The following is a 72089-nucleotide window of genomic DNA, read 5'->3' as shown; positions in this document are numbered from 1 at the left end:
GTGTGTGTGTGTGTGTGTGTGTGTGTGTGTGTATTGGTCTGGATACTGGGGCTTCCCTCTGTTCATTGGAAGAAGTGAACTGGAGTCTATTAAAGCTTAAGCAGAAATAAATTGGTTATTATTAAATGTACCACAACCCCCTTTCCTTCTTTGTAGGTCTACTCAGAATAACTTTTAAAAGATTAGAAAGAAGTAGCTGCATTCTTTTTAGAATGAATGCCTGAAATGAACTGACAAACACAAGAATATTGGAGAAATGAAGACATAAACATCTTTATATCCCAGCAAGATATCAAATACAATAACCTAGTGTAAATGGGTTCTTCTATGAAAATATAGTGTTTTCCATTAATTTGATTTCAGTAGCTATGTGTCAAGAGAACCTGTTCTGCAAAACTAATATTCACTATTTTTATAAAATATTTTTCTTCCCCTTCAGATGATACTCTAGCAACTTCTCTGAACAGATTGCTTGACCAATGCTTAAGTGTTTAAAATTACTGCTTATTTCTCTCCCAACAAAAGTGTGAGCATCTTCTTCCAAAAGTTGATGATTACTTTGGCCTTATGCAACATAGTTTTGGAAGGCAACGTAGTAGGCTTGTTGTTGAACCTAGATAAATACAAGGGGGAAAAAGGTGGAGCATGGGCTCAGGTGAACAATATGACCCTATTGCAGATCTCTGTGTTTTTTCTAATACGAAAAGCAAACAAAAACAAGTATACAGAAACTCTTCTGGAAAGCAAGTAAACCTAAGGCTGCTGCCACACTTCATAATTAGTGCAGTTTGACACTGCTTTAACTATCCTATGTCATGGCTCCATCCTATGGAATCCTGGGATTTGTAGTTTGTTCTCTGACAGAGAAGGCTAAATATCTCACAAAATTACACATCCCAGAATTCCATAGCACTGAGCCATGCCAGTTAAAGACCATTATTTCTGCAGAGCAGATACAGCCTCAGCCAGAAATATACTTCAAGTTTTTCTAATGGAAATCCAGAGAAAATGATGCTTATAAATTGTTAGAAAATGTATTCTTGCTGGCTCCCTCCAGACTGTGGAATGCCCAGAATGGCCCCATCTTGCATTTCTTCTATCAGTAGGCAAAGGCTTTTTATTATTATTCTGACAAGCTTTTGCAAACTGAAGGTTTAAAAGAAAGTGCTTTTAATGAGGGTGCTGTACCATTTTTATTGTATTATGCTGTTTTTAACCACTTTTAGTCACTTTTAACACCATGGTTTAAATTGTTTTAAAATGTTGGCAGTCTGATTCCATTTTAATGTTGCTCTTTGATATATTTTTACTGCATTGAATTTTAATTTGTAAGCCACACTGAGTTTTGGATAAAAGGCAGGGTATAAATAAAATTAATCTTAATCTTAATAGGAGATGTTAATGATGACATGTTATGCTATATTCAATACAGGTATCAATACCAATACTAGAGGATAGTGTTTTGTTTATTCCTTTTGTTGTACAGTACTCACTATATATTCTCCTACCAAATCACATCTGTATAAAACCACACTATACAGTACTGCACAATTTTAAGAATGCTGTCCAGTCTGTTCCTTTCTATGCTTTCAGAGTATCTTCCAGATGTCATTGGATTACGATTCATGCAGTTCCTCCCTGTTAGCTATGCTGACTCAGTCTTCTGGAAACTGAAGTGAATGATGTCTAGGATTATAATAGAAAAAACAGATATATCTGCAAACAGATTTCTCTACTACTCTTCAAACATCAGCTGTAGAACTGGAGATGCTCTCCTCTTCTTTGTAAGAATTTGTCCAAGATCAATGCCAAGAAAGAATGTTGCATAAAACTAGTTGAAACCAAAGCAAGTCTCAGGTGTTTCCTGTTTCAAAAATCCCTTGTCAGGCATTACATAACACTTCAAAAGACTAGGAATTCATTTTCAGAGCTTAAATCCAGACATTAGATATGCACATTATGGAGAATGTTGTCTAAATAGCCAGAGAATAACAGAGAAGAATCCCTGTTAACTTTCTTAAGCAATAGTATTCACTGCTCTTGTTTCTAACTCCACTCATCCTATTCGCTGTTGGTAAGTTTCCTCATCTCATTGTAGTCCACAGCCAAATCCAACTATCTCAGCAACCCTTTTTTTTTGAAGTTTCACTTTCAAGAGAGAAAGGTGTAAATTTGTAATTTTGTACATGCTTATGACATTCACTGGTGATAGATGTATAGGGAATCCACTGGTGTTTCAATGTTTTCTAAATTGTATTTTAATTGGTGAGATTACTAGGAGTTTATAATTGACCTTCTGCAGTGTCTTAGTACAGTACTCCATTCTAAACAAAACACTATTAGTGTCTAAACTGCAAGTTTATGAACAGAATAAATGTCACTATGTTTTCCAGCTGGTGTTATTAAATATCTCTTGGATCTGCTTCAAAAGAATTAAAAAGGGATAGCATTGTCCATGGCGTGTAAAAAAAAATACTTGCAGGTTTTTACTATGGAGTGCCGAAGTTGCTGGTACAGGTTCTTCTCTCCACTGGGCAGCTCACTTTGTGACTGGAGGCATTCTGATCTTGTCCATCTACAGTATATCTTTTACAATGCTGCCTTCAGAGTATCTCTGTATCAGCAGTGTTTTAGAAGTGGTAGAACTCAGTGTTTTCACAGTACAGTCATCCCTTTCGATTCACAGGGGATCCATTCTGGACCCACCCACCCCCCAGCGAATTGGGAAAGCCGCAAATATTGTTTTTAATGGCTGCAATCTCCTGTGCACAGCCCCGCGTGTGCACCTTGCGCACGGGCACCGTTTTATCCCTCCGGGCTTCCCATCTCTGGAAAATCAAAACAGTGAATGGGAAGTCAGTGAATCTAGAGGGACGACTGTAGTTGATTTCATTTGCACAGATGATGAGCTCAGGCACAGAATGTTACTTTCATAATTACTGCTAGTTGTTGCAATTTACTTCCTATAACTCACTAAGTTATTTGTTGTGCTTTCATTATTATTATTATTATTATCTTTTTTAAACTTAAAGAATAGTCTAAATCTGTGGAATTTCCCTCAATATGCCTCCCAAAATGTTGCTAGCAAGTTGCACATAGTAAATAATCATGTAACTAGTCATTATGTATGATTCAAAAGGACCACTGGTATGCCTTGATTATCCCCTTCTTCAAAGTAACATGGTACAGACAACTTCATTACTTGTATCATGCTGCCCACTATTACCTCTGGGTAAGCTAGTGATTGCTCCAAACCATTCAAAGAATCTGTTATCATATTGGGCCTGAATATTTACTTAATACCGTAAAATTACTAATGGTTTGGGGAGTCTGGTACACAATTATCTCAATAATACGCACACCCCTACTCTGTCTTATCCTGCTTGCTCTTGCCAGGCCATGCTCATGTCTCTCCTGAACTCAAGCCTCAATATCTTGTGAATGTTGGAAGCACAACAATGCTCTGCACAGCCTGAGAGTGGGCAGTAATGACAGGGTTAGATAGACTGAGTGACCTACAGTGAGCTCCCTCTTTGTCTTTCTATAATGACCCCTCTATGATGTAAACTGATACTCTCAGGAAAACTTCTGCTCCTCTTCTCACCCTCTCTTCTCCCAGACCATGCTGGAGATGTAGCTAGATTAGAATGCCTCCCTCAGTAACTTTCCTATCTTAAGATTGAGTACATACAATAAAGACTCAGGACCGAAACATACTGCCCTGAAGGAGGGGCTTGGATTGGGGCTGTGGCAACCACATGCTGTGGCCCTGATCTGACTTTTTTCTAGCACAAAAAGAAGTGGCAAAATGTAGCTCCTTTTTGTGCCAGAAAAATGCCACCTTTTCCGCTGCCGCAGCTTTTTAGTACTCCTGCGGCATGCATCGTCTAAACACCTTGCAGCTGGAGCACCAAAAAGCTGCTCCCGTGTGGGCAATGGAGCAGCATAATGCTGGCTTTGGGGTAGCGTCAGGGTATGCGTCATCTGTACACCACACCCCCACACTGCTGGGAAGCTGGCATATTGTGCCGGTATGTATTAGCCACCAGTTAATTCTCTGAGCCATTGGTGTCTTTGCTCCTTAGTCAGATCTTGTGTGCCACTGTATTGCACATATTTCTAATAGTGAAGGAGTGAAAAATAAATCTTCCTTCCTAATTGTTCATTCACTTGGAAAAGCAAATAGGCAGTTAAAGCAAGGAGGAGCAATAAAAGACCTACAAAGTGACAACAATTAGAATTGAGACCCCCGCTGATGCATAGGACTTGGTAGATGCCCCCCTGATGTCAGTTTATGACACTGTTCTGAGCAGACACAAGTTGTCACATCTTATCTATTATTTATGTGGGAATGTTGTCATAGATTATGTTCTGTCACCAACACAATACTGTAACATTCATGCCAGGAAGATACATTTTCCCAAAAAAGATACATTACTCAAGGACAATAAGCCTGAATCATGTACACAACTGAGTAGCATTTATTTTAGGGCCAGCTCCAATTCAGTAGGCCAAATGTCTTCCTAGTCATTTCCATCTCTAGTAGTGGACCTAGTGGATTCACCCAGTGCTAAAGTTGGGTTGCAACAGAGGCAACTGTACTCTGAAAGATGGTGAGTAGTTGGATCTAGCTTCCATTGTAATGTCATTCAATGCTTCATTGAGGGAAGGGACATCATGTAGCATTAAGATGGCTAGACCCAGTCCCCTGATTGTATGTTTCTGCTTTTTAAGGTGGTGAGGGAGGATCCAGAGGAAACATCAAGAGTGGAAACTGTTGAAATACTAGGACCCCAGCGCTGGCCAAAGATACCAGGTGCTTGCTTTATCACTGATATATATTACACAATAAAGAAATAATCTTGAGGAGGACAATTCCAGGGCTCTTTCTTTCAGAGTGCTCATAAACGAATGAATCAAACCAACGTGTGTGTAGATAAAAGGTTTCAGATACAGCCTGGGAAAATTACTTTTTCAAGTTATCATGGCCCCTGGAGAATTTTGGAAATTATAGTCCAGAAATCAACTTTTCAAAACCCTGGCTTTACCAATCATTTTCCAAAGCAACTTCAGTTGCTTCAGATTTTGTTCTATGTTCTCATTCTTCCTAATGAGTTGAAATGAAACACAACTGCTGTGCTGAACATCCTAAGTAATTTCCATGCCATCTGTTTTGTAATAGTCTGTAGTGCCTTCATTTCTGGTTCTTCTGTTACAAGTTTAATTGAAGCTCATGAATCAGATATCTGTTAAAACAGATTATGATTCTTCAGTGACTGATAGATATCCCAGATCTGGACTAATATTGTTGGGTCATGGTTTCTCTTGATAAAGGTTTGTGAACAATATTGGGTAAAAATGAAAAAAAAAGTAGTCCAAAGCAGTAACTTCTCCAAACTTTAGACAATTATAATCTATAACCCTCAGACACCATAGCAAATGTTTTTATTTCTAAAGTGACACCTCAGGGAAAATGAAAAATATACTAACTTATTTGTCATTGTAGTTAGCATTTGTTCTTAGCTGACTCTGTATGGTAAGCATGAGAGGGAGAATGGACTATGCTTTCTTCCTAGATGAAATTGGTCAGAGCTGTGTGGGGCAGATTCCCCCAAAACTCATCTCACATGTTGAACTTTCAGAAGATTGTGTCTTTGATGATCTAAGATTACTGCCCATTGCAAGATCTCATTTATATCTGTTTGGGATAGACTATGGCATTAGCTGAGACTAGCACAGGAAGACCTTTGCTATCTGCACAGTTCATTCTTAGAGAACCATTGCCTGTAACCTAAAACTAATGGGATTATAGGGCATAAAGGACTGAGGGGCTAACCTAGGCAGATCACCTTGCAGCTTTGGGCACCACTCCTCAATCAGATATGTTAGTGCTCGGGGTTATGCCAATAGTTTGGGATGGCTCAGCACAAATTAGGGCTCTAGTACAGGTTTAGGCCAGACTTATTGTTCAGTGTTTTGTCCCTCCTATACACAGTTAATTTTAATGTGTTTTGTTAATAAAGTTTTGGCATGTTCCTACTCCAGTTCAGCATCTGGATTTTTTTATATGCAACTGCTGCAGAAGAATTTTTGGAACTATGGTGGAATATAGTGGGTAAGGAGAAGAGGAAAGTCTGGATTCTCCGGGGTCCAAAACACACTGTAGAAATAATCCAGTTTGAGACTGCTTTAACTGCCCCGGCTCAGTGCTAGGGAATTCTGGGGACTGTAGTTTTGTGAGATATTTAGCCCTCCCTGTCAGAAAGCTCTGGTGCCATAATAAACTACAATTCCCAGGATTCTCTAGCATTGCCCACGGCAGCTAAAGCAGTCTCAAACTGAATTATTTAGGCAGTGTGTTTTGGACCTGAGTACTGTAACGTGGCTAAAATTTAAGACCAAATTGTGCCAAATGAGCTACTATGATCAACTCCTTCCCCTCCCAAAGTGATACTGTTTGAAATACCGCAGTGGTTAAATGAACTGTATAACATTTCTCTGGAGACATTTATGCGCTATCATACTGAGATGTTTTCTGTTGGGTTTGGACAGCAGTGCCCCTTAGCAGATGTAATGGGGTGCTAAACATAAATGTTAACCTCTTCCATGGTGGATCACCTGATCAGTGCCTAATCATGTAGAAGAGCTGCCAGTGCACAGGACCCCTTTCACACTAACACTCATTGTGACCCTATCATAGGACATGATCAGCAGGGGTAAACACATTAATGTCAAACATGGGTGTATACAAGGAATAAAATAATAATAAATAAAAATTTTATTTTTATCCCGCTTTTCTGTGACGAGACAATCAAAGTGGCTCACAACACATTAAAATATCCTTATTCAACATTATGTCCCAAATTCCCCCCTTAAAACAGGATTAAACATGATACAATTAAAATTGGAGATTAAAATATCTATTAATAACACAATAATAAAAAGGAAGATGTAGTATCACAGAATAACTAGGAGAAGTTGTAGTCAATAACTTTTCCAAGGTCTATGGAGGTGTCATGAGCATACATTGTAACAACCAGAGTCAGTATTCCTTCATGCGAACAGTAGATACTAACATCTATGCCCCTTATATTTGAGGTTTATGCACAGAATTCAAGCAGAGTACCTCTTTTTTTTTTCAGGATGCTGTCTCCATTTTTGTCCCCACAAAGGAGCACAAACTTTTTAACCCTCATTCACACTACAATATAAACCAGTCTGGAAAATGATTTAAAGAGGAGTCATTCACACTCACCCCGATTGTCTCTGATGCGATTTATGTGGGGAGGGGTGGTGGTGCAAAACCTATTCCAACTGGTGCTTTTGAATCTGAAGCACTTACTGCTTCTTTTCAAAAGCAACTTTTTTTTTTTTTGCAGGAGCTGCCAATGCAAACTCAAAGTCAATCCCATTCAAAACATCCAGCCACCTCTGCTCTTCCTCTTCTTCTTCCTCTTCCCACCCACCACAACTGCTCTTTCTCTTCCTCTTGCCCCTGCTGCTGCATCTGTCCTCCTCCTCTTCCTCTCTTCATCCCCTTCCTCTTGCCCCACCTCTGTGTCCTCCTTCCTCCTCTTCCTATTTTCCCCTTCCTCTCTTCCTGCTCTTCCTCTCTTCCTCTTGCACCCACTGCCATGTCCTCCTTCCTCCTCTTCCTCTCTTCCTCTTCCCCCATCACCTCCCTCCTCCTCCTCTTCCTCCCTGTCACCCTCCCTATTGCTGAGGGTGAACAGCAATAGGGGTTTTAAAAAAAAGGCTATGGAGCATAGTGGGAACTACAATTCAGACTGGCATTGCCAAGGAGACCCAGATCTCCTTGGTACAAAAAGATACGTGTGAACTGTGTGATAAGTGTGAGGCCTTAATTTCGTCTAAGGTAGAAAGGGTGGAGAACTGTATCTGCAGTTGTTAAAGATTTGTGTAAGAACTGGAGTGACTTTGGTTCAAATGTTTGTGATGTTCACTGGGTGACATTGGATCCACTCTCTCTCAGCCTAATCCAACAAGTTATGAAGATAAAATTAGGAGAGAACCTTGTTTATCACCATGACTTCCACAGAGGAATGTTATGGAACCTACAATTTAAAAAGTAACAGGGAATGAAAATTTGCAGGTTCCATTCCTCTTTGAAATGTGGTTCCTGTGCATAGGCTTTTTGTTGCTCTTTATTTCAGATATAACTGCCTGCAGATTGTTTAGGAATTTATTGTCCATGAAAACAGGAACATATGTAATGGGGAATCAAGACAATATGATGCAGCCCCTGACAGATGGCAAGGTCACTGGCTCTGCCTTACCTCACATTGTGTAAAAAGTTAATATAGCATGGTTTCTTGATGTAATATGCCCCACTCATGGCATGGTCCATGCTCAGGAGCTGATTGTCCTCAGCTCCAGTGCTGTTGGATAGTGATAATAGATGAGCTTGGCAAGTGTAAGCAGACTAACTAATTACAGCTTGCAGAATGCTTTTGGGGATCTATGAGGGAAATAATTTAAAATTAGAGGTTTGCCAGTAAAAATGTCAGCTAGGACCAGTTAGGAATGGAGCAAGTGATAAGGCCTAAAGAAGGATTTTGGTTTGATGCAAGCTAAGAGCATGGAAGGAGTTCAGAGAGGAGTGTGACTTTGTTTTAACTGAGGTGTTAAACTGTGATTATACTGTGTACAGAGCCAGCATGAGTCCAGAGGCTTGGCTTAACTTGTTATACAATAATTGCTTACTGTTATTGTTTTCTACATCTCTGCTGGACATTTTCATTTAAGATTTGAAAATGAGAATCTGTCATGCACTACCAGACTGAACCCACAATCTGCACATCTGCTTGTTCATTGTAAGAGTCACCTTTAGATCTAAGGCCCAGGCTATGGAGGGGGTTTATGGTCAAATAAATGTTGGAAACATAAACAGAAGACTGAGACCTTCTACTACATATGGACTTGTGATAAGGCACAGAAATACTGGACTCAAATACACTTAACGTTAGAGGACATTTTTAACAGTTGAAGGTGAGATATGGAAGCCCAAGGAATGGTATTGCAGCGCCAACGTAAATAGGGGATTGCATCACATATATTTTGGGTCAAGAATGGGATCTTGTGAGCAGACCAATTTGGTTATGAGAAAGCCAAAGAGAGGAATAAACAACGAGCAGTTGGCAGAATTTTGTAAGATGTTGTGTGTTGAGCGGAAGGAAATGAAAAACCAAGGGGAAGTACCAAAGAAAGAGGTGCTATAAAAGATTAGGGAAAACTGTAATCCCCAAGGGAAATAGTGCAGGTAAAGTTGTTGTTGTTACTGCTGTTGTTGTTAACTGCCCTCAAGTTGGTCCCGACTCATGGCAAACCTGTGAATGAAACATCTACAAGACTCCCTGTCCTCCACTGCTCCGCTTAGGTCTTGCGTATTCAGGCCCATGATCTACCTAATTGAGTCTATCCATCTGGTGAATTGTCTTCCTCTCTTTCTACTGCCTTCTACCTTCCCTGGCATTATCATCATTTCTAGTGAGTCATGACTTCTCGTGATGGGACCAAAGTACGAAACTCACAAAAGTGCCTCAGTTTCAACATCTTTGCTTCCTGGGAGAGATCAGGTTAAATACGTTCAAGGACTCATTTGTTTGTCTTTCTGGTTGTCCACAGTATTCTCAGCACTCTTCTCCAGCAACACGTGTTAAATGAGTTTATTTTATTTACTGTCCCGCTCTCGCACCCATACAGAGTAATGAGGAATATAAGGGCTATGGCGATTCTGACTTTAGTGCTCTGCTACATATCTTTTACACTGTAGGATCTTGTGTACTTCTTTCATAACTGCCCTTTCCATTCCTAACCGTCTTCTTATTTCTTGACTACAACCTCTGTTCCTGTCAGTGTTTGATCCAAAGTACAGGAATTCTTTAACTATTTCAATTTCCTCATTGTCTAGGTTGAACTTATGTAGATTCTCTGTGGTCATTATTTTTGTTTTATATTCAGCAGTAACCCTCATCTGATCACACTGCTGGACTCTGTTGGCAGCTACTGTGGACCTCCATCAGCCAGGTTCCCTCCTCAGCTGTCTCTTGAAGCCCCTGTAAAGTGCCTATGAAGGAAACCAAAGGAAGGATTTATGAGCTACGATAAGGTAGGTGACAGAGTAAGTTCTATGCAAGAACTTGGAAAAGAATACTGTCATAACCATTAATTGTTCAAACATGTTTGGCCTTTTCTACCACATGCTTCTTTTCTGGGAAGTCTTGCCCTCAACTAGACCACAGGAACCAATCATAATATTTATCTTTCATCCTGAGCAATAAAAAGGAAAGAGTTTTTCAGTATTAAAAAATGGAAGAAAATTTGCTTTGTGAACACCATTACCACCACTCCAATTCAACCTGCTGTAGCCAGACAAAGTTTTAAGACTTTAGAACTCTTGAATTTTGCCCTGTTCACCTATTAAAGCTTCTCTGTTGACATGTTAGCACAGAGACAGGCATAAAAATGTGATTATATTCTCAGCTCCAAACTATATAAAGCAGGGAAGACATAGCATCTAAATGCAAAACATTCTGGATTAGATCTGCTTTAGTGTACGTAGTTCATTATAGTTCAAAACCACAAAGTTCACTTTTCAGTAAAATACCAAAAGCAGTTATTTTAGTAAAATACCAAAATTTAGAAGAATCTTAAAAGAAACCGTTTATGCAACCCATAGTTACAGCCTCAAACATGCTTGTGGATATATTTTCTAACCACATTGCCTCTGTAACTAGAAGATACTTTCAGTGTTGCATTAGAACTGGTCCCAAACTACATTGCAAAGGAAACTCAACCACTTGCCAAATGGCAAACACTTCTATGGTACTCATTCATCACCAAGCTGTCAATTCCAGATTGAATTAATTTTGAATTGTTTTGAAAACAAATCCCAGAGAGATTTACACCTCCAACATCAAAAGAGTTTAAAAGCAGCATGTATATCCAATCCTCCTTTTGTTTCACGCCAAACTTTGAAATAAAGAATATTTTTGTGCAGATGGTGCCAAAAAAACAGATGATTTTGCAGTTGGTGAATATCGTTTACAGCAAAATATCCAAAACAAAGGATAGGATAATATAACAGGATTTGTTGCAGCAAATGGTGGGAAAGCTACAGTTCTAATAAAACATGTACCATGTAAATAAAACCTTATTCCCTAAAAGATTTGAATATAAATCCAATTGTTCATCCAAATTAAATCAGATTCATTGAATGAAAGGAAACTTTAGATTTGGGTCTGGATGCATAGCCAAATCATTCTCCATGACTCTATGTTCCTGTTACATGCAGAGGTAGCTTCAGTGGTAAATGATGCTGTTTTCCAGCTGTAGTAAGTGCCTGTCCTGATGAATCAGACTTTGCCATAATCTTTCTTTGTCTAATGTCTTAGGCCTTGTCTTCCCAATATTGCATTAAAACTGGTCCCAAACTACATTGCAGACCAGAATACTCTGGAAGCAGACCAGAGTTTTCTGACCCTGAAACTGCCATAATTGCCTGGGCACTCAAGAGCAACGCTGGGTGCCTCTTCACAAGTACATCCTGCTCTGCTGCATGCGATCTAGGAAGATCTCGAACACAAGGTAATTTTAAAAAATCCATACTGTGGGTTCAGTGCTGAATTGGCCATATGATATCTGGATATTTTATGCTAGAACAGCAGATTCACCTTTGCATCATTTAGACTAGTCACCAGGATGATGGGGGGAGAACATGTTATTTGGCCTTTGCAGACATGGCCCTAATGACCTTGTAGTTAGACTATTCCAATATATTCTACATCAAGCTGACAATCAACAGCATGCAAAATGTCAGATGTCACTACAAGGTTTCTTACAAGGGCAAGGTGTTACAAAAATGGATCTTCTTTTTTGTTGTGTTTAGTAAGCTTGATGAAAAAAGGCACTGGATATTTCTTTCCACAATGGCAGTTTCATTTAGTGAAAAAAGCATGATGTATAAGTCTTCTAGATAAATTTAACAAGTAATATGATCTTTAAATGCCAAGAAATATCAACATTTTACAGTCAGTTTATTGTATATAGCAAGTATAGATAAATAAACTTATAGGAGCATGTGGTCTCCAAAAGCTATATTGAGGTCCCAGGGGCTATACCTCCAACTTTTACTAAAAACCAGGGGGAATTAACTAAGGCCCGGTCCAGACGGGCGCAATAGGGTGCCCTTGTCACATGCGAGGAGTGATGCTTCTAAACGCCCCTCGCCCCTCGCACGTGACGAGGGCGTAAAAATGGTGGCGCCCTGTACAGATGTGCGCTGCCATCACGTGATGGATGCCTAGCGTTCACACATCACAGCGCCATTGTGACATTGTGAGTGCACCATTGGTGCACTGCAGCATCATAATGGTGCCACAAGAAGAACCTGCTTTTTGAGGGTTCTTTTTGGTCCGTGGGCAAGTCTGGAGGCTGCAGCTTCCCCGTGGAACATAGCTGGGTGCCGGGAGACCGTACTTTTTGGATGGTTTGTCCCATGCCTAAAAAATTATTTTTCCCCACCCAAGTGGAGGAAAGAGAAAATCATGTTTTTGTTATTGACCAAATGTCACCAGCCTTATGTACGTTTCCTCAAACTATGCAAATTTCCTCAAATATTCCACTAATCAGCATTCACTCCAACATTTTATTCTCTCCCGCAACAACAACAAAATCCTACTTACTTCATACTTTAATATACACACAATATAACCAACAACATTTTCAAATACAAATCCAGGACATCACAGAAGCCTAAAGGACATACACCAGATTTATGTTCCATCAACACTAAACGTAATGCTTTATCCTAATGTTTTGTTGTTTTTTGAAGGACCTACCTGACTAGCAGCAATGTGGGTTTCAGCATCCTCTACAGCAGCCAAGACAATTAAGGAAAATTGTTCATCTTATCTCCCACTCCATGACTAGTCAATCCAATTAACAAAAATGGCTGCTATGGGAAATCAGATACTATAGAGATGAAGAGAAACCAATTATAAAAGCACTTTGGCCATTATTAGACCTCTGAAACCTAACAATTCAGAATCTAGATAAAAGTCAAATACTTTTTACTACAGTACACAGCATAAAGCTTTCACAGTTTACATCATGTTACAATATATATAAAACTTATATTGTTTCCCCACAGTGGTACTGTTATTAGGTGAACCAAGGCACACACATTCTTACTATCTATGAAATAATGAGTAGCATTACTTTCACTTGTTCCTGTTAACTGTCCTTTATCACAAAGACTGTGCTGTTTGATGTAGTAATTTGTAAGCAACATGGGCTCTCTCTGTGAAACTAAAAAGCCTGGAAAGGTAGTGTTCTTTATCACCAGCAGATAATATCTTACACAACGCTCAATGAAGCTAAATGGTGGGAGATTTAGGATACATATAAGGTAATCCTTTTTGACACAGTTAAACACGTGGAAAGAGCCTTTGATATGGTAAATAGGTCGGTTTTTTTAATAAGAACTCTGAAAGAAATGAACATAGGAGATAACTTTTTGAACTGGATGGAGAAAATATATACAACAGGAGAGGTGGAGTTAATTATAAATGAAGAAAAAATAAACACTTTCTATTTTCAAAAGGGCGTGAGGCAGGATTGCCCACTCTCTCCTGTTATTTTTGGTGGTTATGGAAGTCCTCCTTATTCAAACACAGCATAGTTAAACTATGGAATTATCGAATGCAGTAATGGTCACCATTTCTGACCATTTTCAAAGTGAAAATAGACATCATCATGAAGGTGAAGGTGATCAATGACTATCTAGTAATGACTGGTATGTATACTGTCAATATCACAAGGAGTATGGAAAGTTATATTCAATATTGTTTGTTATGAGAGGGTGTTATTGCTCTCACATATCCTGCTTGTCAGCTTCTGATATGTACATCCCATTCTGGGAGAAAGCGGGATATAAATCTCTTAAATAAATAAATAAAATGCATGCTTGGCCAGTGTGGAAACAGAATGCTGGAAAAGATAGGTCTGTGATCGTGCCAGTCATGGATCTTTTTATGGTCTTATTTAACTGATTTTAATTAATCTTATTTAATTGATTATCTATTTAATTTTTTTCAATCTTTTAAAATAATAATTATTTAATGTTTAACATTTAATTCATTATAAGCTGCCCTGAGATCTTTGGATATAAAGTGGGATGGATACACACACACACACACACACACACATATGGTAAAGGTATTCTCCACTGACAAGGTTGCCGAGTTGTGTCCGACTGTAGAGGATGGTGCTCATCTCTTTAACTAAGCAAAGAGCCAGCATTGTCAGTGACTACTTTGTGATCATGTCTTCGTAATGACTGCATAGAACACTATTTACTTTCCCACCAAAGTGGTACCTATTTATCTACTTGCATTTGCATGCTTTTGAACTGCTAGGTTGGCAGAACCTGGGACTAGTGATGGAAGCTCACCCCATCAAGCAGCACCTGGGTCTTGAACTGCCAACCCGCTGATCTTACAGTCAACAGAGTCAGTGTCAACCACTTGAGCCACCATGTCCCCAGTATCTTTTTCTTACATGTGGTGTGTGCCTTCAAGTCACTTCCGACTTGACGAACATATCATGGGGTTTTCTTGGCAAGATGTGTTTGGAGGAGGTTTGACATTGCCTGCCACTAAGGCTGAGAGTATGTGACTTCCCCAAAGTCACCCAGTGGGTTTCATGGCTGGGTGCAGAACTGAATCCTGGAATTCTCCAGAGTTTTAGTCCAGCACTCAAACCGCTTTGCCTCACTAGCTCTACATATTCCAAACAAATCTTGAGTATTTATCATATACAAAATTTAATTCAACATATACCTATTTCTGCTATAAGAAAAAAAATTAAGATATCTGTCTGTCTGTCTGTCTAAATAAGGAGGGTCTGGCCAGCTTTGGAGATCAGGTCTGTACTTTTTTTTTCCTGAGTTTTCATATCTCTTAAGCTCCTCATACTATACAGATAATCCCAGCCATCCCACCAATTCATATAGTTACATTTGTATTTTCATTGTGGTTTTCATCCTCTGGATTTCCTATTTACAGCAGATCTACCTAGCTATCAGTCAATACCCTTTTATAATGCAGTGTAAGGGCTTCCTTTTTAGGAAGTGACTCAAAAATTAGTATGATTTTAATATGTTCTTGTCAAGTTTATGTCCTTTTGACCCTGGTTTGGTAGTTTAGTATTTTGCATTACATTTTATAATATTTTGCTAACTTGAATTACATCTGGAAAATTGATTTATTGTTGGTGATCTCTTGCAATGTTCTAAGCTGCTTGGAATGATTCCCCTCAGCCCAATAAATGGCATAGAAAACTAGTAAACTACATTAACTGTCTTGACTTTGTAATGACAGAAGGCACATCTTCCAAACCTATTTCTGCCACAAAGCTCTTAGGCCAGGAGTTAGTATAATATAACATGTTTATTGTCCATTTCATGAACCTACAAACCTGTGCATCAGCATGTCCTGGTTTTCATTCTAATTCTTGGAGATTGCATAGCCATCCAGCGCTCCTTTTTAGGTATCCAGTTTTGCTCAAAGAATGTTCTCAGTACATCCTCATACGTGGAGAAGCTAATGGGCAATTATCCATATTTACTGTTTCCTTGAGATCAAAAGCCAACTTGCATTTCTTTAGGAAAAACATTTTGAACTTTGTTTCAATGTCTATTAAAGGTTCTCTGAACACAAAAGCTGGCAGCTGTGATGGTAAACAGTACTACTGCACTATCCCTGGTGAAGCAACCCAGGCTGTGGTGCATCTCAGCTCCACAGTCTAGCCCAACAGCATGTTCCCAACAGTTTCTGCTGACAGACCACAGGCATTCTGCTGGCTGAAAACTTATATAGGGATGTTACACATTTAGATCGACCAGAACCTCAATTTATTTAGCCCATGTGCTCATATCCTTACAAGTGGATTATTGCAAAGCACTCTAGGGCGCCATCTGTATTGCAGAAATATCCAGTTTGACATTACTTTAATTGCTATGACTCAATGGTATGAAATTCTGGAAATTGTAGTTTGTTGGCGCACCAGAGCTCTCTGACAGAGAAGGCTAAATGTCTCACAAAACTATAATTCCCAGAACACCATAGCATTGAACTAAAGGCTGTTAAAGTGGTGTTAGACTGGATGGTTTCTGCAGTGTGGATGCAGCCTACATGGGACCTGCCTTGATTATAATGTAGCTCATACAGAGTGCTGTTTACTTAGTGGAGACTGGGGCAACAAGGGTTCAGTATATATTACATCTGTTGTAAAATATTTGTATTAATTGCCAGTGAGCCGTCAGACTCAGTTGAAAGTATTGCCTGCAAAGCCTTAAACAGCTTTGGGTCCAAGCATTTAAATGACCATCTAGCCCAGTGCTGATCCACTGAGGATTTAAGATCAGCTTGAGAAAAACTGCTTCTGGTTCCTCAGAGTAATGTCTTATAGGGATGACACACATGACAAGGCTTTCTTTTTGGTAGCACCCTGTCTATAAAAGTCCCTTCTGCCAAACGTCTGGCTCCCTCCAGCCACGCACCCACCCACCCACCCCACAAACATTTTAAACTACCACTTTAAAACATAAGTATTGTTCGAGGATAAGCAACTGTATAACATTTCTTTTTTTCATGCTTCCTTTGTTACTTTATATTTTAGCAGACATTTTCATATGTGTTTTTACATATTTATTTATTTATTAAAATATTTATCCACCACCCTTTGTCCAAAGATCTGAGGGCAGCTTACAATAAAATCAACTAAAACAATACATAATTACAAAAGTTTTTAAAAAAATAAATATATATATTAAATAGTTTTCCAATTCAAAATAGGTTAAAACCAGTTAAAATAATCTTGAATGATATAAATATAAAACATGTACAGTCTGGATAAAAACATATACAGCCTTGGTTTGGCCTAAAGGTTTCAGTAAAAAAGCCAGGTTTTAACTTGGTTCTGAAATTATTCTAATGTTGGTGCCAATTGGGCCTACAGAAGGAGGTAATGGGATGCGAAACTCAGAAAAGGACCATGTCCTCCCACAATGTATTTCTCCTACTGATGGGATACAGAGAAAGTGGAACTATAAACCCATATTAATTTAAATGCGATTTCCTGGTTATTTCTGTTAAATTATCTTGCATCTGTGTTTAATAAAAATTCTGTTCTGGCACAATGTATCACATAATGCCTATTAGGAAATCGAAAGCATAAGGGTAGGGTTTGATTAATTATTAGATATCATTAAACAAGTGACATTAATGGGTTTGCAAGAGCATAGCTAAAAGCAAAAGTTAACTCCGGTTTTTCTAAATGTGGTTTAGCTAAATTGAGTAATCTATAGCTGGGATATGTCATTAGCAGCTATTTTTACTACAGATGCCAAGTTCTATTTACTACAGATGCCAAGTTCTACAGATGCTATTTTTACTACTATCAGCCAACTCATTGTAGGGATCTAAAGCAAATTTATTTTTCGAGTCTGACAAGAATAAAACACACATTGGAAAGAAAACATAAATTTACTTTCCTTCATCATAAAGAATTAATCGTACACTACAGTCTAAATGCAAATGTTAGTCCCAACTAGCATAGTTCCCCTGGATCAATAGAAACCTAAGTCAATGCTTCTGAAAGTTCTATTGATCCAGTTGATCTACTCTGTTGGGGACTAGCAGGGCTCATAAAAATTGCATATTTTCATTCAGAGTATTTATACCCTGCTCGTCCACCAAAGAGACTGAAAGAATGAATGTTGCCCAAGAACATGTAGAGGGTTTCCATGGCCAAACTGTGATTCTAACCCTGGTCTCCAGAGTCATAGTCCAATGCACAAACCATTGCACAATGCTGGCTCTGACTTCTTACTTTATTTATATTTTTAAATGGCAAAATTCTATTCTCTCATAGCTAACACCAAGATGAGAAAATCTAGAAAAACATAGATAGACTCCATCTTTATAATTCCATCTTTAGAATTTTTGAAATATGCATGTTGTCATTTTGGGGATGAAAAAACACTTTCAGCTGAAATCCTTGAACTGCGGCTTACTTTACATCTGACCATCCAGCTATCATCCAGATACTGGAGAAAACACATTTGAAAAACAAATGCCATACAAACATTGTAGCTTTGATTACATATTGGTGGTCTGCCTCCCCAAAAATGGTTTTAGGGCTAGGCACTCTTTTATAGTAAATAATTATTAAAAAGAGAAAGAAAAGAAAATTGACACATGCCCTAAGAGCATTAACCTGACAAAAATAAAATCATTGCAAGGTTTTTGGTGAAATGCCTAACAAAGAGGAGGGTTGGCACTTGGACCTTGTACATATTCATCTAGTGGTATAAATAAATGTACAAATTCAGTGATCTAAAAAAATCCTCCTTCACTTGTCTATAATATATTTATTTCTTTGCCTTTACACAGCCTTACAAGCAGACGCAAAGCAACATCCTTTGGCCATCCCACACTATGTGTTTACCTACTGAAGATAGCACAACTGGTATAGCTTATTGCTAATTGCTTAAATTATGTCACTTATTTTGCATCACAGATTTTTACTTCCAAGAAATGTGATAGTTACATAAAACGAGAAAAGCAAAGTCATTTGGCCAAGTCATGCTTCCCGCTGCATCTCACTTTGTAAAATAAAAAGCAGAAAGAAGAACTCAGTAGAAAACAATGTAACTAAGATGCTGGAAAGCATGTCCCATTCACCTCAGCCAAAAATATCTTCAAATAAGTGTTTGTTTTACTTGTTGTTCTTATGTCCCATCAAGGCAGCTTCAATTTATGGTTACCCAATGAATGCCAGACCTCTATGAATTATTAACAGGTCTGCTCAGATCTTGCAAACTCAGGGGTTTATTTTCCATGATTGTCTTGATTAATCACATGCACCAAATAAGTGTGCAAAAGATCAAATCCCAAATGACTGCACATTCTCATAGTTGTGGCCAGGATCCAGTTTGGTGCTTATGCTACAGAAGAGGCTCAGTGAAAAAGACTATGAAGCACCTGCCACATGATACTCTCCTTCTCTGTGTACATTCCTCTTGCCTCTCATCACCCAAAAGTGGCTTTGTCAGGTTTCCAGAGAGAAACTAGATCCTAGATCCACTTCTTAGATCCACTTTCTGCCACTGCAAGAACAAATTGGATTATGGCCATAATATTTGCATACACCATAGACTTGCACTCTTTTAGCGATTACTGGCAGGAGGTAGAACAAAATATGATTCTTTTTCAGTTGGAAAAATCAATTGTGACATTAAGCTTTACATGTTCTTTCCAATTTTAAAAGTTTAAACATAAGCTGAAATAGACAGAGTGAAATAGGGCTGCAAATACAACAACTACAACTAAAACTGGCAGATTAAAAATTAACAAATTAATAGTGTGAAGCTACTTGTCTTCTTACAAAAATCATCACTAAAATTAGGAATATATCCAACAAGATGTTTACTGTTTCAAAAACATCCAGAGAAATCAGCAAATTACAGTCAAGTTAGGGAGTTCCAGGAAAATGGTTATAGAGCAGAAAGATCAAGGCAGGTCTGTCCAAAGAAAGAACAGCACAGTTTCTATAAGAGGAATTTCACTTCAGTTCTGTGAGTGTGTCTGGTAAATTCTGTATGCTTCAACTTCCAAAAATTGCTGGGCAAAAGGTTCTCATATGGATGAATAACTGGATATGGGGATTTCCCTTAATACATAGTAATAAAGAAGTTGCCTGGAATATATCAGAAATGGTGTGTCAGAAACTGGGAGAACAAGTAACCTTCAGTCCTGTGCCCAGCTGCATCATGGAGTTAGCAATCAGAACTGCAGCTTGGATGTCTTCCCAGTGGTGAAGTATTCCTATAATGGTTCCCAAAAAATGTCCCACGTTGTATTTCAGAAGAAACACTTAAAATGTTTTTTAGCAATAAAGATCAAAATGAAATGTGTGTATATGGCAATTGTATTCTGAAAAATGGGAAAGAAGCAGCCATTAGTGCCACATAAAAATAAGATTCAAAAGAGATATTTCATTTAGTCAATATTACAGCTTTAAATGTTAAGATAGTATATGGGCACTATTGCTGTAATATATAGCAAATCTATTTATTTTTTAAATTTCAGTTAATTTAAGAGGCGTGCAAAAGTCATTTAGCCTGTTTCTGACAATAAGTGCTCAAAGCTAACAATAAAAATATTCATTGTGTGTATTATGTGTATTATATCTTCCGTGAAATGTTTTTGTTATAACAAACTACAGAGTGAAAATAAGTGTTTGAAATATTGTTGGGGACCTACAGTTCCTTAACCTGGGGCTACATGACTATATGCCATTTTTTAGATATTGTAGAAGGAGGTATTCAGTACTTCATTGTGCAACACCACACACACAGAGAGAGAAACACACACACTTTCTCTCACTCTCTCACGCACACACACACACACAGAAGGCAACTTCCAAATGCCAGAACATGCTTCCCCAGCCATTTACTATGAGGGGAAAGGAGGTTGTGTGGTGCAGTTCTCCAGACAGGAAAAGAGAAGTGGTGTCACAAGCCTAGATCTCCAGCAGATCTAGATGTCAGATCCTGGCTGCAGAACTGCATTCAAATGCTGTCTGCATGCCTCCCAACATTCCAGTCCCCAGACAGTAAATGGCCATGGCAATGTGCTCTGACATTTGGAAACTGACTTCTGGGGCAGAAGGGAAACAAACAGAAACATGAGCAGTGTTACTCTTCACCCACATGATGTAGGAATCTGCTTGTGATTGGCAGACAATGTTAGAACGAAAACAAAGATAAAACCCCAACAATTACTCATGGTAATTATTTCTTCTTCACAGCAATACCTTTGCAAATTTATGAGGCAACATTTCAATTTTCTTCCTGTTTTGATTGAAGAAAATCTGCATTATATTGGTGGAATTTTGAGTTCTGTGTGGAATAAAATACAGATCACTATAGATCATGCTAAATATTGTATGGGAGATTGATGACTGGCTTTCCCAGAGTTTTGATTTTTCATTGAATCATACATTTGGAAGAGACCTCTATGGCTATCCAGTCCAACCCCCTGCCATGCACAATTAAAGCATCCCTGACAGATGGCCATCCAGTCTCTGTTTAAAAACCTTTAAAAAAGGAGACTCCACCACACTTTTTTACTCTTCACGGCAACCTTGGACTTGGAGCGGGGTTGAAGCAGAGATCAGAGATGAGAAACTTCATGCTTCCAGAACCTACTTTGTTTTTTCAGAATTATGGATATCAATGCTGGGCTTGGGCATAAGTACTTTTACATATACATTTATTCCTATTTCCACTCAAAGTACAACTGCTTGCCATATTTGGGGCTGGAAAGAATGTTATCACACCGTCAGAGTGGACAGCCTGGCTATCTTTGCATTTGGTATATGCCTCAACTTAATTTTGTCTCTGAGTCATCTGAAGATATCAGTTATTCATGTACTGTGGCCTCCCACACTTGTTTGCTCCTGCTCTCTGCCCATTATACTTCTGTGGCCAAGGTCATGTGGATTGAAATGTTGGTATGTGGAATGCAAGGAGGAAGCCTTGAACTGAGGTAAGCAATCAGACTTGATAAGTTTCTGGTAATGTTCAGCACTAAGATTCCATTATTCTAATCCTTCATATGTGATAACCATTCTACAGCTTTGATAAATCACCACCAATGCACTGAATTATGGACTGCTGGCATATTTATAAGGCCATAAAAGTGAGCAGATGTATTTACGCTACATTGGTTAAACCTGTGAAAAATCTTTGTTGGACTAGCTTTCATGAAACAAATTCCACCAGAATTTTTACAGCAGTGTTTTACATTGATTCTTTAATCTTCTGTCTAAATTTTTAACTCTTCTTCTTCTTCTCTGAATGATCTTCAAATTATTATTTTTATTCCTTCATTATAGTAGCCTGTACCCTAAAACTGTTATGTCATATCACCTATATTTCTTCCCCATGATGAGAAACATGTGTCAACTGAATCGACAGTCAGGGATTGCCAAATAGCTATTCTTTTATAGGGGGAAAAGCCACTAGAGTTTGGAAAAAGTGGTATAGTCCAACCCCAGCCCAGCAAAGTTGGGGTGATCACTTTGGAAGAGATGCAGATAGAGGAAGGAATGGTGTGATGCCTTAATACAGTTTGTTATTAACTTGGTTAGCTAAGGATTTTACCTGAAGGTTTTCAAAATAAGGAACACATTGTGAGACTGTAAGAAACATCTGCCAGTATTACATGTGTCAAACTATTAATCACACTTTAAAGAAATTATACTTGCTTTGTAATATGTCAAATTGATGTTGTTTTGTAATTATGATGTATATTTTCTTCATAATGAATGCTGCATTTCAATAATAAATAATGCCTGCTCCTTCAAATAAGGAGCAGGTGGAAAACCTAGACCCAACTAAGTTCTTATTTGCATAAAGGATGCTATTCTGTTAAGACTTGTACGCAGACTTCCTGGGAGATCAACTACATGAATATGCATGTGGTTATGTAAGCAATCATGTAATAGTGCCAGGGTTTGCAGGGTCAAAGCACAGAGACTTTCAGATTGATAGGGTGATGATCTATATCTCATCCAAATTAGAATTCCTTATTCCTCTGACCTCAGGTGACAGTTGGTATTTATAGTATGAAATGGTAACTTCAGCTGCATAGCAGCTTCAGTTGCCTAGACTCCATATGTTTATTCAAGCAATATTTTTATCCCCTGTTCTGCTATTTAGAGCCATCCACTTCCAAGGTAGTGCTGAAAGGATGTGGCCCTTATTAGCTCCAATAGAGTACCAGGGGACTCCACAGGCCAATGGCCAACTGAAAAGGAATCCTCCAGCACCACCTTCTGGACTTTTCTCTCCAGAAAAGAACAGTGCCATTATAAAACACCCCAGCCAGGCAGCCCAAAATGACACCATAGATGAAGGTATCCAAAGCCACTGAGAGATCCATCAGGATCAATAAAGACACACTTCCTCTATCTGTTTCACAGTGATGATCATCCATCAAACTGACCCATCCCAAAACTGAAATGGATCAAATATGGCTATAAATCTCAAACGGAAATTAATCAAAGGCACACATGCCTACAAATTGCCCGTCAATAGTGATCCCATGAATTTCATAAGGTTTTCTTAGGTAAATATTCAGGGGTGGCTTTGTCAGTTTCTTCCTCTGAAGCACCTGACTGTTTCTCATCCAAGGCTAACCAGGACGTATATACATAAATGTACAATATTAATCCCAGTAAAGGTAAAGGTATTCCCTGTTGACAAGGTTGTCAAGTCTGACCATAGAGGGTGGTGCTCATCTCCATTACTAAGCCTAAGAGCCAGCATTGTCAAAGACTACTCTGTGATCATGTGGCCAACATGGTTTCACAGAACACTGCTTAACTTCCCACCGGAGTGGTACCCATTTATCTACTTGCATTTGCATGCTTTTGAACTGCTAGGTTGGCAGAGGCTGGCACTAGTGATGGAAGCTCACTCCATCACGTGGCACCTGGGCCTAGAACTGCCAACCTACTCCCTCTCCTGTGGTGGCACCCACACCCTGAGACCCCTGTTACATTCACTGAAAATTATGCCACCATTAAAAGGCCCCAAATTAGAATATTCCAGTAGTGTGGCATGACTAGGGTAGGGAATATTTTGTCACCATAGTGAAGATTTAATTTAAAAATGTAAGGCTTATTGACACTCCTACTGTGTGAAAAATGAAACACACATTTTATTCAAGATGGTTTCCTGGTACTTGTGATTCAGAAAATGATCTATGACCAAAATCTGGATATATCTGGATATATCCTATTGATAAAGTAGCCTCCTATTGACACTGATGAGCAAAATGTTCCAAAAGAAATCATCACCAAAAAACAAACAAGCCCCTACCACAAAACACCTCCTACTCTGGCTGTTTTTGTCTTCACAAAATACCTGTAGTAGCTCAAGAACAGATTTGCCCATCAGGCCAAATTTAAACTGCTTTGCCTGAGTTTTTAAAAAATGGACTTCAGATTTTGTGAGATTCTCACAAAAATTCCAGTAATGTTCCTTTATGATTAATTTGCATGGGGAAAGTCAAAATGATATCACTCTGATTTATTTCAGGTTATCTCTGTTTAGAAAATCTGTTCCACAGCTTTTACTTTGAACAGGCAAGGTCCCAGGCATAACCTTTAGTCATTTATAGCTAAATGAAAGAGGAACAGTGGGGGGAAGCCTAAAATGGATAACACTGCTCATTCTGTGCTCCACTGCAGCCACTACTGTTTTGCATCACAGTATGCAAAAGAAGTCTTGGCTGATGCTTACACAATATTCCATTGCATATCACTATTTATTCAAAGTTTCAATTAGTGCCAGGGCACTAAAATTTATGCATCTGTACAATTCTCATTCTTTGATATTACTGTCTCCAGTCAAGGGATGGAATGGATATAGCCAGCTAAAGTCATCTGTCTTTCATTTGTCTTGGAGCCAGTTCTAACATTTTTCATCCTTGGGGTGAATCCTGGATGGATTCCTTAAAGCAAATGCACATGAAACCCATTTACTGAAAATGAACACTTCACACATCTTATTCATGATGGTTTCCTGGTACTTGTAGTTCACAAGATAATCTATGACCAAAATCTGGATATATCTCTCTTCTTGGACTAAGGAAATGTTTAAGGAAACCCTTTTGACCAGTTTCTGCTCTGGCCAGTTCACTAGTTCTGTGCACTGACTTAAAATTGTTATTTAAAAATCACCTAAACCCTAGGCTGACAATACTTCATTTACTGTTTTCTCTATGTTGATATCTTTGCTATCACTATTTTAAAAGATTTTAAGAAATTGTCATTCCTGCTTTATCTAGAATAAACCATGGCAAAATAACTTGTAGACTGTCATCTACAAACATTAATAAATGGTAACTACTAATGTAAACACTTAAGGTCAAACCTAGTGTTAGTCCTAACTAATGTTAGGCTCATTTGAAATCAATGGGATCTGTTTTATTGGCAAATAACAGAACCAATCTATGTTAATGGCTCTTATCTGGCTAGATTAGAATGGATTTAGCCCTTTGAGAGAACCCAGGCCTACCTACCCATCCACAAGCAAATGAAGTAAATCCTATAAGTGCCGCTGCAGGGGGCTCCCTGAGCATGGATGGGACATGTAGATATAAGGCTACTAGTGGAAGGCAGCTAGAGAATAGCATCACCTTACCATAAGTAAGACTGCTGCTCCCTCTTACTCAATAGTATCTACACTGTCAGAGTTTTTTCGGGGTTTGGGGATGGATGCTTTCCCAGCCATTGTACACATGTTGAACTTGAAATATTTTGCATGCAGGAAATATACTGTACTGGTGGACTATAATCTTTTGTCTAGAAGAAAAACCAAAATTTTTCCACATTTACTCTGCAGACATCCTAACAGAACACAATTTGACAATTATTCTCTTTATTTTTAAGGACATTTTTACCAATATATTTTCTTGATAATGGTCCAAAACACACTGAAGAACTAATCCAGTTTGAGACCACTTTAACTGCCCTGACTCAATGTTATGGATTTTGGGGAATTGTAGTTTTGTGAGACATTTCACCTTCCCTATCAGGGAGCTCTGGTACTACAATAAACTTACAATTCTCAGGATTCCCTAGCACTGAGCCAGGGCAGTTGAAGAATGATGAGGGGTTTTCCCCCCACTTACCTAATGAAGCCAACAGAACTCCAGGACTGGTCCTGGGAATCTGCTGGAAACATCAGGCACCTCCATCTGCTCCTTAGCTGACAATTCTCTTTTTAAAGCTTATGACTGGCACATTGTATGAATCCCCACTACTTGTATCATGCTTATGATAGTCACCTATCCAGAAGCTCGAAACTAATCAATATTCATATTATCATATATGACAAGCAGAACTTAAGTACTTGCAAGTTAAGCTATGTTCAGGAATGCCAGTAAGGCAAGCATCCCAAAGAGTATTCCATACACTCTGCACTTTAATATTTTTACAACCTACATTGGTAATGCTTTCTGGGGTCCAGACATTATAACTGAACTACATAAAAGTGCAAAAAATATCAGAAAATACTAAATACCTTTTTTCACCCTTCCAACCTACCTGAGACCTCATCACCATTTGAAACTAAGCATTGTGAGAAAAGGGGGGCAAGGATGAAATGTACCACAATGGAGATACCAGGGGAGAAAAACATGTCATATAAACTCTTATTAATACATTAAGGCCTGTTACAGACTGCCAAAATAAAGCTGCTTCGGGTCTCTTTGGAGGTATGCTGTTTAAATGATGCATGCACCCTAAGAATCCAGAAGCTGCACCAAAGCTGCACTCCAGTGCTTAGGAATGGAGTGTGGCTTTGGCGCAACCTCCGGACTCTTAGGACCCATGCATCATTTAAACAGCATACCTCCAAAGAGACCCGAAGCAGCTTTATTTTGGCAGTCTGTAACAGGCCTATGTAACTACAATTAAGTTTAGAACTGAGGGTCATTTCTCCCATAAACTGCGCTAACAATGCCACCAGGGTCTGCTATCTAATGGATAAGGACATACTTAAAGCTGGTTACAAACTGTCATTCAGACCACTGTAAAAGTTTTCTTTGTGTAGTGATATAATCTGAATGAAGCACTAGTGAAACCTATGATGGGAGTCAAGTTATGGGGAAATATTATTTAAGCCCTATATATCTTAAGTCCAGACTATTTGACAGAGCTTATTTCCATATGAATCTGTTTGGACCCTGGGATTGAAAGAACTACAATATTTTAAATTATATTGTTTAACTTTTTAAAAAAATATTTTTAATGTGCATGTTTTAATATGGTTAATACAGTTTGGTTTAGTTTTAAAGCTGACTTTAATTATAATATTTTTAATGTGTAATCTGCCTTGAGTTCTCATTGTGAGAAAAACCTAGAATATAAATAAAGTTAACAACAACAATAAGGTCAATGTCAACCACAGGATCCAGCGTGTAGAATGAAAGTGAACACTGACTGGCCTAATATGAAGACCATTGGTCACACTGAAATCCTAATAGAATAAATAGAACTTGTCAATTGATTTGCATGGTACTCCCGCATCACTATTTTTAACTAGGCACTGTCTCAAAGATGATGCTGAGCAGCTGTTAGTCTTCTTTGCCTGGAATCATGACAAATGTAGAAGCACTTGGTGTAGGGAAAGGCAAACAGATGTGGTGATTAGTAATTCCAGCAAAAATTAAAATTCAAAATACCTAAAGTTTACAGCTTAAACTCTTGCTGGCACTGACAATTCAATTTACTGATTGACTGGATTTTCATAGAATCATAGAGTTGGAAGAAATTACAAGAGCCATCAAGTCCATCAAGTCCAACCCCTTGACATGCAAGAATACAGAACACTCCTAACAGATGGCCATCCAGTCCCTGTTTTAAACAGGGCTGTCATGTTACTTCTTAACTTTTCTTTTTTCCTGGCTAAACACACCCAGCTCCCTAAGCCACTCCTCATAAGGTATAGCTTTCAGATGTTTTACCATTTTGGTCCACCTCCTCTGGTCACATTCCAGCTAGTCAATATCCTTCTTGAATCCTTCTGTTGCCCAGAACTAGTGGACACAGTATTCCTAGGGAATTCTGACCAAAGCATGATAGTGTGGTACTACAGTGGGTCTTTGGTATTTGCTGGGGATTGGTTCCAGGATACCAAAATTCATGGGTGCTCAGGTCCCATTATAGACAATGGCATAATAAAATGGTGTCCCTTGTATAAAATGGCAATATAAAGTTTTGATTTCAAGAATGTTTCAAGCCATTGATAGCTGAATCTGTGGATGAAAAATCCGCAGATATAGAGACTGAACTGTATTAACCTCTTTCAATCTAGACACTATACTGCTATTGATGCAGCCTAGAATCACAATGGCTTTTTAAGTTGCCACATCACACTGTTGGTTTTTCATTCAGTTTGTGACCTGATAAAACTCCTAGATTCCTTTCACATATGCTGTTGTCAAACCAAGTGTCACCTATCCTATATCTGTGCATTTCATTTTTCCTGCCTTACATTTCTCCCAGTTAAAATTCATTTTGTTAGTTTTTGCCCAGTTCTCTAATCTGTTAAGATAATTTTAAATTTAATTTTGTCCCAAATCATATAATACATATTGCAATTACCTAACAGATTTAATGTCTTCAAGGACAAGTCAGCATAATTGTTCTCTGGTACTGTAACCAGTCAAGTGTGTGTGTGTGTGTGTGTGTGTGTGTGTGTGTATTACATGAAGAATATTACCATTGGCTGTCTCTACATCCTTCAATCTCTTCTCTCCATTCACCCCCATAAGAATATATGTTGACTAGGGGTTTCTGGGTTGAAATGGTGCCATGCAGTTAAGTTCTCTTCAAGCTCCGGTAAGGGGACCAATGCTGGATTTGGTGCATGCTGTTTTAGGAAATTTCAACTGGCACAATTTGCTTCCTAAGTATGGGATACTCAGAGTACCCCCGCAGGTCTATTGCCTATTTCCAGCCATTCAAGCAACACTGTTACTAGGAGTCCATCCCTCTCCACTAGATCCAGCCACCAAAAAGGGATAAATGCATTGCACATTCAATGCATCTAATACCATCAATGTCATGAAGTCTTTAAAATTTTGCCAGTGAATGGGAATGCCATATCTTTGAAAAAGAAACTTCTACTAAAAATGTAATGTAACAGCTTAGGATATAATAGAACATATCATTAAGTAGAAATGTGATGGATATTATTAACATAAACATGTAGTTTTTTTATTATGAATTAGAGGGAGTAGGAATAAGAGATAATTATAACCATAAACTGATAAACTGGAAGCCACATGTATTTTTTGTATGAGGGGGTTGGGGGTGTTTTAGAGTGTGTTGGAGGGGTAGAAGGTTATGTATTTGTTATCCATGCATGTTGTTTCAGGTCAAAAAGTTATTATATGTGAATATATATATATATATATGTTGATGAGAAGTCTCTAAGAGAAGAGTTTATTCTATTGGCCAAGTTTCACTGAATCCAGATTTTCTCCCAGATATTTTATGATGCTGCTTTCAACAACATCCCTCAGATTCTATTTTATCATCTGAGCCAGACATGCTGGGTTATACCTGTCAACTTCTACGAACATAAAAACAACTAACTAATGCCAGTGGCTCCAGTCCAGTAATAAAGCACTGAGGTAAACCATTAAGTTGACAGGCAAGTTAAGCAAGAGGGCAAGGAGGCCAGGGCAATCAAACATCCCACCCTTGATTTTCATACCTTAACTTTTCCACGTAAGCAACCCCAATAAACAAAAGCAGTTTTGAACTTGAAAGTTAACAGAGCTATGGGGGCTATCTAGTATCACATTTATGCCAACAAAGGAGAACTTCTGATTGTATGCCTAGTGCAACAGGCTCCTTGCATTCCCCTGAGGCTAAGTTGCTGAACTGGAGAAGCTGATAAGAGGCAGAAAAGTTTGTGAATAAACCCTTTAGAGGCACAGTGTACAGTCCTAGTCCAGACATTTAGACATACCAGCTCTTAGAATTATAAGTTTCTGAAATAACTCTAGAAGTTATTTCAAAAAGTCAGTTGTTAAGTTCTTCTCAGGGGAATAACAACTTAAACTCATTATATTCAGAAACATGATGCAGAAGCCTGCACTGTGAGGGGAAAACTGGATGGAGGCAGCTTACACCATTACCCATATCCCTGAACAATCCCAAGAGCCTTCTGTTCTGACCTCTGAGAACTTTTGGAGATATTGTAAAGAAAGCTAGGATTCAATTAAGATAAGCTGCTAGGGAATTCTATTTGTGCAAGTATGCTTGTACTCATACAGCTCTCGGGACAAACTAATTCATTTCATTGGAATCTGTTTACACACTCAGCTGAGAGCAATCAAAGAGAGTAATGTTCAGGCACATGTGGAATTAAATGAATAAGAATGGGGAAACAGCACTGTAACATCAATCTTAACTAAGTATAATAACCGAAGATTTATATTGGCATTTAAAGGTTTCCCCAAAGCAATGTGCAATCTGTGGTGTCGAAGGCAGTTTTTAGATCTACAAAGACAGCATAAAGATGTCCTTTTTGTTGGAATGAATATTTAGTGATCAGATGGTTTAAAACAAAGGAGTTGTCAAGAGAGGAATACTCTTTCCTGAATCCAAACTGTTCCTCATGAAATATTTTTTTTCTGTTGCCCATTGATCAAGTTTGGCTAACAAATGTCCAGCATAAACTTTGGATACAACGTCCATCAAGCTAATCGCCCGTAGTTTGATGGTTATAACTTGTTCTCCTTTTTGTGAATGGGGACAATAATACTTTGGTTCCACTCCTTAGGGATACTACCAGTCAGATTATTATGATCAAAAATTTGGCACAATAGAGGTGCCCACCAGTTTATAGTCTCCTTGAATACCTCTAAAATAGTGGAGGAAAAACATTTGGGACTCAGCAATGCTCAGTAGGCAGAATGGAAATTGACTATTGGTGAGGAAACAGACAAGAAACCCACTCAGAAGGTTAACTTGTTTTAAATTTTGTCTGTTGACAGCATTGTTCTTCCCCTCTTCTTTAGTGGAAATGTGAGGTGAAAGTATAACTAAAGTATAACTAAAATCCTTTCTCTCTCACATGCTAGTTTCTAGTATGTAGAAAACTGCTTGAATGAATAACCTAAAGGAGTGCACTCCAGAAACGAACTCCAGAGACAAGATTTCTTGTCAACACCCAGGATGTCCCAATACTTTCAGAACACAGGTTTATTTTACTTAAGGTCAAGGTAAAGTAAAGGTATTTATCTGTACTAGAAAGATAAAGAAACTGAATTCATTAAAGATAAGCAGTTATTCTACTCAGCTGTAGTGGGTTACATATGAGAAAGGGGCTTGTGTCTTGTTCTGTTTGTTCTACTATGTTTTCCAAAGAGAAAGTTGCAAAGGAGCAGATTTTGAACAACTTTATTTGAAAGCACAAAAAATGAGCGAAGAGTCAACATTAAACCTTCAAACCATTCAGCTGCCAAAAATGTTCCTAATGTTTATGACATCTCTGTGGTTTTTATAATATAGCAATCATCTTTTAGAATCCCTTGACACTAAAAACATAACGACTCAAGAGACACATTGTAATAGGTTTAATGAGGGACTGCATCTTACATTACTCTGTAGAGACAGAATACAAGAAAACAAATATACATTTTGGGGAAAAAATTCAGTCATAATTAATATATACAGTATATATAGTATGTCTACACAGAGATAATAACATTTAGTCACATGACAAAAAGAGAGAAAAACACATGCTCTTTTCACTAGTCAAGCATTTCCACAATTATATAATTAAACATCACTTTGCAGTCGCTAAAGCATACTTCTCACCCAAAAGGATGAAAAAAAACTGAGTTTTGTTATTAGTGCACTGATATTTTGTACAATGAAAAGTCCAATTTCAGCAATCACTCACCAGATGATTTCATTGATGCCATACTATAATAGCATCAATGTTATATGAAAGAACTATTATAGTGAGCTTAGTCTTACCTGGAGATTTCAGGGATTGAACCTGAGATCTTCTGCATGGAGAGAAATTGTTTGATCCATAAGTACAGACTTAACACAAGCCTAGTACATGCTAGGACCAGATTCAATGCTCACTTCCCCATTACCTGAATGAGTATTGAATCGTGTTACTATATGCTTAATCCCTTCACTCTGCTCATCATTAATGCACTGTCAATCTGTTTTTGCAGGTCTACACAACGGGTGAGCTAATAGTTACACACCCATAGGCAGCAACAGCAGGAATGTGAGATCCTAGTGAAGACCACTAAGAGTTCAAAGTTTCTGTAATCCCAGAAGGTAGCAATCATGAGAATTACAAAAAGAGGAAACTGCCCCAAAGGTCACAATACACGGCTACTGGAGTGGGCTGTATGTCACTCATGGGCCATATGCAATATGGCCCTTTTACTCCGGTATGGTTTTCATCTAATATAAAGTGTATGACTTTTGCATGATATCTTTTCTCTGTCCTGTACCACACATTGCAAACCTTTGGTGCCAAAAAAAATCTTTGGGGAAGAGTAATAATAGGAGCTTGTACGCTTAGATCGCTTCACACATTTATTTCACATATTTACTAATTGTTTAAGCAGATCAGAGTTTGGCTTATGACTTTGTTTACAAATTTAACCTGCTTTACTTTTACTTGTAAACAAACTATGAGGTAAAGTTCAATATCTCCGCTTCACTCTTCACTCAACGTCCCCTTTTTTCATTTAAAAAACAAACAGTACAAGCATATACAAGGCAGGGGGAAAAATACTAGGCACTTAGTTGCCTGAGAGCTTTGAAATGTTACAGGATTTGAAATATTTACACAGAACTGCAAGAGGCTGGTATATGAACAATATGGTAATTGCTCCCAAAAAATTAAGGCTGGTGAACTATTAAGCTGACACATTAATACATTCTTCTTAAAGGCTTTCCCAGCTCTCCCTCTGTAACTTCCTTACAGAATGGCAATAACAGTTTCTTTTTTCATTAATCCACTTTTTGTTTTTCTCTTTTCCTAAAATAATTCCTCCAGCACCACAATTACTTTTAAGATTCAATGTGTGATATCACATTTAAGGCTAAATCTACTGCCTGAAACATTATACAAGTATAATTATATGTCATAGCTACTTTCTTTTGTTTAGATCAAAATAAGTATGGTGCAATTTCACTTTGTTGTTATAACTGTTTATGAGTGGTGTTTCATCTGTTTTCCTTTTCTTTTGGTACTCTTATTGCTACACACTAGGCCTCGATAACATGGGATTTTCATGTTTATGGAAATAAACAGAAACATTAAAAGTACATACCAATGACCTGTCAAGCGTCTAAAATCTGGCACCTTATATTTCACGACAAGATTACAGTGCATAAATGTGATTTCTCAATCAAATGATTGTGACTAAAATGCCAAAGTAGTGTAACAGCTAGCTAATTACTAGTCAATGAGGCAATGGCATAACATATACATAACATATACATCACCATTCTTTATAAGTTATCTTTTACTGGCTTCTGGATTTGCATTTTGAATTCTTTTTCTGAGTGCACTTATTTTAAATTGTGATGGTGATGAGCCTAATTTCTAAAGTGCTGAATTCCTTCTGCTACTACCACAATTTTTGGAACTCACACTTTCCAAGTTTGGGTGCTACATTTGCAAGAAAAGGTGAACACATACTAGCAACATGGAACATATTTTCTGGAGTTCACACAGATTCATTGCCACTTTTAACAGAAATTTCAACCACAAGACATTTCATCATTTGCACCTTCCTTTTAACACAGATGTCTACCAGGATTCATCTAAACCAAGCTAAACAAGTTGCCATGCTACAAAAGAGCCTAAGAGCCCTTTTGGATCAAATTAAAAGACTACCTAAAAGCCCAATTTTTGGTCCACACATCTGCCTATGGGAACTGCCCAAGTAGGACATAACTTCCCAGCTCCGAGCATCTGATATATGGAGGCATTTTGCCTGAAGTCTGTATTAAACTAATCAAATATCTTTCTTGGGAGCTGATGATGTTTGGAACTCAGTATTGTTATGACACATATATGTACATACTATAATCGAATCCAACCAAAGTTTTTTTTAAAAAAAGTTTGATACTTTTATTTATTTTAATTCTTGTATTTAATATGTGCTTAAATACATCCCATTGAAAACAATGGCTAGATTTGCCTTGTTTTTATTATTTATTATTTTACTCTACTGAGTGTCATTATTTCAAAACTTTACCACTCTGTCTTAAATATTGATTTATTAATACGTTTGTTTTTATTCTGCTATACAGAATTCTCATCTCTCCGGCTCTCGATTTGATTGCATTGGTTACATAAAGACCATTCTTGAAAATATATTCAGGAGGTGATGATCTGGAATAGCAGCTCTGGATTGATACATGTCCATAAATGGAGCCAGATTTCATATTTTAAACATTCAGAAAATACCAGGCCACACTTACTTCTACAAAATGTTGAGATGCCTGATCAGTGCACCTTCATGTCATCAGTCTCTTGTTGCATTTTATTGCATTGGTGAATTCAGTAGCTGCTGGTTTGTTTGCTTGGAACTAACTGGGGAATCAGAAACTGCTGCCACTTTTAAAGAGTTTTTAATGGAGCTGAGTTCCCATGCATGAAAATTAATGAGACGCACTCCACAAAATCTTCTAGCAATCTGGAACAGTTTTTTAAGTACAGCTTTTCTCAGAAGAATGTATACCCATGGATCTAAAATTTGATTCCATGTTGCCATTCGAAGAGCAAAAAGTATTGTTTCACATGATTTCCAGGAATGGTTTTCATTGATTCCAATATTAGCCATGGTCACCTGCAAAATGAAATGAAATCAGAAAACAACATCATTGTCTGAAAAAAATTGAAAATTATTTCTAAGATTGCCATATTTAACCAGTCTGAAGAGTCTAGCTGGATATTTGAAAACCAGGACATAAAGTGGCATTAAAAACAGACTGCTGAACTTGGTTTTGTACCAACAGAGAAAAAGAATTGCAGAAACTTACTAGATCAACCTGCAAATTAGTGTAGTGATAATAAAAGAATGTGTAGCACTGATTTTTTTCTACAAAGATGTCAGAAAATAAAGGACTTTGGAGAAAGATCATTTTGGACTTAGCATTAGGTAGAGATACGTAAGCCAGTATAATAGGGTATCAACATTGCTTTTCTAGCTCTGCACTCACTGAGTACATCCCTAAATTTTATCCACCTAAACATGGAATTAAGTTGTTGTTGCTAACTCACATAGTCAAATCATATATAGATTTATTCATACTTAGAATACAACCCCAAATTTCGATTCAAACAGGAGAACTTGTAAAATAGTCTTTCCAAAGTTAATTTATAATGCATACAGGGCTGAAAGGCCAAAGAAAAAGGCATGGGGTTGCATTCAGGTATACTGTATGTATTCATGTATAAGTCTAGAAATTTTAATCAAAAAATGAACTCAGAAATGTTGATTGACTTATCCACTGCTCAGTGTAAGTCCTGTACCTTAACTCTCATCAAAAAAAGTAGTGAAAAATGAGAGCTTAGTCCATCCTGGTAGAATCTAAAAGAAGCACCAACCTCCTCTTCTCTCTCTTCTGAGGCACCACTTCTGGCTTTTTGAATGCCTGGGTGGAAAAATAGTGGCAATGGTGACTCTGGTGCTTTCCCTCAAACAAGTGCCAAAAAAGTAGAGAGGGGTGCTTCTTTTAGGTTCTTCTGAGATGAAACTCTCACCTTCTGCCACTCTACCCAGAGAAAGGGATATTCCCTTTTTGATAAGAGTGAATACTGTACCTTAACTCTTGCCTTTACATTGTTTGGCATGCATGCGTTTTCTTAGCCCTGCCCATGCTTGGTCACCTCCTCCACACATTGCACAGCCACCATTTCTTAAAATTCATCAAGCTTTTAGGGTGAGTACAAAGGGTTATGCCTGCCAGAATTAAGTTGTTGTTGATGTTGCTGCTGTGTGCCTTCAAGTCATTTCTGACTTATGGTGACGCTAAGGTGTTTTTTTTGTTGTTTTTTTTGCAAGATTTGTTCAGAGGAGGTTTGCCATTGCCTTCCCCTGGGGCTTATAGCACATGATTTGCCTAAGATCACCGACAGGGTTTCATGGCCAAATGGGAAATCGAACCCTGGTCTCGTGAGTCACAGTACAACACCCAAACCACTATGCCATCAATATCTATAGACCATATCACAACCCACAATTTTGGCTCCCAAACCTGTCCTTGATATATACATGACATTGACATATACATGCATATATATGGTAGTCATCCTTAGAAATACCAATGATACCAATGTGACTTGAGTTAGTCATTGGTAACTTAATTGCAGAGCCTGTTAGATTACATTCCCAATAGCAAGTTTACTTAACTGGATGGGGTGTCCAGACTACAGACTTAATTGCTATGTTTGGAGGCACAAATCATACTGGATATGTCATCAAGGATTAATAGGCAGCAGTATATAATTTAGACTTTATGGGACAAAAGTAGTACCAGAATTACATTCCGGGCATACAGGCTTCAAAAAAATAAAAAGGTCCCGGGAAACAGATGTGTACATCAGTGATTATTTTTAGCCATTTTGTTTCATGAAGCTGCTTAGCTATCAAGTCATGTCTACGATCTTGTTGATGACATAAAAAGCCCTAAAGAAATAAGGGCCAGGATACCACCTTTCCTTAAATGCTCAGATGACACCTGGGATCTACACTGGAGGCATTCTTGGTTTTCTGACAAACAGTATGATGTCATTACCTAACCTTCCAAAGTCAGACCTTTTCAGTGGTGGCAAAGGTAGCAGCTTCTGGCTTCCATGCTATTGTTCCATAAATTGGCTCTGGCTCTAAAGGAGCTGTCTCTAGATAGGCTTCAGCACCTTGGCTAGCTATTTTAAAGTGCAAAGTGAAATGTGAAATAGATTCACTGCCCCACTTACAAATAAGCTTTCAGCCACCAGAAAATGACAGGTCACCATATGAATTATTCCCCCCTTTGTGTTTGGAGAGTCAGAAACTGTGTTAGACTTTAAATGCATTACTTATGCATGACTTCTCTTGCTGATAATGAGTATTCCCTTCACCTCATTTCTATGGTGCTCCTATAGTTGATGCACTACTATTTGTTATTTTTACATGGTTTAAAACAATTTGATTTACATTTTATTTTGCATTTTGTATGACTAATGTAGAATACTTAGGACGGTACCACATCAGCCCCGTTCTCATAGCAATCGTGTCAGTTAAAATAATGGAAACATACCAGTTTCAGATTAGCCATTATCACATGTGCTGCCAATCACACAACTGGGGCTGCTTCTGTCATTGCTCTCTCCTCCACACTCCCCCTTCATCCCATCTCCTTACTGAGCATGCCTTTAAAGCTTTAAAACTTTTATGTATGTATATCTCATATTTCTTCAACTTGAATCTCACTTCCTGGCCATAACAAAAAATTATGGCAGTAATGTCACATTTCTACTGGTCAACCTTGTTACAGATTTGACATGATAAATGGTCAGATGTAGGATGTTAGCAAATGCATTACTGAAAAGTATAAAAAATGTGCTAGTTTTGAAATCTTGCTTTCTTGTAATTCCATCTCTTGATTACTTATCTATAATACTCAACAAAAAGCAATTATATTATTTTATGGCATCTGTTGCTATATGGCTAAAATATAGACAGTATTTTAAACCCTGCATTTAAAAATTCATAATTAAACATTCCTATCCCCTGAACTGAGATTCTATAAAACATCCAAGATACAGTTCACATCTATTTAAGTTAAAGAAGCCAATGGAATATTTAATTACTGAACTTTATGGTCTGAAAAATGAGTTGTCTATCCATCTGGGATCTAATTTATTTGATTCATTTAATGTCATATTTATTCTAATGCCTGCTGACAAATGAATTCTAACTGGGCAGTAAAACATATGGCAACAACATAATTTCAAATTTACTCATAAATAACTCGTACTGTGCTCAATGGAATGTCTTTCTTTGCATATAAGGCTACCTCTGCAACCCTAAACGCACTTACCAAGTTGTATGTCTGCATATGTACCTTCAAATCACTTTTCGACTTATGGTGAGACCCCATAAATTGTAAAGGATTTTCTTAGGCAAGGTATATTCACAGGTGGTTTTTCCAATTTCTTTCTCTGAAATATACACTTCAGCACCTGGAATTCACAGGCAGCCACCCATCCAAATACTAACCAGGGCTGACCCTGCCTAGCTTCCAAATCAGACTGGATCTGGTGCCTTTAGGGCTAGTCTCAATAAATATGAATTAGGTTGCTTTTCCAAAATACAAAGAGCACAAGCCTGAACAACACTGGGTATAACTTCTAGGTAAGTCAATGGAAGTTCCAGCAATCTTAGCCAATGGTGAGGAATTGCAGTTCAACAACATCACGAAGGCTACATTATTCCTACCCTTGAGATAAATGCTGGGGCAGTTCCATCCTATCCCACCCCCAAATGGCTAAATAGGCTTCGGAAACCAGCCTTAGTAAAACATGTTTTGGTATTAGCACTAAAGTTAGAATCATCCAAGCCATGAAATTCCCCATCATTACGTATGGATGTACTGTAAGTGTTGGACAGTGAAACAAGTGGATAAAAAGAAAAGCCAACTCATTTGAGATGTGGTGCTGGGGAAGATTGCCCAGGATACCTTGAACAGACAAAAGGAAAAACAAACAGATCCTTGAACAGATCAAGCCTGAAATACCCCTGAAAGCCAAGATGATCATATTGAGGCTGTCATACTTTGGCCACATATGAGAAGGCAGGACTAATTAGAAAAGACAATAATTCTGGGAAAGGTTGAGGGTAGCATAAAGAGAAGAAGACTGCATGTCGGATGGCTAAACTCAGTTAGGGAGATCATGTGCATGAGTTTGCAAAACTTAAGCGGAGCAGTGGAAGTCAGGAAGTGTTGGAGATGTCTCATCCACAGGGTTGCCATGAGTCAAAGTCAACTTGAGGGCAGTTAACAACAACAACAACAACAACAACAACAAACTCTATAATAACTGCTGAAGAACTAAAGAAACCACACAACCAATTAACACTTCCCTCACTCCCAACCCACCCCCAATTAGTGTGATCCCAAGATTTTTATGTTGTGGTTGTTGTTTTTTCCCACCAAGACCACTTCAACTGTTGAAGACAGTTCAATAACTCCTTTATTTTTAAAAGAAACATTTTGTTAATAAGACTTTCTAAAGATTCATGCCCACAGAGGTCACAAGAACTGCAATGGCAAGTCTTTTATTTATTTTATTTTATTTTTACGGTCCTAGTTTTTTGAGAAAGCCTTGGCCTTAATATGAAATGTACACACCCCCTTTCGCCACCGGACTCCACCGAGAGCTGCGTTTGCTGCCGGGCGGCCTTTCCCAGGTTGTCGGAGGTGCGCATATGCGCACCGGCCTGGGGAGGCCGCCCACGGACTGCTAAGTTTGGAGACTCCGCTTTTTTGCACCTCGGCGGCGGCTCTGGTGAGCCAAATTTGGGACATCTGGGGGGGAGGCGGAGAGAGGGGCGTGTCAGGGCAGGGGCACGCTTAAAGCCAGCTTGCCTGGTCTCCTCCTCCGCCACGCCCCTTTCGCCACCGGACTCCACCGAGAGCTGCGTTTGCTGCCGGGCGGCCTTTCCCGGGTTGTCGGAGGTGCGCATCTGCGCACTGGCCCGGGGAGGCCGCCCACGGACTGCTGAGTTTGGAGACTCCGCAGGTTCGCAACTGCGCAGCTGCGCATTTTCGTAGCGGCACAAGGGACTGGAGGGGGTTGTGTTCATGCCAGCTTTGGAGCAGAGGATGTCGGCTGTGTCATACCTTTGCTCCTTTAGTTGCTTGGTAAGGGGAGGGGGAGGATATGGATGTGGGGAATGCTTTGGCTGGGGAGGGAGAGGGTAGCATCTGCATGAGCGGAGCTCCTATTGAGGTAGTGTGGGGCAGGGGGAGGTATAGCGGTAGGAGGGTGGACTTGCGTTACAGAGGAAGGCGAGATCGATGTGTCATATCTATCTCTCCTTCCGGTCCCCCTCCTAACCACCTTTATTGAGTGTATTTACCTGACCCTGAAGGATAGGGACAGTCTAGGGATTCTGTTGGTGTATCGGCCACCCCGTGCGCTAACGGACTCCCTTAATGAGCTGACACAGTTGGTAGCGGAGCTGATGTTGGACACACCCAGGCTGCTAGCCCTGGGTGACTTCAACATCCCCTTCGCTGCCAACTATGCTCCACCCGGTGCGGCTCAGGAATTCATGGATACCATGGCGGCCATGGGCCTGTCCCAGCTGATTTCGGGTCCTACGCATTTTGTGGGTAATACACTGGATTTGGTTTTTTGTACGGATGTGGAAAATCCGTGGGCGGAAATAACTAATATTTCCCCCCTGTCATGGACGGATCATTTCCTCACGGAGGCAAAAATCAAGGCCTCTACCCAGATCCCCCCCCGGGGGTGGTGGACCTATTAGGATGGTCCACCCTCGAAGGCTGATGATACCCAAAAGGTTGCAGGAAGCCTTAGAGGGGAACATGGTTGGAAATGACAGCGACTCTGTTGATGCCCTGACTGGTATTTGGAATACCAGTCTCTCTAGGGCTATACACAGCATCGCTCCCAAGCGCGCTCTCAGGCCTGCTTCCAAACGTCAGCCCTGGTACACGGAAGATCTCCAGGCGAGGAAGCGGGTCCTGCGACGGCTAGAGCACCGCTGGCAGAAACACCTACGCTTATCCGACAAGGCTCTCCTAGACCGCCTTTTGGAGGACTATGGAGAGGCGATATGAGCAGCTAAGAATTCGTTCTATGGTGCTCGTGTCGCGTCTGCGGAGTCGCGTCCAGCAGAGTTGTTCAGGGTAGTCAGGGAGCTAACTCAGCTCCCTCCTGCCCCGAACCAGATCCTTGAACCTTCAAAGGCCTGCTGTGACCAATTTAACAACTTCTTCGCGGATAAAACCTCTCGGATAAGCGAGGGTCTTGACGCCGGCATTAGGGCAGAACCTAGGGTAGAGGCATCCAGAGCCTCCGTGGACTCCATTAAACTGGATCAGTTTGAGTTGGTTAGTACCGATGATGTGGACAAGATCCTTGGAAGCTTTCGGAAGACAACCTGCTTCCACGATCCCTGTCCCTCATGGCTAGCGGCTCAGGGGGGACCGGTGGTAACTTCAATGTTACACCGGATTATAAATACATCTCTGAGGGACGGGCAATTTCCATCCAGCTTGAAATTGGCCACTATAAAACCGCTGTTAAAAAAGCCCTCCATCAACCCCCTGATGCATAATAATTACCGGCCAGTTTCGCTACTGCCATTTTTGGGGAAGGTGATCGAGAAGGCGGTTGCAATCCAGCTTCAATCGATCTTGGATGAAACGGATTATCTAGACCCATTTCAAACTGGCTTTCGGGCGGGCTACGGGGTTGAGACGGCCATGGTCGCCTTGGTCGATGATCTCCGTCTGGGCATCGACAGGGGAAGCGTGTCCCTGTTGGTGCTCTTGGACATCTCAGCAGCTTTCGATACCATAGACCATGGTATCCTTCTGGAGCGCCTGGTAGAGGTGGGAATCGGGGGCACTGCGCTCCAGTGGTTCCGATCCTACCTCTCTGGGAGGTTCCAGATGGTGCAGCTGGGAGACGCGTGCTCCGATAAGAGGGCCCTTACATCTGGGGTCCCTCAAGGAGCCATTCTGTCTCCCATGCTATTTAACATTTACATGAAACCGCTGGGAGAGATCATCCGGAGACACGGGGCGCGGGGTTATCAGTACGCTGATGACACCCAAATAGTCTTCTCTATGTCTCCGACTGATGCAGTGACTGGGGATGGCGTCTCTCCTCTCGTGGCGTGCCTGGAGTCAGTAATGGGCTGGATGAGGGGAAACCGACTCAGTCTGAATCCAGAGAAAACGGAGGTGCTCGTGATAGGTTCACCTGGCCCAGGGATGGCGGTGGCTCCACCTGTCCTGAACGGGATCACGCTTCCCGTAAAGGACTCGGTACGCAGTTTGGGGGTGCTCCTTGACTCGTCACTCCACCTCACATCTCAGGTGGATGCGACGGTCAGGAGCACCTGTTATCAGCTTCGGCTGATCCGCCAACTGCGTCCCTACCTGGGCCAGAGGGACCTTGAAACGGTGGTACATGCTCTGGTAACCTCTCAACTGGATTTCTGCAACGCGCTCTACATGGGGCAACCCTTGTACCAAACCCGGAAGCTACAATTGGTACAGAACATGGCAGCCAGACTGGTCACTGGTATACCCAGGGCCAGTCATATAGCATCTGTACTTAAAGATCTGCATTGGCTGCCCATTCGCTTCCGGGCGCAATACAAGGTGTTGGTTATAACCTATAAAGCCCTACATGGCTTGGGCCCAGGATACCTTGAGGACCGCCTCTCCCCATACAATCCGCCCCGCACACTCAGAACTTCTGGGCAGCAGCTACTGAGGGTCCCAGGGGCAAGATTATCCTCCACTGCAGGGAGGACATTCACCATCTCGGCCCCGACCCTCTGGAACACGCTGCCCATAGAGCTCCGCTCGGCCACCTCCCTGGCACAGTTCAGGAAGGAACTAAAACCTTCCTGTTCAAGCAAGCATTCCCGGAAATAAGTCCTAGTTAGTCCCCCCCCCCCCCCCTCTGACGGCAATGGTGAACTGGCTAGAAAGGTATTTTAATGTAATTTTTAATGTATTTTTATTATTATTGCATTGTATTCTGTGTTTGTTGTTATGTTGTACACCGCCCTGATTGATAGAAGGGCGGTATAAAAATAAAGCTTTTATTATTTATTATTATTACAATGTACACTGACTCTCATGCATACAAGTGTCATCCTCACCTACCTGAACTTCAGATAATGCTTCCCTGTTCTTTGAAATGGTTTACAAAGTGCTTGTTTTCTTGATTTAAAAGGCAGTGAAGCCAGTGAAATAGTGACAGCCTTCTTGTATAAAGTCCAATCTTCTTTGAATTCTGTATTCAATCTAATTTTTGACTTGCTTCTTAGAAAGTCAGTGCTGCTTTGGATTCTGTATTCAGTCTGGTTTTCTCTATTTTCTTATCTTTACTATGTAAAACATAAATTATGCAAAACGAAAATAACAAACAAAAATCCCCAGGGGAAAATTCATAACATATATTCGTTGTATGGTAGCATTTCACACTCTTCAGTAGTCTTATTCTGTAGTGAGATTTACTTCAAATAATAAATTGAGAAATTTCATTCAACTTTAACCAGGGGTTATTCCTATACAAACATGAGCACATACACAGATGTTTTCACTAGAGAACAGAAAGTTTATTTCAAGATATCCATTATCTTGTAAGGGTGAAATATGTACAAAATACATATTGTCAAACTACAAAAAGAGATTAGAAAATGCACCAGAGAGATATGCATGAAGGAGAGAGACTAAGCAATGTGCTACTTCAGGTAGAGCTCTGAAGTAGCACACAGCTGTGGGATGAAAATATATTGTAGGGCCAGCTGGGCATTTTTGGTGTGGATGTTCATTGCTAGATTTGTTTAATTATATCTTTTTCATGTTTTATTAGCTGAATATATTTCATAGCATGCTTCTATTGCCATACAAGCCACTCTAGGGGCACCTGATAGATGGGAAAACAGCATATAAGGAAACAAATGCATTGTTTATTCATTTCAAATATTCCATGTGTGCTAGTAGTTTCCAATCCAGTTAAGAAGGAAAAGTGGTAATGGTTTCTAACTATCATGCTTTTTGTACAAGTCAACTTTCAGTTGTAAAGAGTATATACAGAGTAGCTGACCTCCTAGTTCATGTGCAACCAGTACACCTGGTCAGTCAAGTTAACAGTCTGTGCATCTCCAGCATTCTCATCCAGAGCTTCTCTTCCATTTTGATCGCATTGAGGATATATGCATTGGATAAGCTGCAGTTTACTGAGAGGTCAAAAGAAATACATTGTGCCCTTGCCTTACGCGGGGATCCATTCTGGACCCCGCCATGTAAGGGAAGTTCTGCATGTGCTTAAGCCCCATTAAAGATTGCAGCGTGGGCAGATGCACCATTTCCTCTTTGTTGCGCATATAGCGGGCACACTGTATGAATAATGAATACAGATCTCATATTCAACATGATGTTATGGCTACTTCTGTACATACCCCTGTAAAACATAAGCTGGTGTAGGACACCAACCTACATCATTCCCTTTATTATGCAGAGTATCTATGTAGAGAATTCTAGGTTTTATAGAAAAGTTTAAAGCTTCTTTCTGGTTATACTCCAGATTACTGTTGGTAGAGAGCTGTACAATAAATGAAATTGCAGACTAGTGAATCACTATTACAACACCAAGGTGGAGTACATAAATTCTTTCATTTTAAATTGGTGAAAAGACAATTAATGTGATCATAAATCCTGAACAATTCACAGTGGAAATATTTTACTCTGCAGTCTGAAAGTAAGGGGGGCATTTTCTTATGATTTAATTTTCTCCCATTTTCAAGTTCAAGTGTCACTAAGATGATTATGATTCTAGACTATCCTATAAGCTCTAAGTAGCTTAAGTTCTTTTTCTAAATCCCAATAGTTCTGTCACTATGCAACTCACAGTTTAAGAAAATCATGTGTTTAGGTAAACAAAGGTAGCCAAATGAATTAAAACTATATAATACTGTGTATTATATCATTCTTGGCATAGGAGACACTTTTCTGTTTGCACAAGTGGCCAATGGAGTCTTCCTATCGGAAGATGGAAACATAGATTTTCTTATTCCCCTTTCTGTCACCAGTTCTCATGCCACAGCCACAACTGTTCCAGTTGTGTTCCATATCCACAACCCTAAGGCAGCTCTCTGGGACAGCAAAAGGGTATGTAAAGATAGAAGCAATTTCCCTTTCTTCACAAACCTCTTGTTCTGCTGTTAGATATTTGTTCACTTGATTGCTGTCCTGTTTTTCTCCCTCATCCCACCCCAAAAATGTGGGATTCAAGACCAGAAACAATAAAATGAATAAAATAAGTACAGATTAAAAACATAGAACAGAATGGAAAACAAACATTTTTTAAAAAAATAATTAAAGCAAATCAATTGAAGACACAAGCAACAACGTCTGCCTTTTTATTCACACACACACACACACACACACACACACACACACACACGAACCCCTTTTACATCAACCAGTTTAATGACCTATAACTGTGATGGCAAACCTATGTCACACATGGAGGGCACATGGAGAGGCGGGAGTTCCTCCTCTTCCTCCCACCCTCCTGGGCCTTCAACTGCCTCTTTGTAGAAAGCTAAAGGCCCAGGAGGGCAGGGGATCTTTAGCTGTCTCCAGGGAACTCTGGAGGTCCTGCCCCCAGGAGGCAGTAGTCCCACTCCCAGAGGATGGCAGTTCCATCCCACAGAAGTCCCAGCATGTGGTTGCCGAAGCCCCAATTTGGTTCTAAAAGGAGTAGTTGCAGGCCGCCCCTTAGGGACGGTCTGTACAGCCCCCATATCTGCTAGTTAACAGTACTCATTGTTCCTGTGTGCAACGAATGAGAGGATTAATTAGTAATCTATTATAGGGTCCTAAGGGAAGGAGAATGGTTGAAGACACTGGATTTGTTAGGCACTGCAGATGGCAAGATTGAACATGGGATCCTTGGCCCCTGCAAGCAAAACTTGTGCACTAGTATTTGTCTTCACAGATCACATCTCTTGATTCAAAGTAATTGGGGAGACGAAGTATAGAGTCATCAACAATGAAAATAAATGTTCTACAGATGCTCACAGACTCTTTTGGACCATTTCATGGTCCAAAAGGTGGAAGAGGCAACAAGGGGGTCGGCTATTTTAGATCTGATCCTAACCAACAAGGATGACTTGGTTAATGGGGTGCAAGTGGTGGGATCATTAGGTGGAAGTGACCATGTTCTCCTGGAGTTTGTAATACAGTGGAAAGGAGAAGCCAGGCAGAGTCAGACACGCATCCTAGACTTTAGGAGAGCAGATTTCAGTAAACTTAGAGAAGTATTGAGGGCAATTCCATGGTCAGAAATACTAAAAGATAAAGGAGTTCAGGACGGATGGGACTTTCTCAAAAGGGAGATACTGAAGGCACAATTTCAAACAGTTCCAGTGAGAAAGAAAAATGGGAGGTGTCTCAAGAAACCAGGATGGATGACTAAGGAACTTTCAACCGAGCTAAGTTTGAAACGGAACATGTATAAGAAATGGGAAAAGGGGGAAATCACAAAAAAGGAATTCAAAGAAATAGCAGGCATGTGTAGGGGTAAAGTCAGAAAAGCTAAAGCGCAGAATGAACTCAGGCTTGCTAGAGAGGTTAAGAACAATAAAAAGGGCTTTTTTGGATATGTCCACAGCAAGAGGAAGAAGAAGGAAACGGTAGGGCCACTGTGTGGAGAAGATGGCAAAATGCTAACAGGAGATAGAGAAAAGGCAGAATTACTCAACACCTTCTTTGCCTCAGCCTTCTCAGAAAAGGCAAAGGGTGCTCAACCTGAAGATAATGGAGCAGAGGACAGAATAGGGGAATTTCAGCACAGAATAAGTAAAGAGATAGTAGAGGAATACCTTGTTAATCTAAATGAATTTAAGTCTCCGGGACCAGATGAACTCCATCCAAGGGTATTAAAAGAACTGGCAAAAGTAACATCGGAGCCATTGGCAATCATATTTGAAAACTCCTGGAGAACAGGAGAGATCCCAGCAGACTGGCGAAGGGCAAACGTTGTCCCCATCTTCAAAAAGGGGAAAAAAGAGGATCCCAACAATTATCGTCCAGTTAGTCTGACATCAGTTCTAGGAAAGATTCTGGAGCAGATCATTAAACAGAGAGTCTGTGAACATCTAGAAGGCAATGCCATAATCACAAAAAGTCAACATGGGTTTCAGAGAAACAAGTCATGCCAGACAAATCTAATCTCTTTCTTTGATAAAATTACCAGCTTGGTAGATGAAGGGAATGCTGTGGATATAGTATATCTTGATTTCAGTAAGGCCTTTGACAAGGTTTCCCATGACATTCTTGCAAACAAGCTTGTAAAATGTGGGCTAGACAAAGGAACTGTTAAATGGATCTGTAATTGGTTGACCGGCCGAACCCAAAGGGTGCTCAACAATGGCTCCTTTTCATCCTGGAGAGAAGTGACCAGTGGGGTCCCACAGGGCTCTGTCCTGGGCCCAGTGCTATTCAACATCTTCATCAATGACCTGGATGACAGAATTGGGAGCATACTTATCAAATTTGCAGATGACACCAAATTAGGGGGAATAGCTAATACCCCAGAGGACAGGATCAAGATTCAAAATGACCTGAATAGACTAGAAAGCTGGGCCAAAGCTAACAAAATGAAATTCAACACAGAGAAATGTAAGGTATTGCACTTAGGGCGGAAAAATAAAATGCACAGATATAGGATGGGTGACACCTGGCTGAATGAAACTACGTGTGAAAGGGATCTAGGAGTCCAAGTAGACCACAAGTTGAACATGAGTGAACAGTGTGATGCGGCAGCTAAAAAGGCCAATGCTATTTTAGGCTGCATCAATAGAAGTATAGTGTCTAGATCAAGAGAAGTAATAGTGCCACTGTATTCTGCTTTGGTCAGGCCCCACCTAGAATATTGTGTCCAGTTCTGGGCGCCACAATTCAAAAAGGACATTGAGAAACTGGAGCGTGTCCAAAGGAGGGCAACAAAAATGGTGAAGGGTCTGGAAACCATGCCCTATGAGGAACGACTTAGGGAGCTGGGGATGTTTAGCCTGGAGAAAAGAAGGTTAAGAGGTGATATGATAGCCCTGTTTAAATATTTGAAAGGATGTCATATTGAGGAGGGAGCAAGCTTGTTTTCTGCTGCTCCAGAGAACAGGACCCGGAACAATGGATGCAAGCTACAGGAAAAGAGATTCCACCTGAACATTAGGAGGAACTTCCTGACAGTAAGGGCTGTTCGACAGTGGAATGCACTTCCTCGGAGGGTGATAGAGTCTCCTCCTTAGAGGTCTTTAAACAGAGGCTGGATGGCCATCTGTCAGGGATGCTTTGATTTGGATTTCCTGCATGGCAGGGGGTTGGACTGGATGGCCCTAGTGGTCTCTTCCAACTCTACGATTCTATGATTCTATGATTCTATGATTCTTAAAATACTTCTGATTAAATATTCTCCATTCTTGATTCATCAACTGTTCTTTGTAGCCACTTATCACTACGTTCGGTATTGCAGTAGAACAATGTCCTTCAATTGGAAGGAACACAGCACTTCCTATTCACCTTTTCCAATCCATATAAAGAATCCATGGCATTTGAAGAATGGGTAGCATGTGTTAGTGTGGTTGGATAGAGGCTGTAAGAGAGAAACACATCAGTGACCAAAAGAATTAACTGAACAGTGTGTTAAATCTCTTGCTTCAGGATAACCTTTCCTAACCTAACAGTTTCCATTTGAATTGAACCACAAATTCCACCATCCCCAGCCATCAATAAGACTGTAGAGTCTGCTGTCCAATACATCTGGAAAGTACCAGGCTGGGGAAAGCAATTAGAAACTAGCACACATTTGAAGGTACCAATGACAAAAATTTCAATAGGGAACAGTGATAGCAACAAAGTATGCCCTTCTTTGTGAATCCCATTATTTCTTTTAAAATGCTTTAATTAACAAACAAGTGATAATTATACAAATTAAACTCTATCACTCCCAACATTAATAATAACAAATTGATTTCCCTACTTTCAGTTTTTATAAAAGAAAGGTCCTTTTATTCAAGTGTATATGATACTTCATTGTTTTAATCTTTCTCTTCAAACATACATTGTTATTGTTGCTGTTGTTATAATCATAGAATCATAGAATCATAGAATCGTAGAGTTGGAAGAGACCACTAGGGCCATCCAGTCCAACCCCCTGCCATGCAGGAAATCCAAATCAAAGCATCCCTGACAGATGGCCATCCAGCCTCTGTTTAAAGACCTCCAAGGAAGGAGACTCTATCACCTTCCGAGGAAGTGCATTCCACTGCCGAACAGCCCTTTATAATACAGCTTGGTGACATAAATTGAATCCTTATTCCAAACATAAAGAGTCTAGGTTAGAAATAATTTATTATTTATAGAATAAATTATGAAACATAATAGAATAGGAGGTTCCCATTTAGGATGATACGCTACATACAAAGCATTTATAAAGAATACAAATTCAATTAATTTGTTCATTTTAACACACTTTTCCCAAAAGAAATTACAGTCCACCCTCCATATCCACAGACTTAGAATCCATGGATTTCAGTATCCATGGATGGCAAGCCCATAGGCTTGGTGGGAGAAAAGGAGGAGGAAGGAGAAGGAGGAAGAGGGATGGCAGAGGTAACAGAGAGGTAAGAGGAGGAGGAGGAGGAAAGAAGGAGGACACATTGGGGAAGAGGAGGAAAGAAGCAGAAGAACAGCAGCGGTGGTAACAGGGGGTAAGAGGAGGAGGGGTGAGGAAGAGGAGGGAAGAGGAAGAGCGGCAGTAGAGATGGCGGCAGGGGAAAAGAGGAGAAGGAAAAAGAGGAGAAGGAAGGAAGAAGAGGAAAAGCTGCAGAGGCAGGGGGTAAGAGGAGGAGGAAGGAAGTGGGGCAGAGAGAGGAAGAGGAAAAAGCACACCAGCAGTGGAGCAAGTGAGAAGGAGGAAGCGCACCAGCAGTGGAGCAAGTGAGAGGAGGAGGAAGCACAGCAGTGGTGGAGGAGAAAGAGGAAGAGGAAGGAAGAGGAAGAGCAGAGGCAGGAGAGGAGGAGGAGGAGGAGGGAAGAAAGGAGGACGAGGAGGAAGTGTGGAGGCGGTGGCAGCAGAGGAGGAGAAGCAGAGGAAGAGAAGCAGGAGGAGAAGGCAGTGAAGAAGGGGAGGAAGAGGTGATAGCCCACTACTGCAGTAAGAGTGGCAAGGCAGGCTTTGGAGGGAATGGGATGGCGAAGTCCCATTGTCTTCAATGGTGTGCAGCCACATGGTCGCCCCACCATTGAAGGCAATGGGACAAGCATCCATAGATTTTGATATCTGTGAGGGATCTTGAACATCACAGCCTTCTCCTCTCCACGGCTGCCACTACCGCGACCACTTCTTCGAGCCAGAGCCAGGGAGGGGGAGGACGGGCAGCTGGGCAGCCCTAGGGAGCCTATAGGGGCTGTTGCTGCTGCTCCTTACAAGGAGGTCACTGCCGCTACAAGGAAGCAAGGTCAGGCACAGTCTCCTCTCCCCCCTGCAGGAGGATGGCCCAATCAGGTATCACCCCTCTTCTGGGGTGTCACTCAGTGTGGGCCGCATCGCCACACCCCCTCAAGTGACGTCACTGTTTTCTGTAAGACTCACAAAGCTCCTATGTCATCAACTAGGAGCACAGTGTGTTCCAGCTACAAAATGAAATGCCAGATACAGTGTAATAGCAGACACAGCGCAGTGCAAACAGATACCATGTAACAGAAGCTTTCATTTAAAAAGGGAAACCTTGTGCATTGGACAAAAAGATTTTGTGAACTGCTGTACCAGAGAAATCATGAACTTGAATTCCAATTATTTTCTAGTAAATAAGGACACAATCCTGCCAAAGCTAAGCACTTTAGAATCAAATCAATTTAAAGGGAAGCAATTATACCCATGTATTACTCTTCCAAATATTATTTGTGTCAGAATTCTTTACTCTTCCAAATATTATTTGTGTCAGAATTCTATTATACACACAGAGACAGACAAATACATGAGGATTGTAACAGCCTTGTATATAAGGCCTACATAGACTGGTAATTTCAACTACAATAGAGCCATTAAATTAATGCTGAACCAACAGTCAATGGATCTACTGTAATTCAGACTAGTAATTGGATTTAGGCCTAAATCTACAAAAGGCATTAACCTGCAAGAAGTTTTTAGTTTCTCTGCCTAAGCATATCTTTGCGAATCATTTCTGGCCTAGAAAAAGAAACGGGGGACTAACATTATAAAATTAACCCATTGAGTTCACTGCCCTGAGTCTGCAAGACCTGAGCAGGGCAGTTGATGACAAGGTGACTTGGAGGTCTGTCATTCACAGGGTTGGCATAAGTTGAAGTTAACTTGATGGCAGTTAACAACAAATAAACAAAGTTCACTGTTACTAGCCACTGGCTACCATGTGACCAACTTTTTACTAGGGATGAAACAAATCTGTTTGTTTTACTTTCTTCCATTTGAATTTTGCAAATTTTGCTAAGTTCTGATCAAACCTAAACTGAAACAAAATTCTCAGCCATCCCTACCATTGATAAGCCTGAACTCATCATAACAGTGGAGGAGGAGGAGGAGATCAAATCTTCTTCCACTAGGGCATCAGTAATATATCTGTTCAAGTGCAATTTGTCATCCTCTTCTTATGAAGGTGGTAATTATTACTCATGCTGCCATTTCTTTTCTTTTTTTCCCTCTCTAATAAATTGGAAAGGAGCTGTGAAAAAGTAATAAGGATGCATGAACAATAGTGATCTTTCAAAAGAATGAAAAAGAAAATGTTCAGTCCTGTAAAGTATTGACAGAAAAGATTGTCTCTTCATGAAAAAATAAAGGAAAAATGATTTCCTATACGTAGCACCTAATTAAATTCTTGTGGGAATTAATCTTAACCATATAGTAGAAAAGATCAGAACAGTGACTACTTGCAAATACTTTTCTCATTTCAAATAAATAGGATTTTTTTCCTTTTAAACTGGTCATCTTATAGAAGAGCTACCTTGAATAGATGGAATAAGGTCTTTTATGAAATGCATTCTCCTTACTAACACCATATTATTCTGCCTCTCAGTCTTTCTCTTAGCCATCCAGACTAAACAACAGCTGGTGAACAAGAGCTCTTGGGCCACTTCAGAATAACAAAGAAAGAACAGGGTATAATGAGAAAGGTATTTTTCCTTCTGATTATATTTTCTACTCAGAATTTTAAGAGGTAGAAATTTTCATGATTCATGGCTGTGGGGCATTTTCTTCCTCTTAATTTTGTAACTGGAATATTTCCCATTAAAAAAGAGAGAGAGAGAGATGAGCATATTATTCCACGAACACTCCAATCTCCCAACAAAATGGAGGTCTTGGCTACCCAAAGAATAATTTAGAAGGAGTGAGACGGATTGTGAAATAAAATTGCTTTAACAGATGGGGAAGCCAAAAAAGAGAAAGAGAGAGAGAGAGAGAGAGAGAGAGAGAGAAATGGCATACTTAGGAAAACAGTTTGCTGTTGTTTGCTATTGTGAACATAATAGTATTCTGTATGCATTTCTTTTAAATGTATAAGATCTGTATAACCTAACTGCATATAAAATTTTAAAAAATGCTTCAAGCGCTGTAGAAGGAAATATAGCAGAATATTTCCAAAAAATGTCAACATTAAAACCAGCAATCTCAAGTTTGTCCATCAAAATGGTTTCTTTTCTCTAGAAACTAAATTCTTCATATGTGCAGGCCACCCTAATTCTTCCAAGTGTGTCCAAAATCCTTTCAGCTGCAAAAGATTAGACTGTGATGCACAACTAAAATTATACATGCCCAAGCTACAAAGAACCAAATACATCTTCACAATAAATAAATTTTAGCAATCTTGTACCCCTTTTAGGTAGAAAGGTGGGATATAAGTGCTATAAATAAATTTTAAAAAATATTCATTTGTTTAAAAATACATAAAGGGAAAGGATACTTCATGCCTACAAAGATACCTCAAGATAAATTCAAAAATGGAGAAGTAAACATTACTCCCAAAGCCAGGAGTACAGAAGTATGAATCATATGGCTGCCCATGTAACCCTTTCCACTCCCCAACAATCCCCACAAACCTCCTCAACCCTTCCCTCATTTTGCTCCCCCTCCAATACTTATGGAGAAACCATATAGCCTTCTTAAACTAAAACACCAGAAAATTAGCTCCAAATAATCCAGGAAGAAATTCTACTTCTCAGAATGTTATTATTTTTAAGGGAAATAATAGTGATATCCACTCAAAGTCAAAAGGGAGCAATAGTGTTGGGAGGAGTACAGTCCTGAAGTGGAATGTGGGAACTGTGTGCATGCTGCATTTGTAGTGCAATATAATATCCTGAAAGCACCAGTTTCCATCTGATCCTGCAAGATAAGCAGGGCAGGTTCATTCAAATCATGGTTTAAAACTTTGTTTAAACCAAATGACTTTGAGAGGGGGGAACACACCTGACATTTTAACTGATTATTCAGAGAAAGAGAGAGAGCAACTGGCTATTTTACTATTGTCCAACCCTCTTACTAGAACAACTGTTTGAATGTAAACATTTTAACTTTGAGGTTGTCCACACTTGCCAAAAGATCCGGCTTCCCCCGAATCTCATGTCATCTAATCTGGACAACAAAACTCCTGGGGCAGGCCCAATCCTTCCAGACCAGACATAGATCCAGAGGATGTGGCCCAATCCTGGGGTAAACAGCCTTCACTCTAAGGTAAAATACTCCTAGTTTTACACAGAATTTCCTAGTTTCCACTGCAAAACCTGGCTGTTTACACCACCACTACCACCCCATGCTCTCCCTACCTTGCCATGGCATTGCTTTCACTCAGAAGCCCTCCCATCACTACATGTGATGTGGCAATGTGGTATCTGGCTGCACCCATGTGGCCAGGTGCCCCATTTCTGCATCAGATGTGGTGGCAGGGGGGCTTCTAAGTGAAGCAATGTTGTAGCAAGGTAAGGAATGTGTAATGGTCATGGGTCAGCACAAAGACAGGTGGGTGAATACCCGTCCGTACCCACATTGACCAGAGCTAGGATATCATAAGCTGAGACCGTGCTATCCTGGTCTATCTGCTCAGTCCCTTTAACAGTTTATTGTCAGTTGTTCACAGTTAGAATTCAGTTGCTTCTTTTTAATCATTTCATTTTATAATGCATAAAATGTGATTCAGTAACATATTCTTCAATTAACATAATTTCTTTTTTTCCCAAAAAAACTTTTTGGTATATATAAAAGGCTCACAACTCGCAAGCATACAGACATACAAAATAATTGAGAAAATATAACAAACAAGCAAATAAAAACAGAAAACAAAACACATACCTAGTCAAATATTTGTTAAAACATGACTTCCAAGTTCCTTTTCTGATGCACATATCTAGCTTCTATAATCTGGCTTTGTAAATTGTCCAGCAATTCCTGTAACTTTATTTAAATTAATTTTACTTCATAATGAAGCTTCTTTAATTATGTAATCTTCATTAATGAATTAATAAAACTCTTAATCATTAGCCAAGTAAAGCCAAGTTACTAAATCATAATAAATTTTGAATTACAAATTAAAATTCAGATTCATAAACATCAAAATCATCCATAATTATCGAAACAAAAATTCTTCTCAGTTAGTTTTCTTCCAAAATAGAGTGGATCTCATTCCATATACCTAACCACTCTTCGTTAAACAAATCAAGGAATTTATCTCTAAGAAGGTAGGTTATTTTGTCCATCTCTATTAAATCTAACATCTTCCATAGCCAGTCATTTTTTGTAGGAGGCAATTCTGATCTCCACTTTTTTGCACGAACTAATCTGGCTGCGGTTGTCATATAATATAGTCTCCTACCATTTTTTTTCTTCCATTTTGCATCTATCATACTTAAGAGGTATAATTTAGGGTCTTTGGGAGCTTAATTTTTAAAAGTTTCCTAATTTCATCATGAATTTGGGTCTAGTTATTTTGAATCTTTTTGCATGCCCACCACATGTGAAAATATGAACCTATTTTGCTTTTATATTTCCAGCAATTAACATAATTTCAATGAAAACAACTTCCTTTAAGAAGACGACTTTTTGAAAGAACAATTATTTAAGCTGGTGGCCATAACATCTGAATTGCATTTTGCTCCTTAATTTTCTGATATAGTGCTATATTGGTGTTGTCCTATACACCTAGGCATAGGCTTTCAACTTATCAATATAATTCCTAAAGTTTTATTGAATGATGTAAATCATATCAAAGCTTAATAATTTTGGATTGTTAATGTTATAAAGTATTAAAACATGGTTGATCAAGCTTTCTAACATAAAATAATGTTTTACAGTAGCAATATAATAAGCAGGATTCAATTTTTTTCATTAAAATATTAATTTAAAAAACTTGATTTAAACAAAAAGATTGGGTTTGGGTTTTGTTTTGTTTTTTAATGTATTTTTTTTCCCAATACTGAAGCTAGCCAGGTCAGGCCTGGTTCATACTTGGATGGAGGTTTGTCAAGGAATACCACATGCTGTAGACTATACTTCAGAGGAAAGCAATGGCAAACCACTTGAGTATTCCTTGCCTAAGCAAACCCTATGCATATCATGAGGTTACCATAAGTCAACAGGCAACTTGAAGGCACATACACATACATACACACTCACATACATGCGCATGACCACATATGCCTAAAGCAGTTTTCCACACACAACCCATTATTTTGCAGAAGGTTTCTACAGCACTGCTGGGGTGTATCATTAATGATATGGAAACTCAGTATACTGTCATATGAATTATCAATCTATTGATCTGGAGGAGCCATTACAGAGTAACTGTTTTACCTTTCATGTAGCTAATGTGAGGCAAGTGTAGTAGGCACATCTGGCATGTATTTCTCTGTTTCAAACTACAAAAAGTGAACAAGTGAATTTTAAAAGACATAATACAGAATAACAATATAAAAATTATTTCTTCATTTTTCAATATATGACAGACATATTTATGTTACTTTTCTTAATATAATCTTTATTAATAAACAAGATCTCACTTAAGGTGCATCCACACTACAGAAATAATCCAGTTTGACACCACTTTAACTACCATGGCTCAATGCTATATAATTCTGGGAACTGTAGTTTGTTGTGGCACCAGAGCTCTCTGACAGAGAAGGCTCAATGTCTCACAAAATTACAGTTCCCAGAATTCCATATCTTTGAACCATGACAGTTAAAGTCATGTCAAAATAGATTATTTCTGCAGTACAGATACAGTCTTATACACACATTAGTCCACTATCCAACAACTCCAAATGAATTATATATTTTACATAATACTAATAATAAATCATACTTCTTATCCTCCCACTCATACCCTTCCACATCCTCATAATATATCATCCATTAATATGACATCATGATACCATTCCATCTGTCTTTCATCATCTTTTTTCACCTTTTGTTCTACATCTTCTGCCTTTGCACTACATCTTCAACTACTTTGTCTCTCTGCCTTCTAATTCACTTACTCTCACCTTCTCAAATATCTCTCCATTCATACAAACTTCCTCCTTATCAGTACTGCCCATATACCTGTCCATTTTGACTATCTTGTTATATTCTAGTTGTTGGTACTTTATCCATATTTTCTTTTTTTATTTAAGGACGTGTACACTTATTAATCTATTTTTAGCTATTATTATCATTTCTCTTTCTCCTGTCTTTTTGTTACTGGATCCAAAGCACTCTTAATTATCAACTGGCTTATCTTATTCCCAAAGTTGCCACTTTGTGTTGTGTCCCGTTTCTGAAATGTAATCACACTTCAGTGTCTTACATATTAGTGTGCATACACTCAGAGGAAAGCAGCTGATGGCATTGTGGTTCCACAGTGGAATGTGTCATTCACAGGTGCTACAAATCTATAACCAGAAAATGTTGCATTAATCAGCATGTAAAGCCCATTAGAAGCCACACTGATTTTTCACCAAACATCTGAATGCATTTGTTCCGTTTATTGATTTGGATGAAAGGACTCTTGGTGAACTGTTTTACTGTAACCCTATCCAGATAGATAAATTATCCCATCATCATAAATGAACACAATAAAAATTAAAAATAACAGAATATGTTTGAATCGTAATTGTAAATAAAGTCCCAAGTGCTACTGTTAGCTAAGACTGGAATAAACTTAATCAATGGGATCTACCTTCTTGCTGATTCACCATTAAACAATTGAATGAATGGGTCTCCTGTTTGTGAGACTAACCAATAGGATGCCACCCAACATCCAATAACATCAACATTTAAATGTTAATAGTGACAAATGATAATCGGTTAACAGAACATCATTTGTAAATTCATTTCTGTTTTGTTTTAAATGCAGAACATCATATTTTACACTACATAATGATCTGCAAAGCATTTTTATCTTAGCCATAGCAAATCTGTTCATTGTTCTTAGAACTCAGGTTTCATTTGAAAATCACAGTGAATACCTAGTAACCTTATGGTTATGGTAAAAATATTAAAAACACCAGTGATAGGTTCATCCAAAACACAGCAGCAAAAGCCTCTTGCTGTTTACAATAACAGCTTAACTGTGCACTCCTCATAAACTGATCCATGTTAAAAAGATGCCAGAATCATACAATTTGTCCTTTCAATCTATATTTATCCCTCCCCAAAAGTTAATTTTATCAATATTAAAAGAAAAAATTAAACACCTGGCTTCTCTGATATTTCAATGCATGAGTTCTATCCAGATTTCATGTCTTATGTGTTCCACATTTCATAGTTTCCTATAGGCTTTAGCGAGCCAGTTCCCCAAAGCCTTCAATTCATTAGAGATTCATTTGACCAAATGTCATCCTTTGTTTCAAAAAAATCACCAAATTATGTGCAGAAGGGCAGAACAGTATGCTACAGAATTGCCATTCCAACCGACCATTCAAGGACTGCAAAAGAGCTATTTGAGTTCATGGCATGGGTTCATGAGAAGACATTATTAAACAGCCAAAAAAGAAAAAAGAAAGAAAAGGTATAACAGAGCTGGCAGATTAACTGCAATGTGGGTAAATCTTAAAACGTAAGTCTGCACACACTTTCAGTCTTCATGGCTTGCCTAATAAAAGCTATTACTATGATACACAGTTTGGCATTGGCATTTGTTTTACAGCTACTATATTATCCCATGTCTACCACAGTTTTTTGTATGACTTGGAACGTACCAAATCTAGCTGTTAGCAGTGGGAAACTGCACTAAAGAAAGAGGATTTTTATATAACTTGAAAATGAAACTTTGGCGGGATACAGACGGGCAAAAAGGGGTGTTTTCATGATGTCATGAAGGTAGAGCCTTCAGACGGGCCTTACCTGAATGCCGCCATGAACACGCCCCCCGCACGCCCCAAGCGGGAAGAAGCGACATTAAAAAGGTGCTGCTTTTCTCCACTTCTTTTCCGTTTGATGCGCAGCTGCGCAGCTCTGTCTGTAAGCTGCTGCACCGGTACGCCAGAATTGCTACGCCGCTAATTTAAGTTGCCCATTTAAAAGCTCCGAGTCAGCTGCGTCGCATAATGAGTCGGGGTCCTGGAACATGCACAGTTTGCAGTCAGGCTTTAATTGCAGCGTCAGCTGCCATGCAGGTGTGGAAGCTGCAGCACAGCTGCAGCGCATTTTAAGACTCGTAACCCTAACCCTAACCCTAACCCTAACCCTAACCCTAGAGCAACATGTACGCATGCGCTGCTTGGAAAGTTTGGACTTTAAAGTGAGCCCCTACACACATTCCTGTGCCATTTTCACCTAACAATAAAAACCCCTAAAACTTTAAATATTTACATATGTACAAGGGAGGTGATGGGGGATGGCAGGGGGACAGCGGTGGCAGCGGCGACAGCTGTGGCTGTGCATTGCAGATTCAGCAGGAGCGCGGGGACCAAAGGAGAGGAGGCATCCATGATGCTGGTGACACTGGCAAAGTGCAAGAGGACAAGGATGCCAACACCAGCTGATCACCAGCTGGCAGGAGACCACTATTGTTCTTGGGCAGGGCGAGGGAAAAAGTTTTAAAGGGGCTTGGGCGCTTTAAATGTGCACATAGGCTTTCTGCCGCCGCTGCTTAGCGCTGCAGTTGCGCAGCTGCGCATCCGCCAGCCGGCAAATGAAAAAAAAAGCCCCGTTTTTGGCCGCCCATGAGGAAGCTGCCTCTCTCTTTGCAGCGTCCTCCGAGGCGGCGGTTTGGAAACTGCGGGTCAGAAACGGCCCCAGGTGAGGCGTCTTCACTGCCCCCCATGTGGAAGCCCCATCTCCTGAGCCACGCCCCCGGGGCGGGCGGTCTGGAGGCTCCGTATTCAGCAGAATGCACCTCCAAGACGTCTTCCCCTGCCCGTTTGTATCCCGCCAGAATTCTGTCAGGGCTTAACTCCTCCAGCCACAAGATAATGTGACACAGTTTTGCTTCTATTGAGAAAAAAACGCCTGATTACTCTGGTAACAAATGAGCTTGTGAATTTCAGTAACAAATGAGCTTGTGAATATCATGCAGAACAAGACACTTTTCAGTTTACCATGGAAGTCTGTATTTTCAAAATTGAGAATCTAATTTTACAGCTTTTTCTAGTCCAAACCCTAGGGATAAAGAATGAAACTTAATTCAAGCAGTTTTCCAGCTTACCTGGACTCTGTGTTTGTGCACCTATGAGGTTACAAAGCGAGATGGAACTGCTCACTAGTGCTCTCTAGTTTCTTTTTGCAGAAGTATCAGCAGAAAGAGTTGGCACACTCTGTGGTCCAGCTCTTCCTGCTTCCTAGCTGGCCAGAAAATCAGAGGGGCTGCTGTTGGGAGACAGGTTTTCTTCAGTCTATTAGAGAAACATAAACCGGTTCCTTGTGCCACAGGTACATTCAGACTGGACCAAATTTACCCAGCCCCCCTCCTTTTATATTTTGTTGTTTTCACAGGAATGTTTTAGATTTTGTGGGCATGATGGTTTCTGCTTTTTTCTCAATTTTCTTGACTTTGTCTATGGTTGGGGCATCAGGTCAACTCCATTTTAGTGGGAATCAGAACCTGCAGTCCCATCCTGCCAAAATTTGGAAATCTTGAGATAGGGGTGAAGCAGTTGGGTCAAAAAGAGCAGCCAGAAGGCATTCCAGGAACAATCAGCCTAGAACCTCAGTGATCACATGGGCCACTCTCAAAGCAGGCTACCACTGCAGTTGCAAATGGGCAGCCAGCAGGAGCGGATTTAATCTGCTCCTGAAAAGACTAACTTTTGCTGCCTTGACATGCCCTTAGCACGGCTTCCAGCCACAGACCATGGCAACTGGATGGCCGGCTCTGAAAGCAGGCCACCACCGCAGTCCCAAAAGGGCTGCCAGCAAGGAGCGGACTGTTGCCTTTTCCTTTTGCCGACAGCTTCACGCTGCCTTAAGCAGCCTCAGAGCAGCTTCCAGCCACATCAAGGATATATGCCATCTGCACACCATGCCCCCGAAATGACTGGAAGCCACACCTTTTGGCCCATCTGTTTAGGGCCCAGTGACAGTGGGGTGCCACTGGGCCTAGTGCTATTCAACATCTTTATAAGTTACTTGGATGAAGGAATAGAGGGCATGCTTATGAAATTTGCAGATGTACCAAATTAGGACAGTTAATACCCCGGAGGACCTCAGAGGGCAGGATCAAAATTCAAAATGATCTTAATGGATTAGAAATCTGGGCCAAAACTAACAAAATAAATTTCAGCATGGAGAAATGTAAGGTACTACACTTAAGAGTGAAAAAAAGGAAATGCACAGATATAGGATGGGGAACACCTGGCTTGACAACAGTACAAGTGAAAGGAATCTAGAAGTCCTAGTAGACCACATGAGTCAACAGTGTGACGCAGCAGCTAAATAAGACAATGTGATTGTAGGCTGCATCAATAGAAGTATATTGTTGAGAGGGAAGGAAGTAATAGTACTACTCTGTTCTGCTTTGGTCAGACCTCACCTGGAATACTGTCTCCAGTTCTGGGCACAGTTCAAAAAAAGGATGTTGACAAGCTGGAGTGTGTCCAGAGGAGGATGACCAAAATGGCGAAAGTCTGGAAACCATGCCCTACGAGGACAGCCTTAAGGAGCTGGGAATGCTTACCATGGAGAAGAGAATATGATAGCCTTTTTGAAATATTTTAAAGGATGTCATTTTGAGGATGATGCAAGCTTGTTTTCTGCAGCTCCAGAGAACAGGACCTGGAGTTCTATAAAATTATGCAGGTCTGTCAAGCAGCTGTTTTCTTGGTCTTGAGGTGTGAAGCAATATATTCTGCTTACTGAAAATCAGTTCCCTTGCAGTAAGAAGTTTTCTGAGAGGACCCATATATTAATATATGCAGTGTGCATATATTATGGATTGGAATTTGTCAATATATTGTATATATTTGTCAATATATTGTAGCAAATGGGTGACATTGGCCTCAAACAGATGGCCCCAAAGGGCCGCCATTGGACTGATCTGGGGCATGCACATGATGCATGCCCCTGGATTGCCCGGAGGTCACGCCAAGGCTGCACCGGGACTGCCAAATGTGGCCTAAAACTGGCCACAAAAGGAGCAGTTTCTTATCATTCCTTTGTGCAGCCCTTTGCAGACTGCAGCAGTGGGTGCCTTCAGAACCATGGCATCTGGTTGCCACGGTCCCAGGGCGATCACTGTGGGAACAGCCTCTGGCTGCTCCTATTGCCCCATCTGCTTGAGCCCATTATTAGCATTTGTAATGTTGCTTCCAGACACCTACACCACATCATCTCTGCTAGCAATATAATAGATCCTGCACTTTGCTCTTTATAGAATCCACTGTCCTAGGATGAGGAATTATTTCAGTTATTTGTAGATTTTAGGCATAAGCAGTAGAAAGGTATAAATAGTCTTAGCTATAGCCCAAATGTTTAGCATTCAGGATCAAACAATAAAACAATTTAGATATAGCTACATTACTTAAGAGGGTGCTATACTTCTTTAATTGTAGTGCTTTTGATCATTCTTAATTGGATGTTGTAAATTATTTTTAGCACTGTTGATAGTTTAATTCATTTTAATGTTGATCATTTGCATATTTCAACTATGCTGTACTTGTTCTAATTTGCAAACCGTGTTGGAGAAAGTTGCTGTTTTCTACTGTTGTCATTGTTGTTAATGATGATCACATCACAATCAAAACTTATAGTATTGATCATTTCAGTACACCTAATATACATTGTAAACTAAAAGGTCATCATTTTATGCACAACAAATACATAAATGGATCAATGTGGAATAGATAAATACATCTTATCAAAGCTGCAGCCTGTTTTGGATTTCTAAGATTCATTGATCCATCTGCCAACTAGGTGTGCCAAATCTTTTTATCAAAAAAGCAAATACAATCGTCCCTTCTTATACACTGATTTTTTACACAGATTCAAGCATACACGTTTTGAAAATGTTTCAAAAAAGTATACATTTCAAATATCAAACCTTGATTTTCCTTTTTTCACAAGGGACACCATTTTGCTATGTCATTATATTTAATGGGACTTGAGCATACACGGATTTTGTTATACATGGGGGATCTTGGAACCAAACCCCACTGTATAACAAGGGTCCACTGTAATGAAATATAGGGAACGCTTTCTGAAGAACACAGTATGCCAAAAGAATTCCAGAGCAAGTGCTTAAATTATCGTTTTCTGTGCCTAAGCTTAAATGCACATTAGTTTGAACCACAGAGAATGAAATTAGTAGTATGATAGTCTTCTTGGCTTAACATCTATCAAAGGAAAGAGTTGAAAACTCTTACTTCAATTACATTTTGGGCCAGAAAAAGGAAAATAAATAAATAATACTGAGCTATGTACAAATAGGTTGCATAGCATTTGGTTGTCAAACACATACTTGGAAGTCCTGTTACATGTAACGGAACTTATTTAACAATGTACCAGTTATATAAGGCAGACAATAATCAAAGAACACTGAACACATTCATTTTGTAAAAATAAATTAACAAGCCAGAGTCTTAAAATGTTGTAATGGTCTAGCATGCCAAAATCTCTTTGTACAATTGTGTCTAAATTGAACAATGTCATAAATTTTAAGTCCTGAGCTTGTCTTTTCAAACAAAAGTATTTTGTTTCAGAATTCCTCAGTCTGTAAAGCCCAACTGATTACTAAGATATAATAAAAAGTGTGTTGCTATAAATATTCTATTAAACAAATAACATTTCCATATTAAACATTTGCTCTCATATATTTATCTGCATATATTCATCTGCAAATAGGGAAGTATCTTCATCCCAGTTAGGGACAATGGCTGCATTACAATACTGAGCTGCATCAAGACACCAGCTTGTCTGTTACTCCCTTCTTTCCCTTGATCTGGTGTGGGTGAGAGAAGATAGGAAGCCAGTATCATCTTGCTGAACCTGGCTTGTTTCCAGAAAACTGAAATTAATGTTAGTAGTTTGTCTGGGTTCAGGCCTCACAGCACGTTGCAATCTAAAATAGATGCAAAAGCTTCTGAACTTCTCTTAACAGGAGAAGGAGGGAGCACATTAGTCTTAAGTTCACTGTGGATTGTTCTTGAAGCACTAAACCATATTTTTTGGTTCTACATCTGAGGAAGATCAATGTAATCCTCTCATTTTCAGTGCATTCAGTGCTATCTTGACAAATCATAAGTTGTGAATGATACAAAGAAATTAAACTAGGGCTGCCAACATTTTTCCTTCTCGGATAGCCCTCCTTTGTTTTCAAAACAGCACATAAACAGAAGCTGATCAGGCAAAAGCTTTCCCAGTCTGGTGTTGGGGAAACGTAAATGTGTCCTGCCAATGAAAGAGATTTTCAGTCCTAATTTAATTAAGAAAACTGGATCCAAATATGACTGAAATATATAGCATAACATTTTATATTCTTAAATCACTTGATACTTTCGTCAGCTAGCCCTCTGAGTCATGTCCAGAAAAGTCACAGACTTTGCTGTTGAGACACTTCAGATTCTTGGCTCTGGATGTTAATTATTTCACATCTCACTACCAGAGATACTCTGTTTCTTTTTAAAGCTTGCATAACTGTCTTTGAGAAAATACAAAATAGCTGACAACAAGTCACAGCACTGGTCTATCTAGCTCAGTCCACTTCAGTCCATCTGACAGCAGCTCTACTGGGTTTCAAGCAGCAATCTTCAGTACTACCTGAAGATTCCAGGAATTCAATTGGTATTTCCTGCATACAAGGTGTGCAGAAGCTACACTTTCCCCCAGAGATAAGTCTAAAAAAGTAATAGTTCCATTCAGGCATCTCATGCCAAACCCATACCATAGCTTCCAAACAAGAAAGCTTCTAAATATGTTATAGGTAAACTATAAGGATATAAATGATTTCTGCTATTTATCCCATCAACTAAGAATCCAGTTTTTAAGTTGATTAGGTTGTTCCTCTTTCCATGCTGAAAGAAGCTCTCAAAATGGACCAATTTTTATATCCAGCATGCATCATTCCCCGCTCTGAAGAAGAGCAGGGATATTGGAGTCTTTCACTGTGGTTTTGAATAATGCAGTGGCTGTTTTTTGTCTTCTACAGGAAGGTATTTTGACTCAACCCACTGTCTGTGTTGGTTTGGACAGAATCCCCCATGGAAGCAATTCAGTATGATGTAGCAATATTCCTGGATACATTTTTGCTCAAAATAAGAAAGGGAAAGCAACTAAGCCACCACCTAAAATATCAAAATATTTTTTAAAATATTTTTAAAGCCTTCAACCACCTTGTCTTTAAAAGCAAGTCTAACGGTGTTTGCTGAAATTAGCAGAATGTTTATGCGTCAAACTAGAATATGAGCAAACTTCATTCAGGCTGATACCCTTTTAATCCTAGTTTTAATTATAGGAATAGTGATGAGCCTCCTAGCACTACTTCATTCACAGTACTCAGTCTGAATGAACCTTACTTATATTTAAATACTCTTGCCTTGCTCTTTCTAAGTCTCTAACAAGCATAATCAAATGTGATATGGATTCTATAACCAAGCTATGTAACACATCCATTGATTTCAATGAGGTCCACATGTACATAAATAGGAATGGAATTTTAGACAGAAGGGGAAATTGCATTTTAATTTAGAAAATTTAAGTTACAATTTTCAAATATATAAAAAAGAAGTAAAAGAAACCTAAAATGAAATGTAACCTATACATAAAATTTAACTTACAAAGGGAAGGTGTGTGATAATCTGTATGCACTGAAGATTTAAAAAGTATGTACTCCCAGAAGAAAAAGCAGAACATTTCAGGGGTTGGGGTACTGTACATTTTTTCCCATTTTTGAAGCCTTTTTTCCATAGAAAAATGAAGAAACGGATGATTCTATATTTTCTTTTAGAATTATAAATAGCCTGTTTAAGAAAAGGTTTTCATATAGTTGTTGTTGTTGTTGTTGTTGTTGTTAAAAGTTGTTGTCTGGGTTCAGACAGACCTTACTGCAATTTGCAATATAAAATAGATGTAAAAGCTTCTGAACTCCTCTTCAGAGGAGAAAGAGGGAGCACATTAGTCTTAAATTCACTGTGGATTGTTCTTGGAGCACTAAACAATACTTTTTGGTATTACATCTGAGTAATAGCAGTGTAATCCTCTCGTTGTCAGTGCATTCAGTGCTATCTTGATAAATCATAAGTTGTGAATGATACAAAGAGGCTCAGATCATGTCACTTGTCCAAGGTGGGTTCAATGGCCAAGTCAGGAATCAAACCCTAGTCTCCAGAGTCATAATCCAACACTCAAACCACTACATCATAATGTCTTTCCTATATTTACTCCTTCAAAATTATTTCTTAAAACTTTGTACCAAGTAATGTTTGATGGCATCAGATCACTGCAATTCCTTGCTAGCTTCCTTACCTTGTTTATATGGAAACGCGTATCCTATGTTAGACACTATGAAGGACTTCAGAGACATAGCCATGTTAGTCTAGAATATCAGTATGCGAAGGGATCTCATAGCTCCTTTGAGACTAACTGCGAAAGAAATTATAGCATAAGCTTTCGTAGACTTGGTCTACTTCCTGAAATGCATACACCAAATGTATGAAAGCTAATGCTACCATTTCTTTCCTTCAATTATTAACATTAACATTTATTTATAGAGCACTGTAAAGTTTGCAATTAATCTCAAAGGTTCTACAGGATCCTACTGAGTATTATAGTGGACAAGAAAAGATAAAGTAAATTTCTTTGTTTTGCTAATGCTCATGGCTTCTTCTGTTTTTATTGTTTTTTACCTGCAAACAGCTTCCTTACACTTCAGGTGCTCCTTACAATTCAGGACCTTGTAGCCCCATTTGTAGCAAAAATAAACACTTTTAAAAGTACATTCCAATTGTCATTTTTAACTGAATAAACTGTACTTTTATTGTGCAAAGCAGTATAATTTTATGCCAAACTGAATTAGACATAATAGATTTTAGGCTCCTGAAGTAATTAAAATATTTTTCCTTTGTGTAAACAATACCAATATCACATTTCCCCAGTGTTTTTGAAAATTTTCCTTTACAATTCATCCCGCATAAATCCTATACAAACACTTATAATCCCAGGATTCCTTGGAATAGATTAATAACAATTACAGTAGTGTGAAGATGCATCCAGTGACTGCACTCCCAATTCCAGTCTTGCTCTATGTGTATTTACTTACGAGAGACAGCATATCTGGAAAAAGCTATTGCATTTAAGTGTGTGCTTTGGTAGCACTTTAACTATTGCCCATTGAAACTGTAATATGAAAGCATCAAATTTTCTTCTTCGGTGTGGGGAGGTTTTTAATGGCAAAAAAGGCGAGAAAGTCCATATGAAAACACACATTAAGAAAATGATAAAATGATTTAAGTTCTTACCAGGAAGGGGCTCCAGCAAATGCATGAGACACACATTATAGCCAGGAGCTGAATGATCATTTCAAAATGATGAGATCTGCCTTGTCTATGTTGACTTTTAAATTTGACTCTTAAAAGTGTAATTCCCGTCACAGCATTGCACAAGAATGAAATACCAAGGGCCAATAAACCCAAGCATGAAAAAAGTAAGAGGTAAAATCTGTCTTCCCAGTCTTCAAAATGTTCTGTTTTGTAAAAGCACCAAGTTCTTGATGCCTGAATTTGATAGGCTCTTAACCTAAGTATAGGTAGCAAAGCTATGAAAATGGCAAAAAGGCATACCATAGTCAATATAATTTTTACATGTCTAGAAGTCATCTTTGTTGAATGAAATATAGGCTTAGTGACTCCAATGCAGCGTTCAACAGCCATCACACTGCCCAGAAAAAGAGGGCATAGTCCAAAGAACACCATACAGATGCCAAAAACACTGCAGAGAACATTTGATTGATTAAAACGAATCCAGTCTTTATCAGATGCATATACAAACACTGCAATGGTTCCAGCAATTAAATGGCCCAGCAGATCTGTGATAACCAAGCCACTGGCAAAAAGCAAAAAGGATGCTTTTGACTTTTGTCTAAACCTCTGGTAGGCCTTCATAAGGATTGCTATTGCAAGACTGTTGGATAAAATCCCCACTGTCATGAAGATAATGGAAAAAAACACAGAGATCCTATTTTCTGTGTGACAGGTAGCATTGGAAAATATACCAATTCCAGCCAACGACAGTGGTTTTGAATTGTTCATTGTCAGAGAAGAAAGTTCAGCATTCAGAACATTTCAACAGTCAGGAAATCATCAGGCATCTGTAACATATTAAAAAAAGTCTGTTTAAAAAACAAGGAATGGCAACGTATCGCTCATCTACCTGATGGGTTCAGCAAGAACTTCAGTATTTCTGTGACAGTCATTCAGCCAACTTTTTCAGACTGTGACGTAGCATATTACTTAATTTTAACAAACATTCATATGTAGCAATAACTACTTAAGTTTCCAATTGCAACTCCTATCCACTCCTATTTTGATGTAAAACTCACCCCAGCAGTATTAAGCTCTGTCAAGGCATTTCAACAGCATGCAAGGAAAGAGAAAGCAGATTTCTCTCTATTATTACATACAATTAATATCTTAGGCCCAGAATAGACAGTCAAATGAGGCAGCTTCTAGGTGATTTGGAAGTGTGGCGTTCAAACGACGCATACTGCCAAAGCAGCCTGAAGCCACGTCAGAGCAAAAAAGAGCCAGGATAATCCAGCTCCTGGTAGCATAGGTTGGGTACTGCAGCCACTGCCCACCTACTGGTTGTGCAGGTGCCATGGTCCTGACCCAGTTGCAGTAGACAGTTGAATTGACACGTGCAGCCAGGACATATACAAATAATGCATGTGCCAAAGGCTGGAATTCTGTTGGTCAATTATGATGGCATAGTTGATTTACAACATCAGAATTGAGGTTTTTTGGCCCCTGCAGAGGCTTCTTTACGAAATCCACCTGAACAAATTCCTCACTTAACCCATATGTTAAGCAATGCAGCACCTACAACATGGCCACTTCTTTGTCACTAGAAAGCAAGGGATTCAATAGTGTCTGGCTATTTTCCTACAGCTAGACATGCTACAACAGGTGCACAGATGTATCTCAACTTAGTCTCCCCATTCTCCATGCTGGGATTTCCCCAAATGCAGGAAACTCGACTACATAATTTGTGGTAGGGGGACAGCATTGAAAGGTGTAGCTATGGAAACATACCTATGTGTTATACATATATTTACCAATGCACAATTCCTGCCAGAGATCAAAAATATATAGGAAGTAACACTTCAAACATTTTATCACCAATTATTTCTTTTCCCAAAGGGATGCAACAGTGAAGACTAGGAAGGGTTGGAGAAGCATCTAGCTATGTCTCTATTGCCATCTTTCATTGATATAATGTATATTAAGCCAATATTGTAAATCTCCATGTGCCATGCTTTTTTAGTGACAGTTACATTATGATTTTGTTATGTTTCACTTATGTTTCTATTTACTAAGCTTTTATCCAGAATGTTTTATTTATTTTATTTATTTACACCCCACCTCTTCCCAATAATAGCATTCAATGCAGTTATGTGCCTTCAAGTTGTTTCCGACTTATGATGATCCTAATACGAACCTATCATGGGATTTTCTTGGCAAGATTTGTTCAGAAAGGGTTTGCCTGTGAAAAACTATACAAAAACATTCATAAAGGGTATAAATATAAACATCATTTTAAAACAATTAAACAATTTGTAAAGTTAATACCATTAAAATTATATAAAGGTAAAAGTTTCCCCTTTAACAAGGTTGTCAAGTCAAGTCTGACTGTAGGTGGCAGTGCTCGTCTCTGCTACTAAATCAAAGAGCCAGAGTTATCAAAGTTGACTCTGTGATCATGTGGCCAACAAGACTGCATGGAACTCTGTTACCTTCCCACTGAAGTGGTACCTATTTATCTATTAGCATTTTTACATGCTTTCGAACTGCTAAGTTGGCAGAAGCTGGGACTAGTGATGGGAGCTCAGTCTGTCCTGTGTCGCTTGGGTCTCAAACTGCTGACCTGCCGACTTTGTGATCATAAGAGTTAGTATCTTAACTGCTGAGCCACCGTGTCCCTCACAAAAAAAAAAAAGAGTATATACAGCACAGCACAACAATAAAAACCATCACAGTGAATTTCTAAAAGCCTAAAGGATTAAGAATATTTCTACTTGATGGTGGAAGGAGAGCAAGGAGACAGCCAACCTAGTTTCCTGAAGCAGGGAACTGCAGTCTGGAAGAAACACACATATACAAAGATACCTCTTCCTTGTTTCCACCAAACAAGTCTGAGAAGGTAGTGAGACAGAGAGATAGACCTCTCCTAAAGATCTTACAGCTCTAATGGGCTCTTTATAGGTAGGTATCAAATCACCTGGACCCAAGCAGTATAGGGCTTTGTAGGTCATCACCAACACTTTGACTTAATTGTGGCAGCCAACAGAGGTGTTTCAAAAAGAGAGTTGTGTGTTCCCTGCGGCCAACACCTATTAACAATCTGACATGAGTCGTCTGCAGACCACAGCTCCAAACCAGCTGGAAGCTAGCATTTTATGCTGGTCTGTTCCAGCCCCAAATCTGGGAAATACTGAAAACACTATTAAAATGAGCAACCAGACAAGAGAAATCATAACCAAGATTATATTAAGAAAATATTTTGTGGGATCATGTCAGTGGCTGAAAGTACTGAGTTTATTTACCATTTATTGAGCTTTTGGAGTTGTTACGGAGGGAAGAATTTATTAACTTTCTCATATAGTGACACAAACACCTGCAGGACACACCTAACTCCTCCATATGGCGCCCTCCCTGTGGCCAAATAATGGTCAGTGAAGACTAGGGAGGGTTGGAGAAGCTGTCTCTATTGCCAGACACAGAATGACAGAGGCATCTCCTGGGGGTTCTCTCGAGGTCCCAGATAATATCATAATTGTGTATCTGGTTATAGTGCCACAGCCAGATGCTTATCCAAAACCCACCTACTCCTTTTTCTCCACCAGGCATGAAATGACTGTAGTGGTGCAAAAGGAAGGTAAGTCCTGTGGGACAGGAAAGTGTTCACAGTTCCGTCTAGGTTGAATCTCCCAATGCAGGATCTCATCTGTGTCAGCAGGATATAGTTTTTCATGACAAATTCTAATAAACTCTGAATCCCAAAAATCTCTCTCCCAACTTGGAATGTTCAGAACTTGAAAGGAGGAAATTGAAACAAGTCTTTGCAATATGATTTTGAACAAAATAGAAGAGTTGTGAAGGAGGGTTTTTACAAGTCGGGGAGAGATGTCAGGGAATGAGCTTTGGGAATCTTTAATTCACCATGTCTCTATACTTGTAAATAAAATAAATACTACAAAGAAAGCCAAGTATGTAATATTGTGTTTAAACCAAACACATTTCAAACATGTAGCACTGCCCTAATCAAGGAATATTATCATAATTGTTGACTTTCTCACCATGTTTTGTTATCACAAAGGGTCTGAAAATGGCTTTTGGGTCCATCACAATGAACCAAATGAGCCTCAAAATTTCACTGGTTATGTATATAGCAGTCTTTGTACATAACTTTACTAAAGAAAAATTTGCTCAGTTCAGCATTCTCAGTACATGTCTTGAATAGCTAAAGGTCCCTTGGTTTTGTTGTTGCTGTGTGCCTTCAAGTAATTTCCAACTTTTGGCGACCCTAAGGTGCACTTATCACAGGCAAGTTTTTTTTAGCATGATTTGTTCAAAAGGAGTTTGCCAATGCCTCCCACTAAGGCTGAGAGAGTATGATTTGCCCAAGTTTCCTTAGTGGGTTTCCATGGCTAAATGGGGATTCAAACCCATGTCTCCAGAGTCAACACTCAAAACAGTATACCATGCAAACTTTATTTATAGTTTTTTGTGAGTTTTTCGGGCTATGTGGCCATGTTCCAGAAAAGTTTATTTCTGACGTTTCGCCAGCATCCATGGCTAGCATCTTCAGAGAATGTTTGCCTGGAAAGGACTTGGGTATATAGATGCTGGCAAAATGTCAGGAAGAAACTTTTCTGGAACATGACCACATAGCCCAAAAAACTCACAAAAAACTATGGATGCCGGCCATGAAAGCCTTCGACTTTAGATTCAAACTTTATTTGCTTCAGCCTTAAAGCATTTGATTTTGTGTGCATATTTTTGTGACTACTTTTTATAGACCTAGTTTTTGTGGATCCACTTTTCTGGTCCACAGCAATCTAAAATATTTTAATTGCTTGCCAGTTTTGAAAAAAGACTGACTGAGCATGGCTTCTAGCTGTAAGTTAACCAGACAGTATCAGTGGCATTTTGCATATGATTATACCTGACTTTATTCAAAGAGACTTCAATGTGGCAGGGGTAAATCAGGTTTTTTAGCAATGCGGTAAACTCCTAAGTTAACATTGCAGTGTTTTAATTACCCATATGTAGACCTAACTATTGGCTGCTGCAAATAAAATATACACTACATCTACACGCGCGTGCACGTGTGTGTGTGTATGTGCGTGTGGATTTCACAGGCTTAAAAATGCAGCTGTCAAAGACTTAAAAACGCCATGTCTTTGACAGTAAACACCATTATTTCACATTGTTCAAAACTCCTTAAAAAGCATTAACACACTTTCCTACATTTTTATCACATAAACCTATAAATTGTACAAAATAATTTATTACGAAACTTAAATTATAGGGCATTATTTTTATGATTGACTACATCACATGTAGACACTGAAGGTTGTTTTCACTCAGTCCTTGAAAAATATGTTCTTAGTTCTATTTCACTGTACAAGAGTCATCCCCACACAGCATGACTTGGGAGCTGGAGGGGATGAAGGAGTAGAATTAGACTAACTTCAACAGCAAAAGAGCATACTTAGGAATTGACACCCCATCCCCATCCAGTGTTACAGTTTCTTCATGATAACACATTAGGAAAACTTGTGAGAATCACAGTGTTAAGAAGCAAAGCAAACAAAGCTGCTTTTGCTCATTCAAAGTTCTAAATAGATGCTGCAAAATATACCTTTTGAAAGCATATACAAAATCAGGAAAATTAGACACTATGCTTTACATTTGGAATATTGCAAAGAGAGAACAGCTTG

The 72089-nt window shown here is 39.3% G+C and overlaps 1 protein-coding gene across 1 annotated transcript; it reads right to left on the bottom strand.

Annotated features, from left to right (window-relative positions):
- Positions 1–33845: 33845 nt before the first annotated feature.
- PTGFR (prostaglandin F receptor) lies at positions 33846–67176 on the bottom strand. Its single transcript, XM_089518697.1, has 2 exons — positions 66388–67176; positions 33846–34511 (listed from the first exon to the last, which is right to left on the bottom strand). Exons 1-2 carry the CDS (start codon positions 67174–67176, stop codon positions 34206–34208), a joined length of 1095 nt encoding a protein of 364 aa, XP_089374823.1. The 3' UTR covers positions 33846–34205.
- Between the last annotated feature and the right edge of the window lie 4913 nt (positions 67177–72089).

The sequence above is a fragment of the Sceloporus occidentalis genome, unplaced genomic scaffold (genome assembly GCF_023333645.1).
Source record: "Sceloporus occidentalis isolate IW3139 unplaced genomic scaffold, rSceOcc1.0.p SCAF_3, whole genome shotgun sequence".
NCBI lineage: Eukaryota > Metazoa > Chordata > Lepidosauria > Squamata > Phrynosomatidae > Sceloporus > Sceloporus occidentalis.
The sequence above is the reverse complement of the archived record's forward strand: the minus strand, read 5'-3'. Positions and strand labels throughout refer to the sequence as shown.

What these genes read in the sequence shown, in the direction of transcription:
- PTGFR (XM_089518697.1), bottom strand. Translation starts at nt 67,176, where the DNA reads ATGAACAATTCAAAACCACTGTCGTTGGCTGGAATTGGTATATTTTCC. An exon ending in TTTGCTGGAGCCCCTTCCTG is followed by an intron (nt 34,512 to 66,387) that starts GTAAGAACTTAA and finishes TTCATTTTGCAG; the next exon opens with GTGACCATGGCTAATATTGG.